At 40.6% G+C, this 72,089-nt stretch overlaps 1 protein-coding gene across 9 annotated transcripts; it reads right to left on the bottom strand.

Annotated features, from left to right (window-relative positions):
* Window positions 1–24,391: 24,391 nt before the first annotated feature.
* On the bottom strand, window positions 24,392–64,848 carry LOC107210730 (core histone macro-H2A.1). Of its 9 annotated transcripts, XR_001524004.3 has the most exons (11): window positions 64,723–64,847; window positions 56,923–57,123; window positions 46,496–46,602; window positions 44,853–45,050; window positions 42,941–43,051; window positions 37,758–37,857; window positions 36,183–36,273; window positions 32,872–32,973; window positions 32,323–32,412; window positions 29,105–29,279; window positions 24,392–25,128 (listed from the first exon to the last, which is right to left on the bottom strand). XR_001524004.3 is itself a non-coding variant. In XM_015641939.3 (9 exons), exons 2-9 carry the CDS (start codon window positions 57,092–57,094, stop codon window positions 24,963–24,965), a joined length of 1,119 nt encoding a protein of 372 aa, XP_015497425.1. In that variant the 5' UTR covers window positions 57,095–57,123; window positions 64,723–64,841; the 3' UTR covers window positions 24,392–24,962. The 9 variants fall into 9 exon arrangements, 4 of the variants coding, with proteins under 4 accessions (XP_015497425.1, XP_015497427.1, XP_015497426.1 ...); XR_001524005.3 differs by lacking the exon at window positions 32,872–32,973; XR_001524002.3 differs by lacking the exon at window positions 36,183–36,273.
* Window positions 64,849–72,089: the final 7,241 nt, after the last annotated feature.

Below are 72,089 nucleotides of genomic sequence, written 5' to 3'. Positions count from 1 at the left end.
AGCAGATGAAGTGCTGTCGTGCATTTCAGAAAGAGCGTCTTAACACCAGCAGGACTTTGCTGGCTGCTTTTATGCAAAACCTCCTGTTTGCTTTGTGAAAGATGGGAGGATTCAGCTGAGTTTAAACTGGGCTAAAATATGTCACCGACTTTTTTTCTTTTTTATTGTATTTTTTCAGTGTATGCTGGCTCCTAAATTTATGAACTATTTTTAAAGGACTCCTTATATAAGCATATTTAGATGGTTCAAATTTGTTCTTAATAAGTGGAAAGATTTACTAAAACAGGCCTGATGTGATGACTTGGGAGGGATTATTCACCACTGATGCCAATATATTCCAGACAGCCTGAAGAATTAAGCACTCTGGGTGTCGAAAGCAATCTGAGAATCACCTAAAACTTGTCCTAATGGAGCTCTGGTCTGCAAGGGGCAAGAGTGTCAGGAATCCAGTGCAAACCAAGGGACTGCAAGGAGGGCAAAGGCAGGTAAGAACAAACTTTGCATTTTTATGGGAACTTTTCAAATGATGATGTAGCCAAACTTTGCAAAGAAATCGGTCTGATAAAGATGTGAGGCAAAGCACAGCTCTGATAAATGATGGGCTACAACTGCATTCCTACCAAGTGCTGCTATCACTCACTAAGCAAATTTATGGTATTTTATTCTAAAGTACATTGGATTCCAGGGTTAGGAATTTTCCTCTGACCCTCTTATCCTGCTCGTGGTTTCATTTTTCTTTAAGGAAATAGATTTAACCATTTATAAACAGAATTTACTAACAGTTTTTTCATGACTATCTCTCCAATGGGAAAGGAGTCCCAATGAACTGCAGACACTTGCACAGTTCATAAGTCAAAGCAGGGTCCTGGCAGGATGGCATTCCCTGTGAGGAATGCTTTCCAGGGAGATCATTTGGATGTGTGGAGAAATAACCAGAAGGAATGACAGGAATTATTCCCATCCTATTATTCCCCTGGATGAAGTATGGCCAAATATGAGTAGGATGGTTTTTTTGTAAAACAGGTTCAACTCAATTTGATATGCTTTTTATTTTTACCTGCTTGGGAAAGTCTAAGTGCTCTGCAGAAGACAGAGGTGTCAAATTATATCAGCTCCTGTCTCTGATCAATTTTCCTGAGTGTTTTCCCAGATAATGTTCTTCTGACAGCTATAGAGCAGCATGAAGGTTTAGTTCAGTAGTCCCAGCTTTCCTCCTCATGGCCACCTGTTATAATGTAATATAGATTGCTGAATACCTATTTAAAGGTGAGCTTGGAATAAGGTTTTTTTTTTTCTGTAACAGCTACAAGGATGTTATATTTTTGTTAATGGAGAGAGAAAAGGCTAATTTTTAAACCCAGTGTGGATACTAATTTATTTCATTTATGCTGTTTCCTGTTACCCTCTTCGGTCAAGTACAATTTCCATTCCAGACCATGCATGACCCTCACTGTCACAATGACCCACATCACACTGACCATTCAGTTCATCTGTTTTGTGCTAAAGTCATTACCAAAAATTGCTGTCATTTCACTGGCTGTGAAAATGTGAAAGTGAAAAGGTGCGTGGGTTCACTTCCTTTTACCACAGTCACCTGCACATTTTATTAACAAGCAAGTGAAAGCCAACACTTCAGAAGATATTGCAACTGCAGAAACCAGACTTGGAAGATGACTGAAATGTTTGTTTCCTGTTAAATGAGTGTGTCATAACAGGGGGCAGAAATGTGAGGAGGAGCTTTACTGGGAGTCCTGACCAAGGCCATCCAGCTGACTGCACCATGAACAACCTGCGGACAAGTCTGGGTCTCAAAAACATCCAAAAGTGCTGCTAGAGGCATTGCTTCTTTTTATTTTTTAACATCAGAAATCTGCAAGTCAGAAATGTGCCAGGCTGAGGTCCAGGTCTTTCTGGGATCTGTGCAAGGGTGTTTCTAAAAAGACTGTAGAAAGTTCCACTTGGCATATTCTACTGTATGACATAACTAGTGATCAAAGCACAAATTCCAAGTCTTGCTTAACATCTTTCCTTCCACAGCTATAAAAACTGAGAACAGCATGAGGTGCTAGAGGCCTTACCCCAGGAAAGAAGTTCTGTACACCAGAGACATGAATTTATTTTTTAAATTTTTTTTTTTTAATTTTTTGGTAGTTCTTGCTAATGTGTTTGTGAGGAGAGATTCAAAGATGTCTTGACTACACTGAGGAAGAGGTGACTGCAAGACAAACACTGACATAATTTTATTTCTATTTTTATCTATCAAATAGTCACCTTTGAAACCAAGGCCTGGAAAGTCTTGGCTATGGAAATGGCATCAATTCCAAGTCTGGAATCTCACTTTTGCTACACAAACAGTTCCCCCTGTTCAAAATCAGAGGCTTGCTTGGGCTTCCCTACAGCAAAACACCAGCCAGGAAAGCTGAGATACAGATGTCCATTGGACTACACACAATTGTTTTTAACACCATACAGCATGCAGGAATGTCAAGATCCTGATTACAGTCTGGAGGACAGGTACAGCTGAGGTAATTTTATGCTGAGCTCCCATTCCCTGTGTTCCCATTGGCAAAGCAGCCTCATGGTGCATGGTGGGATACAGGCTGCCAGGGATGGGATTTTTGTGTTTTAGGGTCTCCCTCTTTGGGAACTAAAGGCTTCAGTAGTACCTGGGTCTGGTCATAATTCTTGTATCTTCCTTTCTCCTTCTCTTGTGAGCATTAAAAACATTTATCACCTTTACTTACTAGCTAAATTACTTTATTCTACATTATTTCTTCATACAAAATTGTTCAGTCAGAAGGTCTGATTCACATTTGTCCACTATGCAAAGCATCTCAGAAGGGAAGCTAATTGTACTGCTGTTGTCAAGTCCCTGGTGATAAGAGACACTCAGCCCAATCTTCCCTCTGCCCCAGCCTTTAGGTATTCCTGTAACCCCTAAATTGAAGGAAAATGAATTGGCTAGATCCATATGAAGCAATTCTGGCAGGGAAAACCACACTCAGCTGAAAGATATGTTTTAGCCTTTTGGATATAATTTCAACTTTCAAGATAACTGTTCCTTTGAGGAGCTCTAACTATAAATCCCAAAGTGCCTGCAAGGAGTTGGGTAGGAGTCAAAAATGCCGAGTCAGGGGAAAATAATTGTTTTCAAATGGTGACAAAACTACAAGGTCGGCAGAGAGCAGAGGGGCTGTACTGGTGCATGGAGATAGCCCTGTAACTCAGGGCTGTGAGTTCTGTACACTAAACAGAGCCTAACATCTCCATGGGGTGTTTGACTGCTGCAAACACAGAAGGGAACTGGTCTGCACTGCTCTAACTCACACAGCAGAAATTATATTGAAAGAGAATCTAAAGACATGGGGTATAGACATGGTGTGCAGTGCTAAAACTTTGGCTCGTTCTGGTTTTATTTCCCTGAGGTGAAGAAATGACAGATTTTGTATTTTTTAAATTATTGCAATGCAAATAATTTGACAGCTTGATCTGGAGGTTTTTGTGTCATGAAATGTTGTTTGAAATTGTGCAAGGCAATACAATAATTATACAATCAAGCATGTCTAAGGATGAAGGATAATTTGTGTAGAGGCTGGGAATTTGCCACTGGTGTGGGTCCAGATTCCTTCATGCCTTGGACAGATTCCTACACAGAGTGGGAGGGGTACTCAGGCTTCAGGAATAGCACTGCTTTGAAACTGCAGTTGCAAGTCATAAGGAATCAGCTTGAGGGAGCCTGGTGATTACTTTCTAAGGATATCTACACACAAGAAAGTGTGCCTGGGAGTATAAATCAGCATAGCTCTGCTGGCTGCAGCATAGCTGTATCCATCTACTCCAGCTGAGGATCTGGACAAAAGTACTCTGGCAACACAGAGGACTGAAAACTACCAGAACACCTTTAAACCTCATGTGCCAGCACGCAAGAGAAGCATTCAGCTCTGTGGAGTGGACTTCTTTCATCTGGGGCAGTTAAAGCAGAAAAGTGAGCTTTAGATTCTCACAATTTTACTGCATCTGTTAAAGCAGTATTGGCTTTCAGCAATGAAATGAGTATTCAGGCCAAGCGTCTCTGCAGAATTTCGGGCACTCCATGAACAGATAAAATTTCAATTGCAGAAACAAGAGAAAGTACCAGACATAAATGCACCAGATATTACATTTAAGGAAAGACACTGAAGGGGCAGGTTATACCGTGGGAATAGGCAGCAGCTGGTGGCTGACTCTGGAGTTATGACTATGTTATCAATGAGGCCACAAAAAATTAAGAAAATTAGTAAGTAAGGGCAGCCTGCCCTTAGGAAATGCAGGAGGGCTGGTGTGCAGCAGAGAGCAGCTCTGATCTGGGCCTGGGCTCCAGGCTGGGTCCCTGGTTCCCCAGACAGAGCTGGCAGCAGCCTGGCTCACTCTGGTGGCCCCTCGGGCCAGAAAGAGGAGGTCCATTGGCAGCCCAGCGAGGGCCCAGAGCCAGCTCCCCCTGGCAGAGCTCAGGCTGCTGCTGCACGGGGCTGAGGGAAGGGCAGCAGCAGGGCCCCTCACAGCAGCACCGGGCCTTGCCAGGAGACACCCGAGAGCCGGGAAGGGCCAGGAGCCACTCACCTGTCCGAGCGTCCGAGTGTCCCAAGGCAGGAGCAGAGCAGGGCTGGGCACCGGCCTGGCTGTGGCACTGGCACTGTCCCACCTGGCCAGAGCTCCTTCAGCCTCAGTGTGGAGAGGTCCTGGGATCACCTGTGCTCCAGAGGCTCCTGTGTCTGCAACAGGCTGCAGCTCTGCTTCCCCCACGCTCAGGGCTCGCTGCACGTGTCTTTTCCCACTGCTGCTCTGGACAGGCCTCCTGCTCATCCTTTCAGGTCACTCAAAGGGCCTCAGCCCCTCCTCTAGCATCCCAAAACACAGGGCCGGGAAGGTCAGTGGTGGCAAGGGTGACAGGCAGAACTGGAGTCACCACTGCGCCCCTTGTGCTTACAGCCACTGCAATTACCTTCTGTCTAGGTGAAAATCTATCTCAGTGATTATCTGGCTCTTCTGATTTTCATCAGCTGGAGAGCTGCATCTTTGGGATTATCCTCTCAGCATCTTTGCCTACCCCTTAATGTCCCAGGCTTTGGCCTGTTAGTTCACTTATAGCTTGTCTCAATTCCAACCTCATCCTCCTGCAAGGGTAACTTGCAAATAAAGCAAAGTGGGAGTTGCCATGTTAATGTGCTTTCCTTGAGCCCTGGGGGAAAGGTCCTGAACATGATTTCTTCCGCTTGGATAGAAAGAGGAATTTCTGTTAGAGCCTCCATGAAATTACAGTCTTCTTTTTTTATGAAATGTAAACCAAAGTAAATATTACCTTAGAGTCTCCTATTCGTGTTGCAATAAAATGAGACACTTCCTTGGAAATAAGTTTTAAGACACGAGTCTTGTAATGTTGGGATTTATTGGAGTGGAGTTCACAGCTGACCTGAGGTCTGGAGGGTTTGGAAGCAATAGTCTGTGTGAACTTCCCCTTCTCCAGCACACGAGGTGCAAAACTTGCCAGTTATTCATAGACTTCTCCACCCTTCGTAAGCTCGTGTGCTCATATATCTCTCATGGTACATAAAGAATGACATATTGCAGTGAATCTGCTAAGAATAGCTTGTAAAATACATCATTATATGAATCAGCCTCATTAGAAGTCTCCTTCTCTCATGATTTAAACCAGACACAGTACTCACAGGAATGGAAACCATTTTTTTTTCTCTCCTGCTGGCATGCTGTGCTCAACCAAATGTTGAAACAGAAGAAAATAATTCTCTGAACTCAAGGCCAGAAGTAGAAAGTAAGTACTGCATTGCCCTGATGCCTCTCTGGCATAATTAAGGTCCTGGGTGTTTCCCTGGATATATGACTTTCCAACTTCATTAATAAAATATCATGTTGCTCTTCTGAGCAGCACATAGCTGCATTCCTCACATTCTCCCAATCCCCCTGACTCAGGACCCTGTAACACTTCACTTTCAGCATCCTCAGCCATTCCAGGCCTTTCTCCTACAGCTGCTGCTGTTTATGAAGGGGATTATACAACATGGTGCCTGTGATAGCAGGAGACAAGGCTGGACGACCCAGGAGGCCTCTCTCAGCCCTTTTTTCTGCAAGGACTGGTGCACCAGATGCCACGGCCACATGACTCAGATCTCATTCAAATTGCTTGTCTGCTGCTGCAACCACTTGCCAGTTAACTTAGCAAAGGCAGTGTTTGACTCAGACAAGGCAGATGCAATCCCAGGGACACCCCAGGGACGGCTGCAGCTCTGGGCTAGTGGCTATGTCATGCAAGACTCATGGAAACAAAGGAATGGCTCTGTGCTCCAAGGCAATGAAACAAAGTCTTTCACTCCCATTTGCAGAGCTCACTGACAAACTGCAGGTACAGCAGCTTTTTATTGTTTCTCTTTTGTCACTTCAGGATTAGAGAATGTTGTATTTCTTGCTGTTATTTCTTTTAAACCAGGCCAACACATGCCCTCCACAGTACACTACCTTATAAACCTCTGGCTGCACTCTTCTGAATCACACTGATTTTTTAATTAACTTTTGTAAGATCAATTACTCAGCTGCCTTTGGTTGCTCTGGCCTCCTATTGTTTCCAACCATATAACCCAGGTTCTCCCTCCCTGGTTAGCTCTGCATTGTGATCTTGTCACCACAGAGCCTTGTTGGCTGAGCACCACCATGTGTCTGTCTCTCACCCAAGATTTTGGGCCAAGGACATCCCCAGGAGGCTTGTCACAATCAAGACATCATGACTTTGCATGCAAGCTGTATTTATCTTGAGCTGACTTGTTTGTTAGACTCTGCTTTGACTTTTGCAGAAGTAGGTCAGAAGTGCAGTATGGATGAGCATTACTTGCAGAGGTGATGAGCAGCTTCCACTCAGGCCATGGGGGCTCCACAGAAAGCACCACTGCCTATTTCAACAGGCTTCAAACATTGTCCTTCTATCCTGCAGTGTCCTCAGGCTGCTCTGGAACCTGCAGTGCCTTTGTTTGCTGCCAGTGCAGTCACTTCAGTGCACCTGGGAGCATCTGCAGGATGACTTTCAGTGCCACATTTACTTGGAGGTAATGGGCCTGCTGGGATGGCCACAAGCTGCACCAAATAACCCATGGAGAGACACAGGATGGGAGTCCTGCCCTAGAGAAGGAAGGTTCTTGGACTCTCCTGTGCTCTAAACATCTGTTATTTTTTGTCAGTAAGAAATACACATCCCTGATTTTCCTTCTGCCAGAGTTTGGGTGTTCTAGCAGGTGATCAGTAGATGGTGCCGAGGGTTCAGCATGGTCCAAAGGTGAAGAAGTGTTTGCAAATAGCTGTGTACTTGCACCTCCCTTGGTGATGTTTCAGGGCATGAAATAAGCACATTTTCTCTTTATTTCTAGACTTGGTCATCATTATCCACACATTTGCCTACTTGTCCTGATTTGAAGGAATTCTTTTTAATAGCAATTTATATCGCTTTCATATCACTGCTGCTTTTGCTAGGACAGAAATGGATTTACTTTTGTCTCTCTCTGACTTTGTTCATCAATAACCATTTTACAAGCCCTGCTGTGTTTTAGCTGTGATTTTTATCTTAGCACTGTGCATCCTTTGCAATACAAGCCTTGTCTGCTGCCCCTTGGATTTGAAAGTGAGGATCTGCTTCCCAAAGCTGGGATTTCACAGCTGTGGTCTGACTGTTTCCTATCAGCACATACAAAAGCAGTGAGCACACAGCAACAGCTCAATACCCACTTCAAACTTCAGCCTTCTCAGCTGGAACAACTGTTGAGGTTTGAAGTTGTTTTGTTAACTTCTTTGGCTAATTGATAACATCTGCACCTCACCACTCTTCCTTGCCTCTCAAGCTGCTTTTTAATAGATGGACAGATAACACTGTGGCAGATCTCAGTTTCTGTATTAGTGATCTAACTCTGTGAGAACTGGGGGGCATCTTCGAATAAAACCTCCTTTATAAAAGGCTCCTTTCATACAGTCTCAGAAACAAGCCCAGAGACACTAATAAACCCTCATGCTATCAATTTGGCATTTCTCTTGTGATCAGATAAAATAACTTATGATTTCACACCTTTTTCCCCCCCTCTCTTTTTCCCTACCATGTTTTCTAAAGGTGGATATGTACACTTGGGCTTTAACATATTGGAATTAGCATTTATTTCTCAGTAGTTTTCATTTTCTTTGTATTACAATAGATGGGTCAGGAACTGGTATATGTGATATTTTAGTAAATCAAATCCTTGTATTCAGGATCACTCTTGAAGTCTGGTAATACAGAGTGACACCATATAGGTCCCAAGGAGAAATTATGGTTGTAATGGAAATATCATATATCTCATATCCCAGGTCTGATATATCAACTCAGCAATAAAAAGAAACAGGATATTTGCAACTATATTTAAAACAGGGATTTTACTGTTACTATGAGAACATGGATTACTAAGAAATTTTGGTGAGAAAACTCCTTAATGATTTCATCAATGTGTAACCCCATGAGATTTCAGTTCTCTCACTGCTATTGAAATAGCTTTTAATGCAGTGAAAATCAGAAATAAATGAGTGTGGTTCATTGGTATCTGTATGTATATCCCTGAATTATGTCTCAGTGCAGATCAGATGGTCCCTTCTCTCATATTGAAGGATTCCCAGGATGGGATTTGGGTTATGCCTAGAGACACGTGTGCCCTGTGACCTCTCCCCACCTTGACACCTTTCCATTTTGGCTGGGGAGAGGTTCCTTCCTCCTCCCTGGTGTTGGGATGGTTGGTGGTGCTGCTAAGCTGGGTCTGGGGATGTCTGTGATATGCAGGGAGCTGACGTAAACTGAGACTTGAAGGGTTGATGTTGCTCAGCCAGCCAGAAGAGCCTCGTGAATTTCCTTGTAAAAGGAATTTCTTAGGATTCAGAGAGACTTGTGTTACATAAGACTTTGAAAACAACATTTGACACAGGATAGGGCTATCCCCTTTATGAAGTTCCCAATAGAACCGGCACGTTGCCATGAGCACTGTTATTATTGCAATTCTTTTATTTTGTGCCCTTTCAGCACCACCAGCATCTACAAAAAAGATAAAATCCCAAATACAGATCTCATAACTTCACCTAATGTAAGCTCAACACATTTGGTCTTAATCTGAGTGCCTGGACTGGGATGAGTTCTGTAGGGCTGCAATAAAATAAATATTTTCCTGCACTGAGAACACCTCAGGGAAAGGTTCAATGTCAGGTCAGCAAAGGGAGCTCTTTAACCATATTTTGCTAGACATGAACCATATCCTCCTCTAAGAAACTGTCAGAGCTCCATAGTGGCTGGTGGTTGGGAAGTGATTGAAAGTATTCACCTCTTGCTCATTTTAAATGTTGGATTTGGTTGGAATTTGAGCAAAGCTGGGCAGTGGGTACAGCCCCAGCTTGCAGCAACAAGAATGTTTCCAGAAGAAAAACAAAAATTATTAGTGAGTGAAGGACTTTTGGTTGGAATTCCCTTTCCTTCCCTGCCCTGCTCAAATTGGATTACTTGCAGGAACAAAGGGAACAAGCAGCCCTGCTGCAGCAGACCAGTCCCAGGTGAGTAAGGCTGAGCTACTTAACAATTGGAAGTATAGGGAGAGCTCCTTTAATTGTTTTTTTAAGCAAACCTGACCCCCTGTTCTGCCATTTTAATGCAGGGACCAAGAGAAATGTGATCCACAGATGCATTATAAAAAAGGAAGGCAGAGGTACCAGGGAAGGAAGTTTGCCTTTTTGCTGCAGTGTGAGACAATGCCTGAATATTTTGTGACATTGCACATCTGGTGCAGAACTAACCTGAACATCAAAAGAATTTGTTAAGGTTGGTAGCTTTCTATTCCTTTGCAGACATGTTGTTTATTGATATACCACAGATGAGAAAAAAAACCCACCTTGCTGCCAGGTCATTCAAAACCTATTCCTAAGAGATTGTGCCTCACTAAAATTCCTGGTGTCAATACTGCTGCCTTTCTACAGTACTGCTGTACAGCTGTGTACTGCTGCAAACTCAAGATAGTTCCCTTTCAATTTCCTGGGAACTGACTATGAACCGTGGAAATAAAATGTGGTTCTTTAGGTGGGGATTCCTTAGGTTAAACTGATTTATTGAGCAACTTTCCTAAAGGTTGATACTTTTCTAGTTTGAGAAGCAACTAATTTTCAACTTAAGCATCCATTTAGTTATTGAGTGTTCTCTCTTTTGTACTAGACAGGAACATTTTCCTCATATCCAGACTCATACCAGCCCATGCAAAGAACTCACAGTTTTGAACAAATTAAAAAAGAGGGCTATGAGCAGAGCTGGAAATGAGTGCAGGAGTTTTGGTTCCAGATACCTCTGGCTAATTAAATATCCATTGATGTGATTCAGTCATCAGAAAGCTCAGACATACTCACCATAAACTAACCAAGCTCAAAGCAGAAGTATTGGATGCACAGTTGCAGACCTAGGTCAGCAGGAAAGTCATAGTGGGCTCATAATAGAAGTGGGTGATGTTCTGCACCTGGGCTTGGATATTTTGCTACTTATGTAAATTCAGCAAATGCATTCCATGTGCTTTCTTGGAAGAACCAGTTCTCCTTGTTCAATGAAAGATGTATTTCTTGAGACACTTCAGAGGCCACTAGGAAAAGCAGGTGGTTCCCATGGTCAGACTTGGATCACAAATGAGAACTTTTGCAGTATTTTCAGCAGAGGATTTTCAAGCAAAGATTTAGTATCTATGCTTTTGTTTGCTGGCTGTCAGTGAGATGGTAATGTGTCCTGTCCTTCCAGAAGTTGGTTAAGTGAAAGTATTTCTTTATGACTGTTGCCATTTATCCTTTAATTTTGGAGCAGCACAAATCCCTCTCCTTTCAGGGTGTGTCACTACACTTATGGACTATGATAAGTTGCCCAGCATTGAAGGTTTTACAACCTTATGTATATTTTTGATTTTGTTTTTGGGACACATATAGATCATGTTAAAAACCAGAAGTCCATTGTTCAATCAATCAAGTTAATCCTGGTGCTCCTTGATAACTATAGCTATCACATTTCAGAGTGATTTTATTGGATATTACTGGGATTACTTGTAGTAGCCACTCAGTCTAGACAGGGGTTTCTATTACAGAGAACACAGACAAAAGGGTAAGAAATATTAATGCCCAACATCCATTAACCATGCACAAACTGCATATCAGAGAGTGGATCCTGTTCACTTGGCTGGGGGTCTCACTCCCTTTTTTTTATCTCTCAGAAGGCCACTGGCTTCTTAATTAAAAGGAAATAGGTTGTTTTAATAAAGGAGTAAAAAAGTAAGGAGCTGCTTGAAAAATTTACTTTTTGGAGCTAATGAAAATTAGAAATCTTTCAATCAACAGTCTCAATACTGAAAGGCCTGAGTATTTTGTCCTAAAATCTGTCTTTGGGATGGCTTTCTCTTCCTACCTTTTTGTGAAATGGGAGCAGTCACGCTGATCTTACTTAGAAACCTGGCTCTCCTACAGTCCTGTTATGATGAATTGGAGTTCCATACTCACCAGGGCTGGGTAAAGTCATACTGTTTGTGGTTTCTGAAACAAAGCCTGTAGAATGACAAGCACTCTAGGAATGCTGCACCTTGAATAAATGCGATGGGGCAGTGATGCCATTCCCACCATCCCTTGGAAGAGAACTCTGCTCAGTTAGGACTGTTGGCTGACTAAAATTAGACCTAGCTAACGAGGCACTGAGTGAGGTAATGGAGTTAAACTCTAAAGCATCTCAAGATCTCATTTTATGCTACTTCACATGTTCATAGAATCATAACACATGGGCAAACATTGTATTTGCTGCTTTGACCGCTTGTGTCACAGACTGTATTTTGGATAGGACATATTTCAGATTGTTGTCAAATTGCCTATCATAACATGAGCTCCACCAGGTCTTTCAGAGAATGTTGGGAGTCAGGGGAACAGCAGAAACACTCAAACACTGCTTGCATATGGCTTGCTGTCCTGCATTCATGCACCCAAAGACCTTGATGTCCTTTTGTTTTTCACATCCTTTTGGGATCAAAAGTTAATAAGTTGGGAAGGGTGTGGAATCATGTAGAAGCAGAAGAGTTTGTTGGAGGGTGGGAATGAAAAAAAAAAACCCCACAGTTATATAAGAAGCTTGAAATTATTTCAAGATTCCATTAATTCCTGGGTCATGAGGTTGATTATGGGCTATATAGAGACATAAATCAAGATTTCCCTTCAAGACTATAGCTTGGTGTAGACTTGGAGAAAATACTCTGCATGCCAGTGCTCTCAACTCCCTTTTATATGTGACAGCTGATGCTGGTGTGTTTGAACATGCTGTGGGGCACTGGAGGCTGTGTTAGGGTTGCTCTCTCTATGCCTGTCATCCAGCTCTGCTCATCCCTAATCCCCCACAGCAAATTGGCCTGGGACCGGAAATCTTGTCTGCTGCTGGCAGAGCACAGCACTGGGTCTGCTGGGTCCCACTTGGTTTACATCCCTATTTTATAAATGGAAATGCTGCCATCATGGAGCTCCAGATTTACCCAAGTATGAATGCATAATTCTCTAGGTTATTTTAAGCAGCAGTTATGCCCTTGATAGAGTTATGGCTATTACAACAAGTTACGTGCATCAAACCTGGGCAAAGAGTTGGGTTCCCTCAAGTTTTAGACTTTGCTATGAACACTTGTCCTCTGATGTATGTATTTATCTTGATGCAGCAGTTATAGGTCTGCTTGCCCTGACAGATCTCCTCCCTTAAACTATCATTTCATGGTAATAAACTATGAATTGCCAGGGTATTTCTCAGTGTAGTGTCAGAAAGGAGAGGGCAGCATAAATTTCTGTCCTTATTTCCAGGAAGATAATCTTCCAAGAAAAATTATTGTTATATAACTTCAAGATCACCCTATCCAGCCATACATATAATTTGAGGCTGTTTCTAATAAGCATTGTCTCTAGCCTGTGGTTCACTCTGGTTTAAATGTTCCCAACTTTTTGGTCACTTAACAGCCTAGAACAGTATTTTTAGGAAAAGAAATGATGTTTGGCAATGGCTTGGAATTTTGTGGCTTTCACTACCCTTCAGAGGGTCGGGCTAATGTGTGTACTTTTCAAGAAATAAAAAAAACCCACTCCCAACCTGAAAGGCTTTAACTGAAACCATCCAAGACAACTTGCAACTTTCACTTTGATTGTGTTGCTGATGTAAGGGTTCTTCTTTTCTGAATAACTGGACTTTCTGAATCTCTGTTTACTTATTTTCCTTCCTTTTTTCTCCTGGTACTTTCCTGGGTACCACTCAGGTTCTTGCACACTGAGCAGTCAATGGTGCTACATCTATGTCATTAATTTTGGATCAAACATTTTTCTTTAAACTTTGTCAGAGATGTGAACATTCTGGAAGTTAGACTGTGAAGGAGGCAGCTGTCCATGGGAAGGGCTGGCTGGTGCTGTTTCAGCCATCTGGCTGGGAGATCCTGATTTTCTTCCTTCTGACAGGTTTTGGATGACTAATGAAGATGTAGATGTTTAAATGATAATTGTGATTCTCTTGGCTATGCTCTTGCCTTAATATTAGTTTTTTAATAAAACTTGCCACTTTAAATTTCATTTTAAGCAGAAAAAAGGGTTTTAAACTTTCAGATTTGGAAGCTTTGACAGAGCTTAATAAAAATTCACTTGGGCAAAGTGCAGTAGACAACTGTATTGGTACTGATGGTTTCTATTTAAAAAACATGTCTCTTTTGTTTGCTGCATCTTTCAGCTGCTGAGATTCTTTGTCTTGCTTCCTCTAAGTCTCTTTCTTAGCATCTCATAGGCATCAGAGAGGGGGCAAGTGCCTCCAACACTACCATTGCAGAGAACTTGATTTCCTTCTCTCTTGTATGACTCAGACCTTTGTATTGGTGTGGGAATGATCTGAACAACAACCAGGGATGCTGGGGGAAGGAGATGCTCTCAGTAGATTGGGATGGTCAAAAACACCCCACCATGCTTTATAAACTGTTGTTAGATATTTAGGCAGCAGGATGGACAAGTGTTGAGCTATGTGTAGAGGCAGGAATGACAGTGCTCTGGGAATCCTGCTCTGCTTTTGGATTTGGCATTCAAAGGACAGAAAATCAGCAGCAAAACAACCCACAGAGTAACACAAACTATTCCAAGAAAATGATTGAAGGGAAAAAAATTCACATATGAATGTACTGGATAAAACATCTGTCTGGGGAGTCTGGGATCTGACTCATCCTGCTGTCACATTCCTGGATGTCCCTTGCATCTCTAGGAAGAAGTTAGCAAATTGAAGAAAAGGAAATAAATAGAGTTAATCTCTTGCCTAGCTAGTAGCTGTATCTCTTTACCAGCTTAGCACTTCTGGGCTGTATATCCATGTAGGAACCCCAGTTGTACCTCTTTTTATGTGTATTGACTTAGTGAAGTTCAAACATGTTAAAAATTCACTTTCTCCTTTATACGAGTCTATAAAAAAGCTCTTAAAACGGAGTCATAGTGTTTCAATGAGACAAATGAATGATCAGCTGAGACCCAACGGTCCTTGCCCATGGATTAGGTGCTTGTGTGAGAAATTCTAAGATGCTAATCAGCCTGGAGAATTTTCATGCCTTCAGCACTATGTAATGACACAAAATATTGCCATGCCTCCAAGTTATAATAGGATAGGCAAGGGAGATGCAGTAATAGGTATCACTCCTGATATTTGATTCCAGCTAGAATGAGACTTTCAGAAGTCTCTAGGCAGCAGAGATTTCTTATGCATTTATGGACACTGGGTAAAACTAAACATATCCACACTAGCCTGGAATTTTTTCTAACAGCTATTTGGACACAGTAATGTACAGAAATAATTATAAACACATGCACAAGTAGATCAGTGTGTGTTTTCTGTGCCTGCCTTTCAGAGGAATCACACATTAACATATTTTCTGAATTTTGCAAATGCACTGCAAAATTGCAGCTCAATAAATGGAATTTTATATGTTTGTCTAAACTGATGACACCAGTATAAAGTAAAGATATTTTCCAGTTGGGATTTAGGAAGCTGTAAGACATGACAGAAGTGTTCGTAATTAGACATTTCAGCACAAATTTGAATTCTCATGGAGTTGATCCAAAACCAGTTCTCCAGCAAAGCATGTATCTGTTTAAACACTTACTGTGGAAGGGATCGAGCCCACTGCCAGAGCAGTAAAACACATATTTGCTGTGATAGCATAGAAGTGGGTCACAGTTTACCAGAAGGAATCATTTACTGTACAGAGCTGTGAGACTTTATTTCTGTACATTTGAAATTTTTCAGTTATGTCCTGTCACAGCTGCAGGCATGCAAGTGCTGTGTTTGTATTCTGTGTTAGTCACTGAGAAAATAAAGAAGAAAAAAGAGGGTATTTCCTCAGCATGGAGGTGGGGAGGCCCTGGCACAGGGTGTCCAGAGAAGCTGTGGCTGCCCCATCCCTGGGAGTGTTCAAGGCCAGGTTGGATGGGGCTTGGAGCAACCTGGTCTGGTGGAATGGGCCCATGCAGGGTGTGGAATGGGATATTTTAAGGTTCTTTCCAACCCAAACCATTATATGATTTATTTCTTTCTAAGTGTTGCATTGGTTTTTTGGGATGCCCTCAGGATGGCTGGCTCTCTACAGGCTTCACTGAGCATTAAAGGATGCACCTGAGTTGGTGCTGAAATGGTTAATTAATAACATATGGCTGGGAAATCAGCTTTCTGCCTGGCACAACTGCTTCAGGAATTCTGCCAGGAGCCAGCAGCTGAAAGCCTCACTAAAACCAACAGGACAACACTATTAAATGCCTGGAGTCTTAAATGATTTGTGGTTTGTCAGGGTGACATGTCTGTGGTCTTCGTGGAAGTGCAACCTGAGAGACATCTCTGCTATTTACAGAAATGTGTAAGCAATGCAGCTTGTGACTGTTTTTGTTGTCATTCCAAGAAGAAAATTTTATCTGCATAATTACAAAATTATACTCTGATAGGGATTCTTATTTAAGCCTGTTACATTCTCCAGAAAAGCAGAAAAGTCCCTTCCTGAGCACTGTTAGTAATGGAGTATTAAGAACACAGTTTTCTTTTCTTGCTTTATGTACATCTATTTATTTTTAAAACAACTGTTTTCTGATGCTTCCTAGGACTCCTTTCCTGGGTGCTGGAGGGAGAATTTCCCTGGAGCTGGCTACAAGAAGGAATGTCTGTACAGCCATATCTGGTAATGTTCCTGAGCCTTACTGGGACCATCCCTTTCCCTCCTCAGTCTGCAGGAGGGCCTGGGACAGGGAATTTAGGTGGGCAATGGAGTGGACAAGGTTTGTCAGCTCTGAGGAAAGTGCATGGCCCAGGAGAGGCTGAAAATGTTCATGGTTTTCTTTCTGTAAAGATTAAACTGAACTTCTTTGTGCAAAAATTAATGATACTTAGTGCTGGGCTTGGTAGTGTTAGGTTAATGTTTGGACTTGATAATCTTAATTTTTTTTTTCCAAACCTAAAATATTCTGTGGTTCTATATGATACAAGAGGACTGAAATATCTTTTATTTTTCTCCCTAGCAATCTTATTAGCAGCATTCAGCGAAGTGAACATGTCCTCAGGGATGCCCCAAGCATGAACTCACATCTGGGCAGTACCACCTCCAGGATGGAGGGCACTGGGAGTCCTTCCTGGGGCTGTGGGGGTTTTTCAGGATGTGCTGTTATGCTTGTAGCTGTTGGGGAGTGGCTTCTCAGGAGGCTCCACCAGCCATTTATGATGGGCTCAGCCACCTGAGCTTGCTGAGCCAGCCCTGCCCTCTCCAGACCAAGGAAATAAAGGTGCTTCATCAGCCTGTACAGTCCTGTGATGGGTTTGGGAAATACTAAATAATGTTCTTTGAAATGGGAAGGAAAGGAGTGGAAACCCCACAAAGAGAAGCAGGTGAGAAGGAAAGAGGGAGGAGCAGACAAGGTAACTCCTAGCAGTTAAGCTTCCCTGGGGGCAGCCCCACTCCCTGGGCAGAACCTGCCTGGCTGCCCCTTCCACTGCTCCTGCTTGTGCACAACAGGACACACAGCCAATGATGATAAAAAAAGGCCACTGTCAATCAGGTTTTGCTTGTTGAGTCACTGGGAATTTGTATCTGGAAAGGCTGAGGAACCTCCTCTGTTTAGTGCTGTCTCCAGCTGAGAGATGATGGTTGGACAGTGAGCAGGGCAGCCCTCCAAGGAACCTGGTTTCCTACAGAGATTCCCACACTGCAGTGTCCTGTTGTGGGAGGATGGCTTGGCAGGATAGCCCAGACCTGCTCCATGCAGTTTCCTGCAGTGGCCCATGGATGTATTCCCCAGTGATGTGGGAAATGAGCTGGTCTTGCCACTTTTCTTAAGGCACAGCAGTAAATCTAACAGTGGTGAAAGCAAGCAGGACTGACCCCTCTCCTGGGCAGTTGCAGGACTGGAAGTGTGATGGCAGTGTTAGTGGCTTTATTGTGGACATGTGCATGCTTGGATTCCAGGCCAGTGGCTACACTGAGAAAACATTTGTGTAGATGGGAGGAGGGAAAACCTCTATTTTCTTGTGACAGTACAAAGGATGACTGAACACCAGGAACAGCTGCAGTGCACTTGGAAATATAGAAAATCAGTTGATCCCTACCATGCTTCCCCAGCCAACTGGCAATACCTGAGTCCTGCCAGGTAAAAACCAGGCTTTGTGCTTTGTCAGAGTCATTAGAGCTCTGCTTGGACAGAAGTGAGCAAGGAACAAGATTTTCTTCACTGCTTAATGTTGCTCAAAAAGAAAAAAAAAATAATACCTGGAATAAGTATTTCAGTCCAAAGTAATATTTACATGGGTGCTTAAAACTTTGTAAAATGCCCTGAAGGTCACAAGACATCCATCCTGCTGTGTATTTCTCTTTAAGAAGGTGCTTGTAAGTACTACTGGAACACGTGTGATGAGGGGTTGCCATGGCAAACAGGTTTTGGCACTATTTAAGAGAGAGTTTTATTGCACAGCAGAATAAATAAGCATGTTAAAGCCACATACAGTAACTTGTTGGCACATACATTAATGCTCCCAAGGGCTGCAATAACTTAAGCACCCTCCCTTTAAACATTTTTCAGTGTTTTTTTCTTTTTTATTGACTACATGCATTCAGTATTAGGGCAAGGAATGTCCCATTTCCACCCTCTTTTGAAGTGAGTAATTGAGGCAAAAAAAGAGGACTGTCTAATAAATCATAGAGGGGCATTGTGCACAGACAAGAGGGGCAATTTTCCCATTCCTAACATACATGAGGATAAGCCAGCGTGAGACCTGTGTGTGCTAAATCCTGACTTGTTCCCTCTAGACATAGATTTGTGTGTTTATATTTCTGATGGAGCCTGAATAATCGGGAATAGTTTCACACCGTTTTCTGCAGTTTCTGTCTTGCTCTGGTGTGCCAACCCAGTCGTCTCCCACATCACAGCAGCAAACTCATTACTTTGGCTTTACTCGTTTTATGAACCACCTGCTCCGTTCCCGGTTTGGCTCCCAGTTCACACCAGTGTGTCCCAGTGTTGAGGAAGTGCTGCAGGGAGGCGAGAGGCAAATCTGTGCCTGTGAGAGAGCTCAGGTTTGTGGTGCTCTTAAAGGTGAACATAAATTACATTTATAATGAAAGCTCTGGTTTAAGAAGAGTTATTAGTGTATTAGTCCGGGCTTTATTAGCCGGGAGGGTTGACACCGTGTGGGAGGTGTGACACTGGCTCCCTCTTCTGTGGGAACCAGTTACGTTTCTGGGCTGGAGAGCTTGGGAGCTGCCAAAAGCAGATGAAGCCCCCGAAACCTCGCCCATCCCTCCCACCTCGGGACACGGGTATAAATCACAGCAGTAGAAGCGATGGGGTGATGGGGATGCCCAGAGCTGAGGCGGGGCACGGCTGCCCTGGGGAGGGAGGAATGGCCAGGTACTCTGCAGGAGCTGGGGGTGCCTTGTTTAAAACTGGGAACTTGGAGAGTGGGATGGACCCAATCCTCCTGAGTTTATTGGGGAAGAGGGACAGAAATTACGTCTCACCTTAAAAAGAGAGTGCAGGCAGTGCTGACTCCCATTATAGTCAAAGGAAAAATCTGGATTACATATTCCCTATAGTTTTAGGATAAAAAGCTGTAAAATATTTTACTCTTAGAACTCTTTTTGCCTCCTGCCTCATCACCAAGATTACTCCACAGCCTTCAGTAAGGCTTGGGCTGGTATCAGAGCTACTTGTGTCTCAAGGCCGGGCTAGATGGGGCTCTGACCATCAGGTGATCTTCCAGGTCCCTTCCAACCTGAACCATTCTGTGATGCTTTTCTATGATTATAAACTTTCCCATACACTCAGCAATCGCTCAGGAAACAGGGGAGTTAAAAAGAGAGTTCATTATTTTATGAAAGGTACATGTTTGTAATATTGCATACTGATGGGTTCATTATGAATTACAATTTGCTGAATAGGAGGAGTTCTGTGGGAGGGACAGTGCATGGAGAAAATAGAAAGGCAAAGAGAGGGAAGTGATTTTTTTATGCCTGCAATGGTGTCTCCTGGGCGTAACCAGAGTGGAAGATGTACCATTTCCTTCTAGCTGTTTGGATTTGTTTGCAATTAAAGTCTAGTGGAGCTGTCAGGGACTGTTGACAAATATATTATAACCAACTTAGGTTAAGCGAGTTACTTAAAATTAATCCATCCCTGCACAACACTCCTGTTTCACTTCACAAGAATGTGCCAGGAGGAATGAGTACAATCCTGACCATGTTGGGAGAACCTCCTCAAGGTGGAAATTTGCAAATAGGACTACTGTAGTATGTAATGAGAAGCTGCAGGGCTTTCAATTATCCCACATAGTCTGTCTCTTTGCAACTTGACTGACAGCTAATTATGCTGGTGCCATTTTTTTGGCAGTGGAATTTAATCTCCCAGATGGAAAGCAAATCAATCTGCCCATTGCTGCAGCTGAGGCATACTTTGACTCAACTTTAATTTATTCTCCTAAGCCTAAGAAGGTTAGTCATTTCAAGGTACAAAAATATCAAATTTCTTCCGTTAACCAGGCTGGTGAAAAAGTGGGGAAGAGTTGGGATTTTATGGGCTGCGTTGTGAAACATCGTCGCTCCTTCCTTTGTATTAGGAAACAGCAGTATCATCTCCCCTTGATTCCTGGTCGTGGAATCTAACAAGGAAGAAGCATTTATGAGCAGGTTGCTAGTGATAATGGTTAAACATGAATTGTGGAGGCATTAAGTGGGATTCTATGGAGGAGTGAACTAAATCTCTGAAGAACTTGACACAAAAAGGAATCGGTGGCAATTTTCAAGCACTTTAGCCAGTGTGCAATAGCCTGGTTCCCTTTGGGTTTCATGCTGGGGATATAAATACAATCCTCCTACTTACCTGCACTCTTCAGGCCTATCAATTATGCTGCTCCCTCTGAGTTGCTGTTACAACTTGAGGTATTACTGTCCTCTGTAAAACCAGCACAGAGCAGAGTATGTGACTGGTTAGCACAGGCTACAGACCTCATCTTCAAGTAGCCAGCACTTGCAGCTCCTGTCAGTGCTGTTTCTCAGGTAGAAACCCCAATTTTAGCTGGGATCAAGAGGCAGGGAGCTCACAAAAACTTGGTGCTAATGAATGCTGGAAACCTGGAGCATTATTTTTCTGTAAACTTTTGCCTCGCTGGTTGTTTCAGTCTGAGTATGGTTCTGGTGTCTTGTCTGTGAGTTATTATTTTCTCTTTTGGAGTACTTTTTCTGAATTCTCTGGAGGTGTTTAAGGCCAGGCTGGGCTGGGCTCTGAACACCCTAGTCTAGTGCAAAGTGTCCCTGCCCAAGGCAGGGAGTTGGAAAGAGATGATCTTTAAGATCCCTCTGACCCAAACCATCCTAGGACTCTGATTCTGCTGTGCTCTGGTTTTTGGAGAATTTATATAAATAGGAAGGTTCCCAGTTCACCTTCTTAGTGAAAAAAGCATTTCTAAAACTGCTTTGCTCACACCTAATGACTCTAGTTCCAGTCTTCTTCACATTTTTACAAAACTACAGTCACTTCAGTGACTTTCCTTAGTACACTAGGTGGCTGAAGGATTATACACTCTGCTATCTAGGTATTGACACCTATCTTTTTGTATTTCCATATTATGATTATGTTGGTACTGCTCCCAGTGGACCCTTGAGTTGTATCTCCCAATTGTGATAAAATCTTGTACATGGAAGCATTACTGGTGACAAATCTCTGGAGATGTCCTGATGTTGTCCCATTGGTGCATTTGTTACCCTGCTGTCCACTGTGCTTCTCCAATATTATGGTTAAGAGGGCTTAGTTAATAATCTAAAATTATTTTTTTAAATCCATCATTTATTAAACAATTAGAACAATTATTTGTTCTCAACTATGCTGTAAGTTTAAACACTGATGATAAAATGTACTCAGACCTGTAATCTTTGAGTCAAGCACATGGAAGCAGTGCAGTCCCAGCTATTCTTTGCCCAAAAATAGGGAACAGTAGGATCTCCAGGATGCAACAGGGATCAGGACAGGCACAGTCTTTGCCCTGTCTCTGTACCTCCTGTCAGGGTCACCCTTGCTCACCCACCTGACTCTACTGATGTGAATTGAAAATGCTATTGACCACAAAATGCTTTTAACTTTTTTAAAGCATTTAAAAAGTTAGAGAATGTCTGTTTTAACTGCTGTGTTCAGGTAAAAGCCAAAATGAACTTACCAGTAAGAGAAGCAGCTGTAAAGGCACCTCACTGACCTTTTTCTTCACAAAGTGTGATTTTTTATTTTTTATTTTTTTTTGGAAGTGAAGCTTGCACATTTAGCTCCAACAAGCAAAATGCCAGAGAGATTCCCAAAGCAATGTCCTAGCCCCAGTGCACATTAGCAGGAATTTCTCCCCTTGTTTTCCTTGTTATGAATGTAACCTGATATGTTACTTTTTAGGTTCTTGAATAGGTGCCATAATCTACTTGGGCTGCCTGAGGTCAACCTTGTTCTGGGCTCTCTGGCTCTCCTGACAGTCTGCTGGATTTTGGGACCTTGGAGCAGCATTCCTTGGGCTGTGGGAGATGTGGGTGAACACAGATGGCTCTGGGCTGTTGGAGGAGGAAGAAGAGGATGCTCTGGTGTTTGTATGGAAAGAGAATATGGCAATGCCCCACATGAGACCAGCTCCAATAAATGCAAATTCTTTTGGTTTTGTTTTTTCCTTACAAAAGTACCATAATCCCAGCAAATAAAATGGCACATCACAGGTGATCTCAATGAAGTCAGCCAAGCTATTTATGCAACCCATAGCGAAATAAGGAGCTGAGATGTAAGGCCAGAAGAAGCAAGTCCATGTGAATTACAATTCAGTTTGCTTTAGGATTTTCTAGCTGAAAGACAAAAGTTGGCCTTCCCAGCCTGGTGCAGTGTAAGAGAGATCTATTAGATGCCACTGGAGGTTGTACTTTCAATTGCCTAGAAAACATCTTTGGATAAACACTTCTGTTGACATGAAGACTTGGAGTTTAAAATAGTGAGATTTAATACAGTATAGTCAATTCTACACTGCAAACAGATCAGGATTCTGTTTTCTGAATGCTCAATGTGATGAGTGCTCTCTTGTGTTAAAAATCCCCTCCTGTGCTGAAAAAAAAAAAAAAAATCAAGGCCCATTTCACTCCAAGTTAGCTGCTCATAAGAGTTTTTTGATATTTTTCAATTCTTTTACTGACATCTAGTGAAACTTGGGGAAAGTGCAAGTTCAGCTGAACTCCAAGGATCAATCCAACTGCAGTACCAGATGCTTCACAATTAAATGCCTGAAGTACTGCATCCTGTATCATTTACTGTCTCTTCAGCTGCTGTCTAAGGAATACACAAAATGCATTTTGGCCCTTAAAATTTTGAAGTTTGAGCTCATATTCTGATCAAACACTTTGCACATCTGAATTATTAAAATAATTTATTCTTTGTTCCTTTTCATTTTGGGTGCATATGTAGAACAATTTTTATATTTTAAACTTTTCTTCTGTTATTGCTGCCATTACTCCTCGACACTTGAAGGCTCCAAGTATTTTGACTTCTAAACACAACACCCCAAACTTTTGCAGGAGTTCAAGCTACACATTTTCATTATTTGGTATTCTTGAACTTACTGAAAAGTCAGATTTGGTCTGCTTGTTGCTCTGGGCCAATCCAGACTGGATGTGAAATACTCTTTCATCAGCAAATTAAGTTTTCAACGGAGATGGAAAACTTATGTCTCCTACCTAGAAATCAGCTAAAAACTTCAAAGGAAGAGCTGCCTCCCACAGAGCAGCATGCACATGCAATAGCTTTTAACAGTGTAACTTCTTTTTCTCAGAGTACAAACTCTAGTGGCTTCATAAAGCCATAATGGCAACATAAAGGTCTATGTTGGTATGGATTTCAGCTGTGCAAATGACAGGGCCATCATTACAAACAGGGCTCACAAATATTTGGAAAAAATACAAAATAGCTTCAAACAGGCCAGTATTAGATGATTGAAAAGAGTTCAAAAAATCTTAGGTCTGGCTTGATCTAAAAGGCTTCAACCTCCCAAACTGAATAGGCAATTAGGGCAGATTCTGAACAGGAGGATCTGAAGCAGCAACTGGGAAGTGTGAACACTCTCTGGAAAAATCCTAGCTGTGAGTTGTCAGGAGTCCCAGGTACAGAAAATGTCCCTTTATCTGTGCTGACATCCTCAGGCACTCAAGAGAACACTGGGTTTAATTTAAGACCATGGAGAAGGTTTCTAAAACTGAGTAGAGAAACTGGGAATGTGAATGTGTGAGTTAGATAGAATTATGTTAAGTCACTGGGTGAAAAATTTGGAGTTAGAGTAGTGAATAAGGGACAAGATGGAGGTTCTAGGGCACTGGCTCATCTTTGCCTTTCTTCCTTCTTCGTGGTTCTGGGTGGTATTGGGTCATTGGACAGTAAAGCAGTGCTGAACACGGGTGTTTGGTTACTGGGTTAAAAGTAAAAATAAATTAGTTGGCATTTGATAATTGGACAGTTTATGCTTAAAAGACTTTGTGGAGAGAGGCCTAGGTCACAATTTGCAGCTTGTTAGATTAAGGTGTAGAAGTGCTTACTGTCTGCAAAAATGTAATATAGGTAAGAAAAATAAACATTCTAAGTCCAGACACGAAAGTGAGTGTCACTGAGCACACACACACATGCAGCCAACACAGGGAAGGTGCCCAGCTTATCCAAACAAACTTCCAGGTCACTGATTCTGATCTTCTCTCATCCCTCTCAGAGCTAACTTTTCAGAACTTAAAAAAAAAAAAGGCTTAAAGGAAAAATCAATCCAAGTACATCAAGAGCAACAGTTCAAACATTTTACTAAATCAATTCACACAGTTTCAAAATTGTAAATATAATTAAGGACAACAGGGTTTATGTATTTTTTTTCTTCCAGAATCATTAAGACAATAAACAAACACAAATTAGGTTTATAGCATCTGTTTTTTTAAAAAATGAAAGGAACGCCACTTGATGTATTGATAAAGCACCACAACACAGTTACAAAATAGGGTTGGCCTGTTTCTTTCACAAGTAAAAGACTACATACTCCTAACAGCTTCCTGCTTCAATTCATACTTCATTAAAATAAAACTATAAAATCTTCTAGATTACACTAACTTCAGACAATGCCTGGTATAACAGTGCATTAACAGCAGTAATGCCAACTATCAGTGCCAACATAAAACAGTTTGGAGAGGAAAAACAAAACAAACAAAAAATTCCAAAACAAAACAACAAAAACCCCACGTTTATTTCCCTAGATGAGCAAAATTTAAAATAAGGGATGCTCTGCCTCACAATGAGTTAAGGATTTGGGGATGCTGATGGGTGGAAAAGGGGGCTGGTACTGTAGCTTTCTAGGCTTAGTTGGCATCTAGTTTGGCCATTTCCTGCACGTATATCCCTATACTCTCGCTGTCGAAGAGCACGAAGTACACCGTCTTGATTGAAGAGGACATTGTGGAAACAAAATAGCTGGAGATGGCTTTCAGGATAAGCTGAGCAGCTGTTTGCTTTGGGAAGCCATTTCTAGAAGAAGAGAGGGAAAAAAGAAAATCAAGACTTGCTGAACCAACTTTTGATGGTTTAACCTCGCAGGGAAGGCTCCGGCTTTTCTCCCAACACCTCACAGTAAATAAAGCTGCAAAGCCAGTGTTTACAGTCTGAATTAGAAGCTACAAACTTGTTGATTTAAAGACTTAAAATGCTCAAACAGAAGAAAAGCATTCCCAAAATATGAATACGGAGTCTACAGACACTGATGGGTTGAACCTCATGATACCTGATGGGTCAGTTATTCTCATTTAACAGGTAAGTAAACCAAGAGCCTGCTGTGTTCTAGAAAACAGTGTATGTGTTGGAGCTGCAAAGCTAAACCTGTCCTGAAAGCAAAGCAACTCTTAAAGAAAAGTAAAAAGGAACAGAGAACTTGATATAGAACATGAAACGTGAAAAGACCCAAAGTACAATATGGTCTTGCCACTATTAATGGTAACTAAGCACAGGATTTTACAGGACCTAACCTGACAACCTTTCTTATAAACTTCATATTTTTATCTAGGAATCCTTGTCCAAAAGATTTGTCTAATCTTAGAACAAGTCAAGCACAAGTAGAATGGTCTGAACAAAGCTATGACCTGAACTTTATGACCTGAATTTTATAGGTTATGGCAAACTCCTGGAATTAGAGTGGTAAGTGCTTGGAACACAGCCTGAACTTTGTTGCTCCTGAAATGTTGCTTCTCACCCAGGCCGTGGTTCTACCCTGCCAAATTCTGAGCCCACCCCCAGCCTCAGTGATGTGCACTCCATAGTCTGTCTGAAGGTGATGGGACAAGACCACTCTCTTAAGAGTAGCACCCAAAAAGAACCTGAAAGAGCCTGTTGGACATCACCTGTACCTTGACATGCACTTACAGATACCTACCTGGTAGTTAATACACCCCATTATAAAGTGTGTACTGTTAATACTACAAATAACTTACAGATTACACAGACTGATGAGTTTCTCAGCATTTCATGAGCAATTGAAAGAAGCTGTGCTAAATCCACCTCTGGCTCTAACAGGTGAACATTTCTCAGCACTTGTTCACTGAAGCACCACACTGGTAGTAAAATGCTGTTGTAATCTCCCTCTTATTCTGTGCTTCAACACACCAAACGTGAAGGGCAACTGCCTGTGTCATGGCCCACTTGCTGCACATTGCCTTACCAAAAAAGCATTCTCAGTAAGCAATTCTGTGTCAGTCCTGCCTGTAATGTGATGCTATATGTGCTGTCTTAAAGATAATGTTTGAGGTATTTCAAAAATGATGGCATGAAATAGCTTACACTGTTTTTTCTTTTCTGAAAATGCCTGATTTTTTTCTATTGAAGAAGAAAAATAAATGGAAAAAGCATAGTGAGCAAAGCTTGTACTATTCTAAAGCCAAATGAGCTGGTCAGGGATAATCAGCTTGTGTGATAAGTTAATCAACTGTTTTGACACTGAATCTGCCTAGAAGTCAGCAGCCTGCACACCTGAGCACTTTGCAGGTTACCTAAAAATTCTGCATCCTGACAGAGTGAAGAGATCTCCCAGGAATTTTATTCCTGGCTGTCATGCAGGGCAGCACAAAAGGGAACATACACTGTTTCTGAATTGTTCTCAGGGGCCTCTGAAGTCACACAGCTTCCAAGTGTTCTGGCGTGGTGGTCACACCAGGGCACATGAAAGAAGAGTGGTCTGGTGAAAGGAAGACAGTGCCAGGCAAGCTGATAACAATCCACTGCCCAGGACATCTCTCCCAAAAGAAACAAAAGACAGCAGAAAAATCAGCAGAAAGGTGCTGGCCTGATGGCCATGTGTGGGCTGCAAGAAACAGAAGCCTTATGCATTGATCGATGGGTCCGAGTTAAATTCTTGTGAAAAGGCAATTTGGGACTTCAGCCAAACCAGTGTCAATTCAGATCAAAGTCAGAGCCTCAGAATGAAATCCCTTCTCAAGAGGATGATTTCATGCTCAATCCCTAACTCTCCCTTTTCTCCTGCTGGCCCTACCAGACTGAACTCCAGGCTACCTCTGAACAGCACCCAAGTTGTGCTTTCCATAAGTTGGCTGTAGCTGAGCATCTGGCCCAATGAATGCTACAAGTATGCTATTTTATTTCCCCTCGTGATTTATTTGAACTGCCCTCATGTAATCCCATTCCTCGACTATAAAAGAGAATGAAACTGTTTATGTGGGTTTATTGGGTGATGTCTGCTTGACAGATGCCTGTACTAGAACAGCTGCATACATGTGGTGTCTGGCATTTGCTATCTTTTAAAGCTTTACTTTTTTTTCTTTTTTTAATGCTTTTGACTTCATAAAAACAAGTAGAGAATATTGTCAGAATATATTATGTTCTCTCCAAAATTAACTTATGCTTGAGTATCTCTAATTAAGGGGAAAAAAAAAAAGGAAAAATACATAACTTCATATATTACTCCTTTTGATTCTTCTCCATCTTTTAAAAGCACCACTTCAACTGGCTCAAGTAAGAATGACATGTATATGCCAAGTGGAGAACTTGCCCCAGATCCTGCCTGTCAGTAACCAGATTTCAGAACAGAATGTGAATCCTAAGGATTGTTCAAGTCTTCATCATCTTGCAGTACCAATCACATACTTAACAACAAGGGCTGGGAATAGTTCTTTGCTGGGAGCTATCCAGAAAAGACAGGGCTGTGTAGAAGATAATTTACACAGTCCCACTTTTGCCTAATCAATTCCACAGTCACTCTGCACTCTCCTCGTCATTCCATGGAGGAATAGAGCTTTTCCCAGACAGTGATTCAGAGCTTCTCTCTTTACTGACCACCCTGTGACCCTGACAGCTAATCCAACAGGTTACTAGGAACCCTCTGCTCTATTTCTCTACTGTCCAGCAAAGTTTGCTCAAGTTATCTCCTTAAAATGACACCTATGCAAATTAACCTTAGCTGGAGATTTGTGTGATGCAAGTTGCTTAAATTTAGGATCCTAATGAAACTTTTATTTCTTGTAATTCACCCAAAACCTCAAATACTGTATTCTGCCCTAGCCCACAGAATATGCAAGAATTAATCTAGTGTTGCAACATAGCACAATGGGAAGAATATTCTTGCTGTACACCAGCCAACTTCTTTCATGCTCAACTCAAGAGGGTCAAGTTGTTCAGGGTTAAGAGACACAACTGTGTAATTCAGCCTAGATTTGGCCCTTGGTCTTCCTACTGAGCCATCAGTGAGGACCAGGTGTTCCCAACCTCCCTCTGCACCTTAAACCCAGAAGCCTCAGACTAAAGGTGCCACCAGTCTGGACTGAGACTCTTAAGAACATGATCCAACTTTCAAAGGCACTGAGCACACTGTACAGAGCCAGAGCACCTGAACTTTAGACTGAGGCTTTCAAAGACCTTGGCAGGGGTTTTTAAGGTCTCTATTTTTCTAATGTAATAGTCCCATGATGTGAACTGCATGGAATTCACCTCATGGATTTTGGATGAAAGCTTGAAGTGACTCTGCAAATCCTGAGAATCAAGGCACTTTAGGTTTGCTGCTTAAACAAACACTAAGCTGTGTCTTCTGGCCATTGTAAGACAGGTAAGTTTCATTACACACTAAAAATCAGGCAAAAGAAACCTCTTCATGTCCTTTTCCACATCTCCAGTTTATATGAATGAATTGATAGTCTGAAAGAAGTCTTTTAATATTCTCTTGAAAGTTTGTTTTACAGTCTTTATCCCATTTGAATGTTTTAGGATTTGCTGGGATCTCTATGAGATCTGCCAACACTAAACTAGTACTCTGGAAAACACTGTAGGCTCCATGCACTGCCTAAACAAATCTAGAATAAACTCTTCCTTTAGGGAACTGATTTAAGCAAGGAAGAAAAAGGCCAGCATTGTAGCAATGTGTTTTGTACATGGGAAGGGACTGGAACACCACATGGCACTTGGAGAACGTGACCTATTTGGCATTAGGTTTGCCTGACTGCCTTACCTGCCACTGCCAATGGAAGGAAAGGCGATTGATTTCAGCTTCTTTTCATCAGCCAGAGCCAAGCAGTTCTTCACTGTCTTTTCCAGCAGCTCCTCACATTTATCTGAGCCCCAGCCTGGGCTATTACAGTGGATCACAAATTTCGCAGGCAGTCCATGGCCAGCACTGACAACAGCTAGGAAGAATTGAAAATTAAACATAATTACTTTCCTCTCTTTAGGATTAAAGGAGTGTACATGTGATTAAAATAGCAAACAATCAACAGACATTCCTTTAGCCCCTGAGAATGTTTTAGATTATAAATCACACAGCCTTAAAATATAACATGATTACAAGAGACTTTGTGTTTTCCATTTCCAGCTGCATTTTGCTGTGATAATTTATAAATCATAGCTAGGATTGAGCTTATTTGAGAGAGAGCAAGAATTCATGGTTGACATCAAAGGAAGCACATTTATAATGAGGACTGGGTAAGGAGAAGGGCAGTATCTGTTCATTCCAGACAAGGGATGATCTTGCTTTGGTTGGGTTTACTACAGAGATACAGTAAATACCAGGATTCTGGACAGGCACAAGGAGTTAAGACTCCAGTGACCTTCAGCTACTCCTGCTGAATGTACAGTGTTCAGCTGGCTTCTGATCATACCCTGGCCCAAACTGGAGCAGATCAGAGCTACTAGTGCTCTGCAAACCCCCAAGGAAGGATGGGAAAAGAGGTGAATTAAGATTCTGGCTTTATTTCCAGCTTTGTCTCTCAATAACTATAATCAAGACATTTTGTGTGATTTCAAGACTTTGGGCCTGGCCTTATTTTAGCTTTTCTGTGTGTGGGTCATCCAAGATCACTTGAACAATGCTGGGCTTAGTTTCTCTCTTTCATCACATTCTTGACAGAGGATGCATTTACATATTTGCAATGTTTAGTTCACACTGTTTGTGTAACAACAGGCCAGGCCTTGTACATACAAAGAAATGAAGAAGAATTTTTACCATGCTAATCATATCACCACAATATCACCATAGACTTATGGGGACTAAGAAGATGCAGCAGACCCTGCCTAGGCACTGCTGACAGGCAGGGATTCTCCAGATGAGGGGCCTCCTTCTCTGCAGGAGAACATGTTCTGGATTCACCATTTCCCATCACAGAGCAACAGACTGTGCTCTGACTGCCAGAAACAGGGTACAAGGATTTCTGTGAATTCTGAACTCACTGAGCTGTGATTGCAAATAAAAAAGTTGTAACTTTGGTTTGTTAAAAAAATAAAGGGTGGGGGGAAGCAAACCATCCTAATCACAAGCTGAGGGAAGAAAAACATCTATCTGAAATCTCACAAGAGCATACAGTGAGCCTTGACAGAAAGTCAAAAATACCCCACAAAAGTGTAGGTATAAAATGGCAGCTTATGTCTTCACAGAACCAATAAAAATACCAATAAGTTTTAAAAAAAATTTAAAAATCAAGTTTGCAAAGGTGCTTAGAGGTCTGAAATCCTCTAGTCCATTCTGGAATGTTTAAGAGGCATTTTGCTATTTAAGTATAGTAGAAGTAACTCTTGGCACATGACCATCACATATGGATACTATCTCATGGCTGCTGCAGGAAAGAGAAAATAGACTGTGTCATATGGATCCTGACCAGGGGTTAACCAGAGCATCTGAAGGACAACGGAAGCACAAGCATTTATGTTCTTATGGCTTTGCAGAGTCCCAACATGTTGAATAGCCTCAGTGTTAGGCAATGTTAATTCGTCATAATGTGCAACTAAAATGTTGGCAGATTCAGAATACATCATAAATCCAAGAAAAATCTATTAAAAGCAGCTGACATATCTCTAGTCAGATATGAAATGTGGATATCATCCTCACCCTGAAGGAGTAAAATACTGTATTAATACACATGACCAACTTTAGTATTTCTCAGGAAGTGTTTTCCAGGATAGTAATTAATTAACGCATTAGGATTCTGATGAGGACAACTGTTCATTACCAAGAGCAGCTGTCCCTTACTTCAAATGCAAATGCACTGAAATGGGAAGTAAGAAAGAGAAAGGAAACTTTGGACTTATTCTGTGCTAGTCACATTCCAGGTAAGCTTTCTGGTTATGGGTAGGTTTTAGGGATGCCCACAGAACTGAGAAATCTGAAAACTGGGTATGTGTAAGATTGAAAAATGGATGTATTGGTTGTGCTCTAGAGCCCTCCAACAAGTCCCTAACAGCCAGTTTATCCCAGTGCAGTGCAGAGCTGCCCTGAAGTAAGACTGACAAGCAAGCCACAGATCTGAGGGATGCACTAACAGCTGAGAAAAAGAAACTTTTCTTTTCAACTTGCCACCTATTTGGAGCAGTTTGGTCTGGGCCAGTAAGCAATCTTGTACAGAAGTTAGTAAGAAGAAAAAAGTGAGCAATTCATTCTGCATATTTTCGCAGAACAAAAATTCCAAGAAAAACGTATTAAAATTTTTTAAAAGCAAGGGAGAAACCCCCGAAGTATTAAGCTCCAGAAGTAAACAGTTGTAATTTTTCCTGTCAGAGCTGAATTCTTACATCTCCCCTTCGGCTGTAGTTAGAATTCGTTTACAAAACTGTGCACACTGTATTTATTTTTATAGCATAAACACAGATGGCAGAATCAGCCTCCTATACGAACAACATGGATCAGCAATTTCACAGATGGTGTAAAATTATATATTGCCATTATCAAATGTTATTACTCACATAGTAGATTTCTCTCCGATATTACATAAATTTTGATAACTAGGCATCAGAAAGTTGTAAGCTTTTATAGTGATGATTTTGGCACTGATTAAACTAAGTACCCAAGCAGATGCTGAACTTTAAGCACACGCTTACGTTCAGTGAAAGTCAGCAGCATTTCAGCAAAGCAGATGTTTAACAGAGTTGGACTCAAAAATAAGCATCTCATTAATTGCTTTTCTGAACTGTGCTCTTAATGATCAACACTGAGCGTGCATGCACGTACCTGTGAACAGCCTTACTGTAACACTACAGCACTGCCCATCTCCCAGGTGCTTTGGCAAAGGTTACTTAGGATGCAATGTGTGCAGTTTAACTGTGGAGAATACAAACATGCAGCCCTTGGGAGCTGCCTGCAGACAGCAGAGCCCCAGTGCAGCTGCAGGAGGAGCTGGGCTGTGTGAGCCAAGCCCCAAGGCCTGCAGAGCTCTGGGCTGGGGTCCCGAAGCGCAGCCTCACCTCCGGCTATGTCCAACGGCCCGTTCTTTTTGCGGAGCTCAATGACGGCTTCCACAAACTCCTTGCCGCCTTTCTTTTCCAAAGTGCTCCCTGAACAGAGAATTGTTAGTTTACTCCTCTGATTTCAGCAGGCATGTGACTCATCATTCACTTTTGTTACATAAGAAAACTTAGAGTTTTCTGCCCAAACATTTTTTGGGGACTGCAAAGTAAGATCTAAACCTTTTGGGACTTGAGAATTAGCTAGTCATTAAAAACAACAACAACAACAACAGAAAGAACAAAAGACAACCCTAATAACCCAAAATCCTCACACTGGTATCCCTTGCTAACATTCTCAGACTGGAATTTACTGTCAAAAAACATCTGACATGACATCCCTACTTCCTTCCTTCTCATGAGCATCTCTTAGTGTGAAATGTTCCAGAAGAATGTGCTAGCTCAACAGTGGTTGAAGGTTTGTAATTCCTTCCCCTAGGATTCATTTCCCCTCTTCTCTTACAAATTGTTTTAAAGAGCCATTTGCCACAATAAGAATTTGAAACTCACCTGATCTTGGTCCCTGACCCCAACAGGTGGCCCCAGGAATGAAACAGTCTCGTGAGTGCAGCGGGCTGCTTTACTTGGTAACTGCCCAGCTTGTTGAGCCACCTTTAACCAAGAGGAAGAGCCTCAGAAATAAGGAGAATCTCTAAGGAACATATTCCTCCAATGAACTTCTCTAACTATAACTAAGGAGCTGGACAAAGTCATTCTGGGAGGAGAAGAGCTGTGCACTGTGTCAGGGCAACCAAAAGGTATGCTGTTTACAAAGGCAGTCCATCACTAAATGGTTTAGATCTTATTTTGCAGCTCTAGTTTTAAATATTAATGAAAGAAAAAACAGCCCAAGAAAGCATTTTCCTAACTACATAAGCATCCCACATAATTTTGCACTGTGCATATTAATTATAAAGGTAAATAAGTAAAAAGCAGTGATATCATAAAGGCTCTGATTTTGAGATATTGCTTTGAAAACTCGTTTCCAAAAATTCATAAATAGTATCTTAAAGATCTAGACATTTATTTGGTGATACCCCTTACTTCCACTGATGAAGAAAGAAAAAAATGCAATTTCTGATGGAAGTGCACATACTATATGCTCCAGGAAGCAGAGTCCCTCCTCCAAGATTCTGGTTACTAAATCAGGTTATAGCTCTAGGAACTAAGAAGACTCCAAGATGGTTTTGTTTTGCTAAATTTCTTCCAAACGGAAAAGCTGAATACAATGCATTTGTTTTCCATTCAAAAACTGACTTTGTGACCCTGAGTCTATTTTGTTAGTGGGAGTTTATTGCTTTTGGGGTACAAAAGCTGAGGACAATTACAAAAGCTATGCCTTTTCATTGGCTTTTTCATAACCAATTCACAACAGGGTTTGCCAAAAACTGGATTGCAAGGTCAGACTCTGTGTAGGTCAGAGCATAATTTGCTCTTTGTGCTTATTTAAGCACTTAAATATAAATACTTCAGCCAAACTCCTAAGAATTTTCTGAAACTTAAATTACCTATCCCAGTGCAACTGAGTGGGAGGATCACCTCACAAATCTCTTAGAAAAGACAGTAATGGCTTTATTTGTAGCAGCAAGGTGTCTTAGGAGAGTGCTGGGAAAGGAGATCCAGAGCAGCACTGAGGTGCTTGGAAGCTCTGTGGGCTTCAAAGGCAGTGAATAAAGCACAACACCCTGTGCCCTTTGCTGAGCCCATCCAGCAGATGTGGCTGACTCCAGGGTCTTATAAAGTCACCCTGACTCAGAAGGCATGGGAAGGGAATAAAACAGCCTTCCATTCTAGTTATATTCTTCTTGTATATATTTCCATATCATTCCTATTTATACATATGCCACTTATATTCCACATGAGTCCATGAACTCTGAGCAGTCCTAAAACCCATGACATTCATAATCCTTAATTTTCCCCTTTAAGGAGAAACATAATTAAGCCTCGTGCAGAACCAAGGAACAGCAAAGTTCTATTAAGTAGGTCATTTCTTTGCCATTGCAAAGCTGTTGTACATTTAATGGAATTTAGCCTAGTTTGGTTTAATTCAATCCAGAAGGATCAGCTTTTTCCCATCTACTGGGAATTAATTTATAATTAAAAGCAATGAACAACCATGTCAGTTTATTCCACTGAGCTCTCTTCTTGCAGATCTGGTACAAAGAAGAGAAAAAGTAATATTTTGGTATGAATGAGTGAAATATGCTGCATTTACTCCTCAATTATGATCTTCATCTGATTAATAGTGAGGGTTTACATTGAAATTATTCTTGACATCCATGCTGTAAATTAGCTTAATCTGGCAAAAGACAAGACTGTATTTAACCATTTTCCACTACACTAGCAAGTTTCTTGATGGAAGTCTTGCTTCACAGCTTCAAGGTTAGAACCTTATTTGCTCTCAGGCATAAATATGTGTCACTCCCATGAGAACAAGATCATTATCTCATGCTTTCCAAGCAGGCATTGGTATCAGTGTTGAAAACAGCGTTAGCAGAAATTTAGGCTCTAAAATTCTCGGGATAAGCCCCCAGTACATTTAAATTGTTAGGGAAAAAAACAACAAAAAAATTAAAAAAAATTTAGACGGGTGAAAGTTAATCATTGGAAGCTAAGCATTTGTGCACTTCTATTCTTTCTTACAGCAGTCAGAGGCAACACGAACCTACACTAAGGAACAAGCAGTCCAGCTTCAGGAGACAATTTTCTTTGCAGGGTAGTAAAGCATTTCTTTGTCACAGGGTAGGAGACAGGCACATTGGCTAAATGAGTCTGACAGACTTTGGAAGCATATTCTTCAGGTACAGGCTACTATGACATTTTGCATATTATTTAGCCAGCAAAATCACAGTGCTTCTGCCCCAACAGGCTGACCAGGGCTACATTTCTGTTCTTGTTATTCAGAAAGCAGCCCTTTCAGAAAAAGCAGGTGGTGCAGGACATGTGTTCCTCCAAGTCAGTACTGAAAACAAAGCCTCAGGCATAGGGGGAGCCCATTTTCACAGTGATGGTGAGGTCAAGAGGAGATGCAGAACAGAGGCTGGGATCAGCTGACTTGTTCTTAAGCATTGCCAGCAACTTCTGCATTTGACCCAAATTCTGATTTGCCTTCTCAAATTAGTAAGGCAGTTCAAAGTACTCCTACCCTTTTATAAATCCTTGAAAATTCTGTATGTGAGAGGGGTAAGAGAAAGGCTAGGTGAAGAGTTACTTGGGGGACAGTTAAGATGGCTGAATTAAGAGGTCTGTCCTTCAGAGACCTGTCATGCTTTCTCTTATCCATGATTATCATGATCAACGTGTGTGCAGCACTAGCCTGGGCTTGTGGGTGTGAGGACTGCAGAATAGGACTAGGAAGGCCATCAGTCCATAAGGATAATCTTAAGAGTTTGGAAGATACAGACAGATTAGATCCAGCCCATGAATCCAGATGTGAACATCTGAAATGTGGCATGGAGAGGGTGCACTGGAACTGGTTAGAAATCTAAAGATCAAGACTCAAACCACATTCAAACCAGGCACTTAAGATGTCAAACCAACAGTACTGTAAATTCCTTTTCCTTGGTCACGTGCCTGCATTTAACATACTGTTCCTGCACTTCAATTTTGGTGGTGCACTCCATTGTTACTTCTGAAAGGCCGATTTGGCAATAAAAACCAAAAATTCCCACTAGGTTTGTAATTGTTCATTTCTTGTTCTGATCAGTCAGGACTGCTGGAAGTGAGAAATGAATGCAAATCTGCATAGCTACAACAAGCTGGTGGCTGCTGATCGACCATGCACACACATACGAACTCCGCAGCACTGAACTTGCCATTACCTACTTCACCACCGGTGTAGAAGTCAGAGTTTGTCGGGTGAACGACAGCATCACTGTCGATCGTGGCAATGTCAGCCTGTACAACTTGCAACTACAACAGGTAAACAGATGTATATCAACCACGTTGGACAGAGACCCAGCACAGGCTCTACATTTACACATGTACCAACGTCCATATTTTCCTACCTTTACATCTCCAAACCTTGCGCCAAAGGAGTATGCTGAGCTGTGTGTGCAGGTGTGTGTAGAGAAAGGGGTGTAGGGAGCAGGAGGAGGAATATCGAGTATGACATGATCAAATAAATGTTAAAATGACAAGTCAGAGCAATCACATGAGATCATTTCCAAAGTTTTAAAATCAGCTAATGCCCCATTTCACTTTGCAGAAACCTAGAACAACCAGTTCCCCACAGAGCATGACATTAAAATATGGAATCTGTTTAAAAAAGAGAAATTCAGGATCATCAAGTCAAACAAAATAATTAGTTTCTCCATTTTGTCAGCACTAATAAGCTGACAGGCACTGATTTTTGTATGTAAAGCCATTCATCATTTTGTTTCTAAAAATGCCAGTTTTCTTCACATGTAGGGAGCTAGGTATTTACAGCCAGGGTTGTACAGAATTTGCTTTAAAAAATACAAATAATTGTTCATATGCTTTAACAGTAAGGCATATCTTTTAATTATATGCTGGAATGGCTAAGACACTTACAGAAATATATGTATTTCTAAGAAAGGCTGATATAAAAATTAGCCACCTTAGACCTTTTTTCTTGTTAAGTTACTTCTCTACATTCCCATAGGAAATGCAGCAATATTAGAATTATGGGTTGTATTCCATTAAGGAAGTCTCAAAAAAAGACAGCAGCAGGTCTACTCAAATAAGAAGGGAATGCAGTACATAATGCATGAAAGGCAATTTTTGTTTTGCTGAAGAATAAACTTCTGCTAAAGAAGGATTTTTTTTATTTCTTATTAATCTGAAACAAGAGAAAAACTTTCAAAGTGATTCTCCATCCATGATAGTTCACTCTCGGTATAATATCAGGATTTGTTTCCAGCTGAATGTAAAAGTGACAGGGAAGAACTGAAAGATGATGGAAACAAATTATTACCTGAATTAAACATCAAATCAAGGTATGGAAGATTTGGAGATAGCTAATTATATAATAAGCCCTTTCCAAAATTTTTAAGTCTACTCTAAATATCAAAATAAAACACCTGAGATGGCAGGTAGAATGGAGAAACTGCTTATTTTGAGAAAAACCTGATAAAAAAGTATTTTAGTCCTCAAAGTATCCAAATAAGAAACCCCCCAAAATAGCTAACAGTCACATATGATCATTATGGAAAAGAATTTAAATTTTTTTTTAACTGAAATCAGCTTGAAGACTAGCAATTGCTGCAAGTATTCAGAATTGATCAAAAAACGTTTTGAATATAGCTCTTCAACAAAGCAGGACCCGCAAGATTTGAATTTCTGCTCCGATTAAAGGTATGAAGCCCTAGAGAATAAATTCTGGGTTCCATAATTTCCATGTGACCGTTAGTTGTGTCAACCCATTCCCCATTTACCTAGGTCATCTTTAAGGTCAATGTCAGCATTGGTAGGATTGATAATGGCCTCCACCTCGAAGCCGGCTAAATTACTGATTTCACTGTGAATAAGGTTCAGCTGAAAAGAAAAGCATGAGGTGGGAAATAACAGGACAGCTGGGAAATCACAGAGAAGCTGCAGAAAAGTGAGCTTTGCAACACAGATGGAGATAGCATCACTGCAAACAAATACGCAAAATAAAAGGCAGGTCATAAAGGGTTATTAGCCCAAAAAAATTCAAACACAAGACTCAAACATTGTTCATACTGGGAGAACACGAATATACCTACTAGTAAGCTCTATTTTGATTTTACACTGATCACTATTTGGGATTCTTACTGTTATCCAGTATCTAAAGGGGGCTCACCAGAAATCTGGATAGGGAATTTTCATGAGGGCATGGAGTGACAGGACAAGGGGAATAGCTTTACACTAATGGAGGGGAGGTTAAGATTAGATATTGGGAAGAAATTCTCCCCTGTGAGGGTGGTCAGGCCCTGGCACAGGTTGCCCAGAGAAGCTGCAGCTGCCCCATCCCTGAAAGTGTTCAAGGCTAGGCTGGGTGGGGCTTAGAGCAACCTGGTCTGGTGGGATGGGTCCCTGCCCATAGCAGGGCATTGGATTGATAGGAGATTTAAGGTCCCTTCCAAACTATTCAGTGATTCTAATTTTGCCATTAAATGAGGGTATTTGTTTCTTCACTAAGTATAGATGAAGGACACCCTAAGCATCCCTTAAGCACAAGGGATGTGCTGGGACCATTCTGCACTGAAACAGGATCAAAGCTGCAGCTCCTCCTTCTTTAAGCTAACAAAGAAGAGCCTATCTCTGAGAAAGCAGACACTTGTCTCCAGCAATTCCTCCATTTCAACAAGGGGATGTGGGTTTTTTTCTTTCCTTATCAGGGGTCACCATGTTCTGTATTACAGCACTTCAGTCCTCATTACAGTTCTGCAACCTTTGAGAATGTCTGGCAAGGTACTATAAGCAGGCACATGACATCACATTCTTATTGTATCTAGTTTTTATTTTGTTTGCTTTATATCCTTTTGTCTCTTACGAAAGCAGAGATTTTTTAACCCCACTCATTAATGCCCATTTACTCCTCTAAGTACTCCCATATATTTCATCCATGTCTTTCAACTTCTTTCTTATAAATCAGGAGGATCTTTCCTGGGCACACAGGAAACTTGCACAAGGCAGCACAGAGATCTAGAGATTGACCTCACATCTGCACTTTGTGTTCTTAAATACAGTTTGGGTGTCCTCCCCACATCTTCATAGAACATGACCCCCACCACAGAACCAGCTCTACAATTTGAGGCAACCTAACAGGAATGCTAAAGTTGGCAAAGGTCAAAACTGCAGGTATGGGAAGTTTCTAACCAGGGTTTGAGCAGGTTATGACGCTGCTGCATAGCTTCTGTTGAAAGTCTGATTTCACAGGCACCAAGTTTACTACTGACAAAACTTTGAATACTTTAAAAGTGCAAAAGGTTTTCCAGACTTTGTCCTTTGGGGAAATACATTATCATCATGCATGATCTATGCCTGTGTTTACAATATGTATTTTGAATTATTTTTTCAATAGCTGTTTGTGGGATACAGAAAACATCCATGAAGGAGAAAGCTCTCATTCATTTATGCAGTTCCTGCAACCAGATGCAGTCAAGCCAGGCTTTCCTTTTAATTCAAAGCCATCAGCCTACAAAGTGTAACATACATCTTGTGGCAAGGCACTTTATATCATCAATATCCGAAGTTTACCTCTTGTTTGTTGTAGCCCACATTCTTAAACTTAACTCTTCAAATCTTATCTTTGCATATGTTAATTTATTAACAGAGAATATGAGCCAGTCCATGAAACCCATACAAGTGAATGGGACATTTAAGGAGGCCACCATTCCTGTATTTAAATATTCTGAAAAAAAATATTTCCATTTCATTAATTTGATTCTATGAATTGACCTTCTTTCTCTTTTTAAATGCCTGCAATTTCATATTATTTGCATACGTTTCTTGAGTAAACTATGTTACCTCAAACTAGGGTGATTTTGACTAAAAATAAGTGTAATTCAGCCCTGTTTTAAGTACATGTCTGTTCAGGAATTTGTAATAAAATCTAAGAAAGCTTCCTTTCCAAGTAGTTTGGAATCCTTTAATACTTCACACGTGGTGAGTTATTCATACTGGAGTTTGAGTCTTGAGTTTGACTACAAGCAACTGCTGTTTAAAAAAAAAAAGTCAAATCAAATCAAACCAAAATGTTAAATAAACTTCATGAATTTTAAAATTAAAAACAAACAAACAAACAAAAAACAACAGCAAAACACATGCACACACCATGACTGTTTTGTGGGGATTATAGTATGTTCCTAAACATATTTTGCTCATTCTGTAAGTGATCTTTTTGATTCCTAATTCTGTGCTCTACAAGTTTTTGCCCCAGATCAGCTGCAGACTGTTTTTTGTTTTGGACCTTAAATCTATCCCTGAGCCTACTCACAGCCAACTAGTAATTAAAATTTCAATTTAACAACAAGAAAATGTTTAAAAGGCTGCTATGACTGATAGTATGTGTTGGCAGCTAAGTATTATTTTACTGAATTCTGCATTTACTGCTCAATGCACTGTTAGCTATCCAATTGACAAAAACAAAAAATGAATCAGAATTTTTCCTATGGCATTAAATCCTCCATTGTAATTGCTCGACTTCACTACCCAATAGTATGAAGCATGTATTAGGCAGAAGTGATCCCCTAAAGGGCCACTTTAAAAAATAAATAGACACAACTTGCATATACATGTGCAACAAAGAATGGACGAAACTTGAGGTAATATTTCAATTAAATGTTAGTTGGATAAAATGCAGATGGCACTTAGCACATCCATGAGTATTTTCTAAGCCAAGCCTGGCATTTCTAATTTCAGACAAAATTACCTTAAATGTCTTGAAGCTTTTTCTGGTATGAGTTTCATACCAAAAACTGAAGATGCCTATTGTTGAGATCTCTTGGAAAGTCCAAACCTTAAAGCTTAGGCTTGAGATCCTGCAACTCTGCCTCTATTTTGTAATCCTCTCAGGAAAAACAAACTTGTTAATGTGCACAGTGCCACATTTCCACTGGGATATCACTTGTGGATGTGCAATCATTTACATATTAAATAGATTTTAATAATTAATGTGGCACTAATAAACTTCTACAGGTATAACTGAAGGATTCTTTGCCATTTCATGACCTCTAAGAAGTTTCAGCTGAATGTCAGCAGTTACCTAAAGATTTAATGCAATACTTGTAATTTTAAAAACTGAACAATATCCAGGTTTGCAATATTCTCATTTGTGCTTTTTGCATCAAATGAAATCTAGGGTTATTAGAATGATGCAGAGCTGTTCTTGCAAACAAGTTCCTTCCCTTCCCTTCTGTAAACATGGAGCCAAGAAAAAAGATTTTTCCCATTAAACACTTATGAATGATGTGATATCAAAACCAAGATTATTTTCTTCCTTCTCTACATTTAGCAAAGGATTTTCTGATCTGGCACATACTGGTTTTGCAAACCAAAGAGACATGCTGGAAAGGTGTTTGAGAATGTCACAGGAGGTCTGAAAAATCCTGATTGATTGATCTCAACAGCAATTCTTCAAATGCCTTCTCTAGTTCTCAGAACATGATCTGTTTGATTTGGAGTTCTCCCTCACAGGAGACAACCAGGCTTTCATTTTATTTTAATTTCTCTTCTCATTATGTGTTACAACAAAAGGATAACACACCTGGTCTCTCTCATGTGCAAGGCTAACTGAAAAGGACCCAGTGCAGGGATGGATGTGTCACATCAGTAATTGTCTCAGGGGGCTGGACTCAAGTGAATGAGAAAGCCAGCAAGTCCATTCCCCACTACTAGGACTCACTGGGAAGCTCTACAACAGACACTGGCTTTGCCCACCACAGCTTAAAGCAGTCCTGGAATTCATGATTTTCTTCCACTGAGTCCAACAGCAAAGCCCCATTGATTTGCTGGGTCAGTCTTACTGGAACACAACACTAGGTCTTATTACAGGTTTCCTATGGTAACTAAAACGAGCTCAAAATCAGCTCCAGAAGTCTGACGTTACTTGCTTTCTTGAAACAGCAATGTAGACTATAAATTTTGGGTTTTAATTTAGCCATCAAAATGTCTTTGAAAAGCCATCCCCCTAATAGGAGTAAAATAAAAAAAAAAAAACAACCCTACCAAATCAGCCATCTAGCTGTAGCTGAAAAATTAAATGTGGAAAATCAGAAGTCTTGAAAAAAAATGTTACTCTCATGCATGTTAAACTTGTCAAAAAAAAACCTGAAGGATAAATGGAGAACAACCTCAGTATGAAATAAAAATGAGTCAGAGGAGTTACATTTCACAATGGACAATGGCTTATCTTTCATGGCTTACAACACAATGATCTGATTATTGAATGACAGCAGAAAGATGCAGTTTTACTTATGAAAATTTTGCATTACAAATTAAAGGCAGGTTTCAGGATAAAAGACCAAATTAATTTAATGACTCCTCTCTTTAAATGGATCCTCTTTAAGCAGATATGTATTTGTATTAAACCAACCCACATCCCAAATCATATGCAAAGTGAAAAAAAGAATTGTTGATCTCTAGCTTTTCATAAACACATCATTCATTATTACACAGCATTAATTTCTGTAAATCACAAAGCAGAACACAGCATAAAACCATTATTATGAACAAGTGTCTATAACAGGTTTTGATAAAAACCTGTAAATTATTTACATGAGCAATGAAGTGGGCTGACTGTTGAAAAAAATAAATTTTATGCTTAGAATAATCTCTTTGGCAGATGCTTATCTGTAACAATTATGTTGTTTATGAATGAGACAGATTACAAGCACACAGGCTTTCCTTCTAATTAAGTATTTAATTATGCAGTCACATGAAGACTTATTTACGTGCTTTTTAAAATGCTCTAGAAGTTGTTTCAGAGTTTCTTTGAAATTAGAAAAACTGGTATCATACATCTCCTCAATTGCTCAGTGGGGAAATGTCCATTGTACCTAGATGTTTTGTGGAGAAGGGGGTAGTAGAAGGGGGCTATTCCCTAAGCAGCACAGAAAGATAGGTATTAATTTTTAAAAATGCAGGATCATACCTTCTGGCCAAGAAACAGGCTTTTGGTGGACAGGACTGTGAAACCATCTGCAGGAGTTCCCTCTGTTGTACTGTCAGCACTGGCTGATTTGCTCACTTCTCCCTGCTTCTTCTTCCAGAAATAGAGTTAATTAGTTAACTCAAGGCTCTGAGAAAAACAGTTTAATGACACTACGATATATGACATGCACTAAATGCTTAGCAGGCAATAAAATGCCTTTACAAATAGTGGTGTTGGATTTTATCCTGCAGTCCAACCAAAGTGCCTGATAACAGCTGAAGGGATCAATAGGAAAAACGACCTCAACGTCTGCAGATCTACAGGCTCTTGCCCACAACAGCACCCAGCTGAGACGACGGTTGTCATAAATGTTGCAGGAAAAGATATAAACAACCTCAAACTTTTAACAGATTTCTAATGGCTTGTGTGGACAGAGATTACAGATCTCTGTGTGTGGGCAGACATTTATTCTAAGCTAGAAACTGACTTGTCAGAGAATAAATTTTATCTGTGAAGGGAGGTGCTCCCAGATTTCACAGACTTATTTTTAGAAATTCTCCTCTGTAATGTGGCTGTCCTTAGAAGCAGTGTCAAATGAATATATCTACTTTCTATTTGCCTGCTTGCAGGAAATGGGCTGAACAATTTTCTTATTTAACATCATCACCCACTTTCATCTCCAGTGAAACTGCTGGAGGAGAGAGAAGGAGTTCCCCTCAATCACCTTTTTTTTTTTTCAACTTTATTACTGCAGTGAAATAACAGGTTTCAGGAATCAATTGATTTACTGAACGAAAAGGAGAATTAGGAACATTTTGAAAAGGAATTCAATTCACGAAGGCTGTGGTTATAACTCAATTGGTGCCCAGAATAATTTCACATTTTAGATAAAAATATTATTTACAATTTCATATAAATATTTGGTGCCTCAGCAATATCTGTGTTGTAGCAAAAAAAGGACACCTGGAATACTAAGCAAGCCACTGTTCTCCTATTGTCCCTTTCCAAAGTATATAAACTAAGGCTGAGGCTGAACAACTAAAATTACTTTGATGCAAGGGTGCATTGTGCTCTTAGAAGCTGTAACCATGCTGTACTTTACACAAGTGTTTTGAAAATTAGATTTTCATGGGTCTCATTTCAGTTCCCCAGGAGTTTACTGTTAGTCAAATACCAATATAGTAAGCATACAATACAGTTTATTGTGTGGAAGAAAAACAGAACCCTACAACAGACTTCCTGCTTTTGTAATCAAGCAGGGGAAAAATATTCCAGATTTAGGGGAATTATTAGTGCACGGTTATTGGAAGCACTGCATCTGAAATGTCAACAAATAGGTATTCTGAGAGAGAAAACCAAATTCACCACCTCAAAAAACCATGAGTGAAACAATCACAAGAGTGAGCAAGTAAACAGTAACAGGATAAATAAAGAAGTCTTGCTTGACCCAGAGGCAACTTTCACATCCCTTGTCCATTTCATGTGAAATTCCTGTACTTTCCTTTCTACTTGCCTTATTGCTTAACTGTTTTGCAAAAGAAAAAAACATCCTTGGCTACACATTAGAAAGCTTCCCTACTCCTACAAACTGAGACCTGTAAGGCATGACCAGTACAGCCCTAGACTCTCCTCTTCTGTCTCCTGGTACACCCTCTGCCCACCTCAGAATGCTTCCTACAAAGAACAGAGTATTTATGGCCCATCTGCCTGTGCTGCAGACCTGGGCCATTCCTGAGGGTGTTCAGGTTCCAGATGCACCAGGGAGAGGTCAGAGCTCTTCCTCCCCTGCTCACAAGGTGACTGAAATCACCTTTGGTAACAACACAGTCAACAGAGAGCTGGCCCAGTGTGAAGCTCCCTGCAGCTACTGCTGGCAAGCTTGTTTGGGTTGAAAATAAACACATTACTCTACCTTGGATTTCCTTGCTCCTTTCTTGCCGCCTGTTTTCTTTGATACAGTTTTTTTCTGTGATGGAGACTTTGCCTTCTTTGCGGGGGGTGGAGTGATGATGGCTTCCAGTTTTCCTTTTGATCCCCGCTTTTTTGCCAACAGCTCTGGGTGAATATTGGGTAACACTCCACCACTGGCTATGGTGACCCCTTTCAATAGCTAATCAAAAATAAAAAAAGAAGTACATGAAAAAACCTGGTATTTACTCACCGATAAATAGAAAATAGGATTACTGCAAATTTTGTATTCTGCCTTGAGTTTCTCCACCATTATCCTTGAAGAAGAGATGAGAAATGCATGAAATGGAGCTGACTACATACTAGACTTTAACTACAAAGGGAACATGTGTTCTTCTTGCACATGTGCTTGTCATCTCTAGGGCTCCCTGGAGATCTGTTTCTCTGAATCCATGCCATGAAGGCTGTTACCCAACGAGGAAAAACAAGACAGCCCCAAGCACACACCTGAGGACTCAGCAAGGCAGCCTGTGAGAGAAAAATGGGACCCCAAAGTCCAGGGTGTGAGACTACAACCAGTGCCACAATGTGAAGAACCCAGCATATGTCCCAAGTGCTGAATTTTCCTGCAATTGTGTTCTTAAAAAGATTTTTCTTTTCCTTAGAGAAAGAAACTTCAAAATGGAGGGAAACATTTATACAAATCTCTATACCTGTAAGTCTTCAAAAAATTATGCAGTTGAAGATCAGTATTCAAAAGTGTGCAGTTCATTCAAGCCTTTAAAAGCAGAGGTGAAATATATCATGTTCTGTATTAAAAAACCACTTTAACTTATTTTTATACATCTAACTGGGACTAATTCACTATTCAGGAGGATACAGACAGTGACATCAAAGTCCCCCAGGTACTCCCACCTTCTGATTCGTGTTTACTGCTCCCCAACCTCATCTCAGCTGAGGTTCCAAGCTTACAAAGGGATAATGAATGGAAAGTATTACCAAATTTCAGACAAAGCCAGAAGGAGGGTGGTTTGGGATATTATTTTTTTCCTGCTCCATCATGATACAAAGATTTGGAAAAAGCATCTTTTCAGATGGGTTTTTCTAGCACCTCACACAAAGGTACATTAATCCCAGCCACTGCTTCTGGCTGACACCACAGCACTGTAATAATAATGCCAAATTTTTTTGTGGCCAGGTTAAAGGCATCTTTAAGTATGCAAAGGACACAGACTTGCGAGAGTTTAGAGCTTTTCTGTGGTCACAATAAAAGACTTCACTGAAAACAGGATAGATCCCACTGAGTCATCAGCTGTCTAAGGGGGAACTAAAAACAACAAAAAAACCAGCATCTGCAGCATTTTCTCTGTATCCTTGAATAATTTATGACAATACCTCAGCCCAACAGAAAACAGTTGTAATAGTGTTAGCAAACATCATTTTACATCTCCACTGCATTTAAAGAGTGCTGAAATACATAATTAAGCTGAGTACTGTAGTTAGTTACACAGCCAGCATGCTACTGAGTGTTTCCTGGTGTGCTACTCAATAAGCACAGGTCTTGAGTTACAAGTCAGCTATATGGAAAGACAATTTAAGAACCCCTAAAGGAAATCCTGGCCTTCACATGGCAGAGGTTTTTCTTACCTGATTTAATTCTTCATCGTTTGCTACAGCCAACAGGATGTGTCTAGGAGTGACTCGACCCTTCTTGTTGTCCCTTGCTGCATTTCCAGCCAATTCCAGAATTTCCGCTGGGGAAAAAGTAAGCTCCTTTTAATTACAATGTGGTCATTAAGAAAAGTCAATGTGTTATTTAGCATCCATGCAAAAAGGTATGGAAATTACATCATGTTACTCCTAACTGCAGTAGATATGCTCAATAGACATCTAACTCTAAAACTATCATTTTGTTTTTATATGTCTAATCACTGAAGAACAGATGCATGCTTAAGTTCTGTGCTTTAAGCTGGAATTCTTTTTATTCTTTTGAAGCAGTTTCCCTAGATTCCTCGCTATTCAGTGCTCTTCTCAAAGCTACTGTGTGTTCATCTCTTAGGATCCCTCTCCTATCAAAGTATAGTAGATACACTAATTCTATAGGTCTTTTTCTCAAACCTGTCAAATGTGAGTTCTGGCTTGCATCAATCCTACTTTTTTATTACTGGAAAAGACACTATTCTCCATGACTCATTTTTAGCTTAAGAGAAACATGCAAGCACACATCCAAGTTAGGACACTAAAAATACAAATTCTGCTGCTACACTCATTTAAAGATTTTTTTTCTCTGAGAAGTTCTTAACCAGAGAAAGTAATTGATAAATCATGTTTGTTTGCTCCTCATAAATTATATCCTTAGAAGATATTTCCAGGGCTGACAAAGTGTTGAACAGCTATGCATATAATGGCTTTTACTGAATTAGGGAAGATGGACTTGCTCCCCTTGCAAGGATCTTTGAAGAGAAAGGTTACAGCATTATCTGCTAACTGATCTATCTCCAGCTCAACAAGCCTTAGGCAAGGATGTAATTAATTACAATAAACAACTGGGGAACAATTAAAAAAATGACAACATGTTTATCAGACTTTGCAATTATGTGCTACTACTATCTCCATTACACCTAACTTTTCATATCTCTCTCTACAATCCGTGTTTCACTATTGCATTTGGTAGATCTCCTTTTGCATATCTGATAACGTTTGGAGAAAAAGAGGGGAAAGAAAAAAAAGGAAATGTCTTTTTTTACATCTATTATACACTAATATTAAAATGCAGTACTACAATAATATATGAGCTTGATTTCACATTTAAGAACTGCTTGCTTTAGAGTCAAAGAGAACTGAATTAAGGCATTAACCTGGAAACAAAAAAAGCCTAAAATCAAAGTTCATGTGACCACATGCTTTTACCATAGGACACAGTAAATCTTCAGTAATACTATACAGCACAGCACAGGTTCTCATTAGACTGAATTTAACATGACTCACCAATTATTTTTCATTCTAAGTCCCTTAACAAGTAAGCTATGATACTTACTGGAAAACTTTCAGCTGCTTCTAGATATTCTACAGTTAAAGTTCATTGAGGATTTTTGTGTGTTTTCACCATTTGTGTGTTCTTCAAAGCACACAATTAATTTTATTACAGTATGAGGCAGAATATTAAGTCTAAACTCCCAAAGTAACTCAACATTTCATGCTGACAACAATTGCTTTAACTTATTTTTAAAGCAGGATTAGCAGGGTAAGGTCAACCTGCCCATGCTTTCCACACCTCCAAAGAAATAAATTAAGTTGGCATAAATCCTTTCCACGTACTTGCACAGCCTGGCTCAGACATGTGAGGTTTAGCCACCTGCAGCCCTGCATCACCTCCCAGCAGACACGGTGAAATCCTGGGTACACCCCAGGCATCCCCACTGACCTCAGCGAGGCTCTGTCACCGAGTAATGCCACCACCTCCACCTCCTCACACCAGGAATGCAACTGTTTGTATCTCAGACTTAATCCCAGCTGAAAAGCAAGGGAAGGCTTTGCTGCTTTTTGGTTTGCCTCTGCTCCCCCACCTCTGCTGCCTTCCGGCAGCAGGCCCTGCTGAACAGTCAGGCCGTGTTACTCTCTGTGACTGATCAGCACAGCTATGCAGACAGGTCATTCTGGAACTAAAGACTCTAAGAAAGTGTTATGCCTGTAAAGCACAGAGGAATGTTTTATTTGTTCCTCATAAAACTAAAATGTCTGCCTTGTACAGTGGAGAACTGTTCTTGTAAGCGCTAAGCCCTCTTCCTTGGACAGGAAACTCATTTTGAAATAGCAGTTTTCTAATGGTCCTTTAGGGAAGTTGAGGTACCCCACTTCCTCTTCAGGAAGAGAACGCTTTGCACTGGTGTTGAGGACCACAAAAGGAGCTTGGGGAGAGGGAGAGAGGAGGAGGCCATGGAGGGTGGAATTTCTCTTCTGGCCTTCTCAGCACTCCCAACAATAATCAAGTATTGCTTGTACATGCAGGGAGACCCACAGCACCGAGAACTGCCAAACTCAGCTATGTACACAAGTCTGGTCAGAGGGGACTCTCCTATTGAAAAACAGAGGATTAGGAGGTATTCAAGCTGAAGCCAACATAGGCAACAGTTTTTTGATTTAGAACTGACAAGAGACAAACCTAATCCAAATCCAACAGATCAGAGCACTTAGAAATGCTGGAAATGAAGACTTTCTGGATGCAGACAGGATTCAGACTACTTGCCTGGATTTTTCTTGCAGACAGCACTACTTTCACATCTGTTTTGTGCTGCTTTAATTCTGAAGATTTAAAACCCATTTTTTAAAACATTTTTAAATTAGAAGAAAATCTAGATCTCTGTGTAAGGGAGCTGTTTAAATTTTTGTAAGAGTAACTGTGTATTTACCTGGAAAAAGGAATAGGTGGGAAAAATAATTCAAAATTGAGACTGGACTTGAATTCTCAGACCAACCCATCTTTGGAAGTGTCATTCTACCAGGTTCAAAGGTTTGAGTCATTGAGGAGTTCTGTTTCATTAAAAGTAATCTTCCCACAGTAGGAAAAAACAGATATTCGAAAATCAACTCTAGCAACTAAGGGTCAAGAGAAAAAGCTTTGCTTAGAATAGTTGAGGCAAAAGAAAGTGTTAAGAGCTTCCATGACATCAGGTTTCACTCAGCTTGTATTTATCCAGCCAAAGACCAAAACAAAAATGTTTTACGAAAATGAGGCCTCACAAAAAGGATGGAAGTTGCATAATGTCTATTCCATTAGTTTCACATATTTACTCAAGGCATTTCCCCCCTAGAGAATAATTACATCACCACCACTCAGGCAGCAGGCAACTACAAGACTCACTTTACAGAACTAAAGAACATGAAAAACTCTATTTAAAAAAAAAAAAAAAGATGAAAAGCTTGAAGTTTTTCAATGTTATATAGTTTGGAAGGTATCCTTCAACTACTACATACTGAAATCAGCTTAATATGAAGAGAAACTCCATCTGCACAAATTACTTTTTCTGTGCTTTTGAATAATTTCAAACAAAAATGCAAAGCAACATATATTCTTTAAGTATAGATATAAAACAAAGAAAAAGGCATGAGAGCTGTATAATTAAGAAAAGAAAATTAATTAGGAATGCAATGTCAGCATATGATATAGTCATATATGGAAAGTTGTTTAATAGCAAAAAAGGCATGGATGCCTTAGAAATCTGATTATACCATGAACATATCAACTTGATTTAAAATACATAGTTATAACTAATATTTTTCTTCTTTTCAGTCATTATTAAAGTAGAAGTGTTGAGTGGGAAATGCTGAAAGTTAAGAAATTTTCCTTAAAATTTATCTCCAAGGCTGTTCTCATTTAGGTCACTTGAAAAACTCAAAATAGTTAGAACTGGGATAGGGGTAGTGAAAACTGGTCTAAGCCAGTTTTTAGCACTTGGACCAAAACTACTTTTCTTCAACTGAGGTTTTTAAAAGTTCTGTTAAATATTTTTAAAGGAGAAAAGCAAACCGGTTGTGCATTTTCATATTTAAGCTTGAGATAAGACCACAGGAAAAGCTGTTCTCAAGACATTTCCTACTCAAACACAACCAAAAAGTTGCAGAAGCCTCCACAGAAACCTCATCCTGAATGAAGTATTCAGAATTCAGATTTCAGTTTTCCTCATCCTGCTTTCTGAGACTCTAGTCATCTCTTAGACATCATAGTAAGTTCCCAATTTCACTACTTGCATTTCCCTGTTTCACAGGGGGCTGCTCTCTGCCCTGAGTATTGTTAACATTGGTATTTCACAACACTTGCAAATTCTGGAACAGAACACAACACATGGTTAAAATGAAACTAATTACTATTAGGCCAGAACAAAGCAGGCATAGTAGAAATTGCAGACCTGGATGCTACAAAAGCAAATGCATTTTCCTCCCACTCCTGGGGAGTACTCTAGTTCATTTATTGCTCATTTTTCAAACAAAATATTACTGCTCATTACTGACTAAAACTCTTCTCAAGCCTAAATGACAAAGCCTTTAGCTTGTCATGCATTCCAGGCTGTAATACTTTCTCAATGTAAATACTCAATTCAACTGGTCTGACTTCATCCCCAAAATGTTTTATTTTCTCTCTTTTTTTTTTTTTTCGGTTTACATCTCAAGCTAAATCATAGCTGTTGCATTGAATCTCTTTGTCCAGCTTGTCTTCAGGGAGATGAAATCATATCTCTGAAAATTAAACTCTTAACAACTAACAGGTGATGTGCTGACACAAGGCTGATTTCTGAACATGAAAATTCCAACAGGAACAAGTCAGGGGTTTCTAAAAAAATTGTGTAGCCACTCCTCAAAAGAAAATTGAAAACAATGTCCAGAAATAAAAAAAAATGAATGTTGATACAATTCCACTGAGAAAAATATGTATTTGCTACAAAGCCAAGTACATGACAAGGAATCTGCTTATTGTACTTCAAATTAATCATCTTTCTCATCAGCATTTTATTGACTTGAGATTCATTTTACATGATTCCAGAAGGTTTTAACCCAATCAATCCAAATCAAGCAAGGTTGTTAAGAGTTTCCTGCATTCTTCCCTCCATGTATTCCACCCAATCCCCCTGGAATCTACAGTTGCAAGTGTGAAGGTAGAATCATTTAACAACACTTTCCCTCTTATGCATTCTAATAAAAGAGTTCTCAGCCTTGGTCATGGAAATCTGATGCAGTGAAAATCAGTTCAAGAAACTTTACTGCTTTGAACAAGCCTTGATGAAACCTTAACTCTCAGCAGGGCAATCATTCTCTTAGGATGTGATAAAAACCCCAATCCTATCAGTCCTGAGTGTCTGAGCTGTATCAATAACTAGGCCCCTTAAAGGAAAAAACTGTTAACTTTGCTAAGTTAATGTAAGTTTTGTATTTCTGTGAGGTAGATGACCCTACTGTTTACATAAAACAAAAATTCAGGCCACAAAAGCCACTTACACTTACAGCCTTCTGATCTGATTTACACGTCTCTTCAGCTTTTTTCTCCGCTTTAACACCATCCATTATTTTTTTCTAAGAGACACAATGTTATTTAACTTCCTTTTTTTTTTTTTTTTTTTTTTTAATTTCTTGTTTATTATTGACCTGTAAAAGATACGAGAGCTCAATTTTCAGGGAAACCTGAATTTCAACGCAGATGTTATTTATTACAGTGGCCACACCCTGAGCACTAATTTAAAGAGACAGCATAGCTCTTCTCCACAAGAATCCTGATCTAACTCAAATCAGCCTTTATTCTTTTTCAGTGGAGCTTCCTCTACCTGGCAGTACACTTTGCTCTTCCTCTTAACAGCTTACATATGTTTTAAGAGTGCAGTCAAACATGATTAAAGTAACTGCTGCCAGACGTTACCTGATCAAGTGCAGCGTGTGGCACTTGGGGACATGGTTTAGTGCTGGACTTGGTAGTGCCAGGTTAACAGTTGGACTTGATGATCTTGGAGGGCTTTTCCAATCTAACTGATTCCATGTATGCTTTGGTCTGCCTGGTAAAGAATACAGGAGACTACTCATATCCTGAGACCTGATCCTGGCTTAGTCTTTAATTCTGCATTTCTAAACATTAAAGAAATCAAGAGGACTCGCTGCAACTTCCTTGGAGCAAAGCTGACATCCAGCCTGACCTCCAGTCCCCAGCCAGTACCCAAGGGAAGGCGGGCTGGAGCATTAAAGGAACGAGCAAACTTAAAATGCTCCTTTTCCAGAACATTCCCTCTGATTTCAGCCATGTGCAGCTGAGTGGTTCCCCAAGTTAGAAATACTGTCTTTTTGTTTAGTTCCCCAGCATATTTTAATTCTATGGCTGTGTCTAATTTTCTGAAGCCATTCAGAAAGGGATACTAAAAATTATGCTAAACCTAACATCTTGCATTAACAAGGCTTGTTATACCACAGACATTTTTGCAATCTGGGAGAAAAGTACCTCCTGTTTGGTTTAGAAATACTGTATTTCATTATATATCCCCTAAATTTATTTTTCTCCTGTGAGTTTTATTGAGGATGGAGCATTTCATCTGATGGTGCCAAAGAATCTGCATGGAATTTAATTTCTAAAGGTAATTCTGGGGAAAATATACTCTGGAAAAATACTGAAAACTAAAGACAAAGCATTATCTGAATGCATTCTAAATAATCCTGATGGAAAAAAGGTGGAAAAAAAAATCATGCTTAGAATACTTGATGCAAGAACTTCTACAAGTTGAGAATATGCGAGGAAAGAAACTGCTTGGTAAGCACGCTGTAGAGTCAGGATGTCTTTCTGCTTCTACCCAGTTGAGCTACAACTGTCATTCCAAGAATAAAGGGAAAAGACTTAAACTTTATAGATTCATTCTTCTCAACAAGGAGTTCCATTTAAGACAAAGGTATGGTAGGAAAAAACTGTAGCAAAATCAGCCACATTATTGTTTTGCATTTCTCTTGCACTCCATTCTTCCAAATAAAGGCTGATACCAGTATTAAATTGAGCAGCAATGTATAGACAAAGTCATTACTCTGTTGCAACTTTGCCAAATAAACAAAAAAAAACCCCTTTACTTACTAGAATAAGAAATATTTCATGTTAGATCTCAAGATATTAAAATATAACTGAAATATAGCAAAAAACTTAACATTTTCAAGGGAGGAAATATTCATTGGCTGCACCATAAAAACTGAACCAGCCCCATCCAGCATTTTGTACATTGTAGCAATATGACACATGTAAATATGACACATGTCACAATGTTGCATATTTACCCCTCTGAACTATGGTGCCATAGTAGGATGCACTACAAGAAACACTCTAGTTGGCTCTTAGGGTTTGTCATCAAACCTGACCTGTGCAGCTTGGAGAACACTGGACTTATACTAGGAATGTAATCAGGTCAGTAATTTTGTATTGAATAAGCTTTTGTAACTCAGATCCATGGAAGTCTGCAGGACTACACAGTAAGACAGACACCCATGTTAGTGTTCACAGGGCTGGGGCCAAGGAAGGGCTTGATGAGAGAATTATTTTCTAATGTTACTTCTAGGTAACAAGAACCTTTAGTGGATAAGTAAGAAAAGGAGATGTTCACTGTGCAACTTGTTTAAATGTGAAGCATACTGAAATCTATGGACATGAGAAATCATAGAATGTGTACTCTTACTTTCTGATGAGGAGTCATACATACCTGATAAAAATAAGCTACTTTCAAAGTACAAAGTGGGTAAGTCATAACTCCAGATGAATCCAGAACAGAACTTTAAGTCCAAACAGATAGAAGTATTTCAGAAGTTCAAATCTCAATCTGAACAAAAAAGTCCCAGATCTGAGCACATTATGGGCTAATTTCAGATTTACATGGAAGTTAAACCTCAGCAAAGGTCAGCAAAATTTAGCACCTTCTAAAAGATTAAAGTTGGTTCCATCTTCTGCACACTGATGAACCAGTTTTTAAACTTTAGTAGGTTCTTTCTATTAGGTCATGTCTCTGTCATTTCCCCTCCTGTTTCTGTTTCTAAATTTCTCTTTCCTGCGACTGCTTTTGATATTTTATACTTCTCCTTCCTGGATGCACAGGATTGCTTTTTGATTTAGCCAATTTATTAGCATGCCAGTTCACATGGTCTCCTTTCTATAATGTCACGTTCCTGGTTTTACTTTGAAATGGTTGAAATGCTTTGATTTGGTCTCAGACCATGTGCTAACATGAGGATCTTTAAAAAATCTCCTGGAGAGAAGTCAGGATTTCTCTGGTTTTGTGAAGTAATAACTGTCAAGAGGTAAAAAGAACACAAACCAAAAATCTCAAAGCATTCCATTTCAAGGGGCAGTTTCTGAATTACACTAAAAAAGATGAATGACCTCAAGTTCAGAAATCATACTGAGCACTAAAGGCTAAAAAATTATACTATAGTGTGAAAAACTTAGAGAAAGGAAAAAAAGCCCACCAGAATGAAACAGTAAGGGGTCTACAAGAAAGCTGGAAAGGGAAGGACTTGTAGTGATGGGACTACAAGGGGGAATTGCTTCAAACTGAAACAGGATAGATTTAGATTAGGTATTAGGAAGAAATTCTTCCCTGTGAGTGTGCAGGGGCACTGGCACAGTTGCCCAGAGAAGCTGTGGCTGCCCCATCTCTAGAAATGGCTAAGATGCTTCAAGGCCACCAGACTGGATGTGGTTTGGAGCAGCCTGGTCTAATGGGAGCTACACATGTCCACTAATGGCAGATTAGAACAAGATGAAGTTCAAGATCCCTTCCAACCCAAATCATTCTATGATAAAACCAGAACTAACACTGGAAAGAAAGGACTATCTGTGCTTTTGAGATGCATCTATGTGCAGGAATGAAAGAAAACCCTGAGACAGAGGTTACTAGGATTACCTGCCTAGCCTTCAGAGAAGACAGAAAAACCACAGCAAAACTGCCTAAAACTAGTTAAACTGACTACAAATAGGATAAACTGACTACTAAAAGGATAAAGAAGGAAAGTACTTTTTCCTTTAGCTATGCTTTCCTCCTACCTTAAATTTTTCCTAAAGTATGTTACCTTTCCTTGGTTTTTTTTTCTTGTTGCTGGTAATGTCCTCAGACAGGTTCCCAAAATGCACAGCAGTTAAAGAAACACCTTTATTTCCCCAGCTTAATCTTAACTGCCTGAACTATCACTGCCTCAGCCAACACTTCAAATCAGTTAAGCAGTAACATGTGCCTCTCATTAGCAGAGACTTAAGCTCACCTGTACTGCTCTGTTTCTTTAAAGGACAGCATTCAAAGCACCCTTCACACTAAGAAGCCTTTTATTTGAGTTGTTATTGCTGTAAGCAGGAACCTAGCTGAAGGAAATGTTAATTTTTTAAGGCCATCTATGAAGTTTAAAAGTGTTCTTTTAAAGAAAAGGCCTAAATAAAGAAAATTGAATGTCAACAAGTGAAGGGGGAAAAATACATATTTGCTGGTATGAATAGCTTACAGAAAACAAGCACTCTATTAATTATTTAGTAATATTACCAATCTTTGTCTTTAGGGGAAGAAGAAACTTTATAGGAAGAAATCTTCTGTCCTCCAACGTCAAGAGCCATTATAAAATGTATCTAAAATTGTGGTAAGGTCAGCTTGCTTCAGTTTTAATACTCCCAGAAAAGTCAATACTTTATATTTGTGCTTGAGTCAAAGAAAAACCTGTACCTTTTAGAGGCTCAGCACACCAATACAGCTTAAAATCTCCTGTCCATTGAAACACTTGAACCTATGTAAAGAACACTGACACAAGCAGATGCATGGGGAAAAGAAACACTGCTGAAAACATTGAAAAACATGGAGAAACACTCCAATTTAAACTTTTCCTTAGCCATGCTACGAGAATCTGGCTCCAAACACTCATCTATCTGGCACTTGTGGTTTTTGCTAGATCCCTACACCAGAGGTATATACTCAGATCTCAACCTGGCTTCTGAAGGTGACTGAACCTTCTTATCCATTTGTTTTTTTATTTTAAGCAAACCATTATTGCAAAAAGCCCATATGCCATTACAATTGGGAATTTCTGTCAAAAGACTGCTTTTGTAATGTTGTTTGGCAGGGGGGTAAACTTGCAATGTCTTAAGTTTAGATTTGTAAATTACACAAAAATATTTAAATAAGGCTGTACGCAGTCCCAGCCCTGTTTAAAAACAGAGAAGCTCTCTATTTAAAATTAACGTATATGTTCAGCAGACAATTATAACCCAAAGTCATCAGGCACAAAATCAAAGCAAGGACTGCAACAATGCAGTCCACACACACTGAAGGCACTGGGAAACCCTGACTGTTGGTCTGAAAGGAGTGTGCTTACAAGAGGTGAAAGCAGATTCTGTGGTGGAATCAACAAAAGTCATCAAGGCAAGGCTCTGGGGCAGGGGTGAGGGTACCTTGATTTTGGCTTAGATGTGTGATCAGCGTAACATGCACTTCAACTGTAACTTTTCCAGTTTGTTTATGTCTTTTTCTGTGCAAATTCAGTTTGTGTTTAACTTTTACTGCTACTATTTCACATAATTCAGCACAACCTACCAGTTAGATATTCCAGTACCGCAGCCATGTACACAGGAGCACCAACACCAATTCTGTACTTTGGGTGGCCTTTCTTAATGTACCGGAGCATTCTTCCAACAGGGAATATGACCCCAGCCTTTGCGGAGCGGGAAGTCTTGGTCGACTTCTTCTTTCCTCCCCTGCTGGACATCTTGTCTCTATCAGGTCTGAAACAGCACTCTGTATTTAGGAAGAAAAAAAAAAAAAAAAGGAACAAAAGATAAAAGGCTATTAATAAGGACTGGTACTGTAAGAGCACATGCTGAATTCCAAGGCAAATCAGCATTTTGGGTAGGCAATGCATTAGACTGTCTAAAACATACAGACAAGTTCCCTTTTTAGAGTATACACAAGAAGAACCTAAAATAATTTCCTACAGAATTTTTACTTCCCATTGTAATCTGGCATAATTTTATACATAAAATATGTGAGTTATTTCCTAAAAATCTACTTTCCTGAAATTCTTAACAGATTAAATCCAGTACCATTAATGGAGCAAAGAGTGATAAGTACCAGATTTAAAATAGAACTTCTGCATTGAAGCAGAGGATGCTTTCTATGAGAAGACTCACACAGCCCCCTGATCTCCATGAAAACCTTTTGATAGGGCATTTGAACAGCTGTAGTAGGGCAATTATGTTCATGCAAAATTACGTTCCAAACTAGGAGAAACTGTATGCACTAAAGCTTTCAGAAAGTGTATTCACCACCTTCAAAAAACTCTGTTTTCCAGATGTGTGAGAATTGACAGAACAAAGGTGTGGATGGCAAAATACATCTCCTGTACAGTAAATGTTCTATTTTTAGAAAGATCTGAAATGACTCCCTTTAGATTTGAATCTACCAAAACTGAGCCATCTCCACATCGAAAACCATATCCTTTCAACATTCCCTCCAGGAATCTGATGATCTCCTATCTGCCACCTTTCCCTAACAGCACAGTGATCTGAACACCCAGAACATATCTGACAACTGTATCTCAGTTTATCTTGCTGAGGGAACCTACTGCTGATACAGCTGTCAAACATTTTCTGTCCTCTCTTTGATTTCTGCTCAGGCTGTAAATAGAAACTGACAAATCCAGAGGTGGAGGGTTCACAGGCACTCAAGCTGTCTTTGAAGGTTTAGGCATCTCACTGGGTTTTGAAATTATCTCAGAGGAAAGGAGACAGTGCCCATCTCCCCATCTCTCCCCTCTCTCACGTCTGAACTGTAGGGAAACCAGTGGAATGCATCAGTGATACACACAATGTGCATCCCACTTCCCTTGCTGCACAAATCCTACCTAAAACACATGCAAATTCACTGATGTGTTTATACACTCCACAATGAAACTACCTTTAATCCTGCTTTCCCATCACACCATTTCTCTACTTCCCCTATTTTTCTCACTTGTTCATTCTGCATTCTCTCCTTACCCCTATAAACCTAACTGTATTTCCCACATGCCTGAACCCACAATGGACCTATCTCAGAATTAGGCAAAACAGGTTAATCAACCTCACTACCAGGTTTTGCAATTTCTGGTCTGTGCTGACACATCCTGCAGTCCTTCAATTCTCAATGAGTCAGTAAGATTCAGGCTACATAACTGCCAAACAAAAACCAGTCAGGATAGCTAAAGGAACACAAGTATCTTTTCCTTTCCACTTCCACATTCCCTTTATCAGAATCTACACCTGCATGGCACATTAAGTAAATTAAATGCAATGGGTTTACAGTTTTTTAAAGCTAAACAAAATAATCCCATCTTCAGAGATCAGATGGAAGTCAAACCACATTTAGGAAACTCATGTCCACAGATAGGAATCTTTGGGAAGATGAAGCCATCAAAAGGGCTCCTTCTCCTTTCATCTGCTGTGGACTCAGTTCTGTAACAACCATTATTCTGCGAAGAAGAGGAAAAATGCCAATTTTCTTGCCTTGAGAAATGACCCAAATGCAGCTCACCAATGATTTTAAAAACATCCATTTAATTGTATTTCTCATCTAGTTACCTCTGTGTTAGCAGGAAGGTTGGGTGGGGCTTTGACTTGTCTACAGACCTTCTGTCAGGAATTATTTTTCATATTTCATAATCCATTTTTATGTACTAGGGATGTTTAACCTCAAATGTTAAGAGGTTCATTGAATCAAACACCATGGAAAGGGATATATGAAATATCTATGCTGCCCTGCAATATATTTGGTTTGTAACTGAGAGGTCAATGATGATGACCATAATTTTTCTAGGGAAAGCCTACAAGCCTTAAGCAGTAAACTTTTATTAATAATTTAGTGAGTTTATGGGATATCAGAACAGCTGGAAGAGAATATAGAAATCCTTACTTCCTAATGTTTCCTTTCTTTGGGAGAGTGTAATCTTAGCTATCAGCTGCTTTAACATTTGCACCAAAGCATTAGCAAAGAAGGGAGTAGTACAGAATAACACCAACCCATATATAAAATGGTGTCTTTTTTTTCCCTTTCATAAGCTTATTTAATCACCTCTGCAAATTCTACAGGTAATTTCTCTCTTTATTTTATGTACTTGGTCATATTACACACATTAATATTTATGATACCCTGGACCTATCTTGACAATTCACCTGATCCCCTTATATATGGAACATTAAAGACCTTTCTAGCTGTAAGTTTATTTCCAAGGAGAAACTTTGCCTGAAACTGAAAGGTGCTGGTGCACGGGGCTCCAGGTGTAATGAAAACACCAAGAACTTCTGAAACTTTTAGTATTAAAGGTGAAATGTGATACAGACCTTCCCATTGCAAGGATTCCATGCTATGTGGGATCACTGGATGTTCAGATTGTTTAGATGTTGGGGATGGAGGGAGGAAAAGTTCAATTAAGTTTCCTGTTACTAACCATGTAATTTGGAAGGTGAAAGTGAGAGCCCGGCATGGAAACCTTTTTCAGAGCTTAATTGTGAATTCAGGATCATTACTTTGCAGAACCTGTTTGTCCTGCCTTTGAGCTGCAGGATGGCCCGCAAGTGTCTCTTCCCTATTTCTAGTTCTCCACCAAAAAAGAGAAGGGAAAGATATTTCACTTGCAAAAGACACAAGAAAATGTATTGAGGTGAAATGTAAAGAGCATGGCGACAGATCAAAAACCAAAGAAAGCCGTGTGCCTTATGTGTTCCAAAATGGTTTATCTTTGTAACACCAGAAACTCTGGAATGCTGCCAACACTAATGAACTAGAGCAGTTTGCTGAGTCACTGGGAGCCCGCAGATCAGAAAGGCAACCGAAGGCAACCTTATCACATGCATCATTGTTCCAACAAGATTTGAGCAGTATAATAAAAGTAAATATATTTTAAAATAAATCACAGTCAATGGACCGGTACTTTCCTTCCTTTCTTCTGTCCTGCCTTTGCAATGGCATTATTGAGAACTTTACCAAATACATTGTAAAGTCTTCAAAGATTCAAAATCATTGACAATAAAATTATTTCAATGTGAGAGTTCACAAAATTATCACTGTGATAATCAGGGGATATCACTGAGGATTCAAATATCTAAGTTCACCTTTGACTTCAAATCAAATTTAACACTATATTTTTCAGTGGCTCTGCTGTGCTTGGACAGATTGCCCTAGATACAGAATTTAGCACTTGATTCACAGCCTTTTGAAACTCTCTAAAGACTGTGGCAAGATTCACACTACCTTCTAAGATCTCCAAAGGTATAAACAAGATTTGATATTTTGATTTTGGTGTATTAATTAGGTCACAGCAAAGATTCAAGCTACTAGACTCCTCTGCTGTCACATCTTTGGGAGCCAGAAATACATTTCCTAAGAAACAACCTTAAGGTGTAGCAATGAAATCAGCATAATTAGCATTCTTCTCTTTGAAATTGGCTGGAGTAACTCTGGTTGGACATATTTTTCTGTATAAAGACAGATACTCTGCTGAACCACACTTTTAAATACCACCTTCCTTAAATGCACACAAGCATCTGTTTTTCTGAAAGGTTTAACATCACGTAATCCTTAAAGTACAGCCTGAACATCCTGGTAAAGCAATACCCAAATTCCAAATACCAGCACTTCATTAGTTCATTTGATTTGACACTTTGATCAAACTGCAGTCTGCTATTAACAGTTTTCAGGTACTGGTTCTTAATGACTAAACAAATTACTATGAATCTTACTGCTGTCAGACAGAGACTGTTCTGATCATGGGCTTACAATGGTGTATTAACTGCACTCAGCAAAGAGATGATTCAATTTAGATCTACATCATCATATCAGTAAGTAGTGGAATCCAGATCATTACTACAATAGGAAAAATATTAAGATGTAGTAATTATTTTTCTTTTATTTCAATACAAAGACTAAGCTAGAAAGTTCATTTTGGTTTCACAAGAGATTAACAGCAATTCTATTTTCTTTCCATTGTTTCGAAAGATTAACAGTGTAAGTGCTGCTATTCTCTCTTAAATCTTTTTATGTCCCCTAATAACAGCCACTTGCTGAACTCTTGCTGAAAAGGTGCATTTAACTTTGCTGTGACAATGAACTTGCTCTGTTCTTGGTTAATCAGCAGCTGCTCTGGCATATTTATAAAATGGTATAGAATGGTCTCTAATAATACTTGCCTGGCACAACAGTGTCTGCCAGGGACTGTGGTTTCTAGGTAAAACAGCACTAAAAAGAGCCAATCACTCTTGTCATCACAATCACAGTTATCATTTGATCTGATGTGATTTCAAACTTTAGCTCAAACTTATCAAAGCAGTAACTCTTTGAGGTCTGAAACAGAATAGTGAAACCAGTTGTAAAACAGCTGTTCCAAATCTCCATTAACTTCTCATCTGAGGTGGTAGCACCATACATTTATTTTAATTTGGAAAAACAAGAGAACACTCCTCATCTAGGAATGAACAATAGGTGTACTTTCTGTTGAAGATTAAGACCATTAAAATTCCTACAGCAGTAATGTAGAGGATGGGAAAAAGAGAAATAACGTTTTCACAAAATCTGTGTGCTACACAAAATACTGTTGCACAATTGTATTCAACTGGCAGAAGTCCCTCCCTCCCACAGTGGGTCTGAAACACCAAAACAAATACCCCTTAATGTGCAAACCTCCACTAAGAACAGTGCTGGGAGTGTAACAAGAGTTTCTGCTGGGCATTCTGCCACCAATAGTCAGGAAAACGTAAATACAATTGTCTTCCCTGACCACTGCTGGGAGAACTGGCCTGAAATAACTATTTATACATTATTGGGTTTTGTATACTAGAGACAGAAAGCATAAAAATTTATAGAAGGACGTAAGTTACTGGACCATTTGTGAACTCAATGCAGAAAAACTGTTTTAAATAACATTTTAAAAACAAGTTTGTCCCTTGACATTTTTTAAGAAAATAAAAACATAATAAAGAATTCACATGGATCCTTCCAAGGCAAAATTCAGATGCAGAGCAAAATTTAAAATAGATATTATACTGCTGAGAGAAGGGATTGCAAGAACTTGACCCATCAATGAGGTCATGAATGGTGTGATTCTTGCATTATTCTGGAACAAGGACCATGAGCTGAATTCTGACCATCCTGCCTTTAGAATGGGTCTGAATAAGGAACTACAGCTTCTTTATGTGTTCACAGCATCTTTCCCTACCAAGCAAGTAAGGCAGCCCTGGAGTCTTTCCACAAGCGCTGCATTTTTCTTTTCTAACTTTACCTCTTGAGATGACAAAACCTAATGCTCAGCAGTACCCACAGGGCCAACATTTCCTCTCCCAATGGAGGATCTATCTGCAAGCTCTTTTCTGCTCCTTTTCTGTGGCATCAGTTCCAGATCCCTGCTCCTTTATCCCCACTTTATAACCTTGCTGGGGCAGGACTACCTTTTCTGTGGAACAGACAGCAGGCCTTGATGCTAGCTGACAGAGTTGCACAAAACTATTTCTGCACTTCTCTGAGAGTAAAGGTTCATGACAATTCTTCCAGAGTGTGATTACATCACCTACCTTATCAAGAGAATATCTTTTATCAAAGCTCATTGCCATGTATTGGTAGAACTAGGCAGCTCCTAAGAACAAATTTAAATACACCGATTTCTTTTAAAACTAAGCTTGCAGTGGTGGACTTCTCTTTTTGCTCATGCTGATCTACAAAATAAGCAGTGCTTAAGCACTTTACTGAGTTTACTGTCATTAAGCCAAATTCTAGTCTTGTCACTAGTTTTTAGATCAGTTATGGCTTAATCTACAGTCAACATTTGGCTTTACTGGCAGTCAGAAGGGTATACAGCACACACAGCAAACTTACCCTTTAGAAACCCAGAAGGCCTAGATTTCAGTGTGAAAGGTTACGAAACATAATGCAGCAAAATAACCTGCAACCATTACTAAGTAAACAATGTAATTCCTTTCTTTCACAACACTTAAAAAAAATAGCCCCAAACTCCCAAACACTGGGTAGTTTTCTAGGGACTACTTGATGCAAAATCTTTCATACTCAACTGCATCAAAATAATGTTCAAAGCAACTGTAATTGTCTTGTTCCAACATAAGTCTTTCAACTCTGAGCTGTCCCTGAGAACACAGGTACTGTTTTTATTAGCTGCACTATTGTTCCTCCACTCATTTATTTCTTTTACTCTTGAGAATGGGGGAGGCAGTGGATCTTCCAAGTTCTCTACAGACCTGTTGCTAAGTGACAGCCACACACAGTCCTGGGGAAAAAATGGTTGTTCACTTGCATGGTCAAGAGATAAATAACAAGTCTCATCCAAGTATATTTCAACAACAAGTCTCCTCCCATCTCCACGAATGAAACAACCTCAGCTTTACACCACCCTGCTTGCACAGGAGCTAGTGCAGTTCCAACCGCTGGCTTCAGACACAATTTCATGGGCTTTCTACAACTTACTTTTAAAGATTACAGAAGAAACAAAAGGATTTTAGGGAGATGCAAGTCACAAAACAGTGTGCTGCCCTCAAAGTCTCCTACACGCACAAACACGTCAGCCTCGAGTCTCGCTGCCAGCGCTCCCGTGTTGGAGCCGGTGCGGAGCCTCAGGAACCTGCATTCACCTGCGCCCTGCAGTACTCGCAGTCCCCTTGGAGGAACACCCACACCCAGACAGTCCGTATGGGCTGCTCAAATCCTGCAGGCAGACATATTGCAGCCTCTACAAGAAGTGACAGTCCTAAAACAACAAGGAGCCCCGTTTCCAGACAAACATTTATTTTTACTACTCTCGGAAAGCTCTGCATACATTACTTGGCTTTTTTTAATTAAGTCATTCACACGAGGAAGGTAACTTTTACACCACGGGTTCTTCATCCCGAAGTGAAACACAGAAAACGCGTCCTGCTGGGTTTTTTTTGCCTTGTGCTTTTCGCAGTCTCCCTCGATTATCCTCCCCTGCTCGGTGACCCGCAGTGGGAACGACTGCCCGAGCCCGTCCGTGCGCGGAACAGCGGGGACGTGGGGGACCGCGGCTCCACAGCCCCGCCGGGCTCCTTCCAACCCCACACCGTCATTCCATAGCGGATTCCATGGAAATACAGCCCCGCTGCCACCATTTCGCGGGGCGCGGATGGATCTCCCGGCTTCACCCGAGGCACAGCAAGAAGCAGCTGAACCGAGTCTCGGCTTCCGTCACGGGAGGGGACCGGCACTCCTCCGTCCCACGGCTCGCCCGGCCGGCCCGGGCCCCCCCCACCGCCGCCGGGTGTCACCGCGCCGCGACAGAGCCCCCCGCGCCCCCTCCTTCTCGCACGGCGGGCGGACCGCGGCGGGCGGGCCATGGCGGCGACTTACGGCGCGGGAAAGATGTCTCCGGTCGGCCGGCGGCGGCCCCGCTCCCGTCCCCGCTGCCGCTCCTGCCGCTCCGCTCCGCCCGCGGGGCCACCGGGATCGGCTGGACGGGCTGTTGGAGCTCCCACAATGCCCCGCGCGGCCGCGCGTCACATCCACCGCCCGCCCCTCACGGCGGGGCCGCCTCACGGTCCCGCACGAAGCATCGCAGTCACTCACGATCGCTGCATGGTTTCCCCACGATGCACACTCACAGTCCACTCACGGATCCCCTCACGATCCCTCACGGCTGGGCCAGCGGTGCCGCGATCCCGGAGGTTTCCAGGGGCTCTCTTGCCTCTCCTGCCGCCCGCAGGCGGCAGCTGGCCCGGCCCGGCTGTTGAAAAGCTCAGTCCCTGCGTGGGGCCGGGCTTTGGCACCGCGGCCTCCGCAGCTGCTGCCGGACGAGCCATTGTATACAAACGTGTTCGCTCCCAAAAATTCAGCACAGGAGGTTAGAGCGAGGGGTTCGTGCTATATTCCTCCGAAGAATGAAGTTCATGGAGAAAGGAGAATGAGCAGCTGGATTGTTCTGTGAGCGGCACGCACTTTATTCCTCACGCTGTACAAAAATGGCTCAGTGCCATTTTACGAGGGCCCCAGATGGAGCCTTCGGAGGCATTTGTGCGTGGGCCACATGGATGTCCTTGAGCTCACCTTGCCGGGTTGGTAGCACTGGGTTGCCGCTGTGCCCCTTGCTCCCACGCCCTGTGCCAGACCGAGGGTTCAGTCCCTTTTCCACCTCTCCTGCCTACCCCAGAGCTGCCACAGCGGATCTTGGCTGCAGGACAGACAAGTCACAACAGACTGCCACTGTGTTTACAATGGTGGGACTAGAAGCAGCTGGAGTTTTAAATGTCATGGAAGATTCCTGGCTTGCTAATGCACCCAGACTGTTCTGTCACTGCCATTTGAATGGAGCATCCTATTTCTTCAGTACCCAAAGCAGAATGCCAGCCCATAGCCTCCTCCCCAGTGTCCCTTGCTGTTCTTTCATGGGCAGAACTGTACCAGGTGGCAAGTGTTATAATACCATTACTACTAGATGACAAAGAGTTTCCCTCCTGCTCTTCTCATCAACCATTCTGAGCTTCAGCTCTCCTTATTTTGCTGAGTATCAGTGTATGTGATACTCACAGGGTCTTTGTCATACAAAATAGAAAGCAGAAAGGAAAAAGGGGGTTTGAAAAATAAAGAAAAAATAGGGAAGTTGGGACAGACTATGTAAAATGTCTGGTCTGAGAAATAACCCTTCAAAAAGTGTTTCAGGCATTATAATTATGATACTCTTATCCATCTAAATGGCCAGTTTTTTAACATAGCTAAACTCAGTGTCTCCCATGAGATCTCTCTCATTACTTCTCAGTGCACCACACGGTCAAATGCAGCCTAGTCCTGATTGCACTCCCTGAGTGCTAATTGTACCCTTCATGTCATGCAGTGGGGCAGTTTTGCCTAACAAAGGCTCCCTGCTGGTTAAGTACCCTACAGTCCCTGATTTCCCTTGACCCAAGGATATGGATACAGTCCTTACCAGGCCATCTGCCATGGCTCTTCTTATGCAGCTGAGGGCACACTCTGCTTTCCCTGTGTTCCTATCCACACACATCATCTCCTTCCCATCTTCTCTTTCTCCTCCATGTTTCCTCTCTCCCTTTTTCCTTGCTGGTAGTGCTGCCCACGCAGTAACCTTTTCTGTGTACTGTTCAGAGTACCCAACAGAACTGGCCCGACAGTGCTTGGCTCTTCACACTCTGTTTTCCTGTCACCCACACAAGCTTTACTTAAATAAAAACAATGAAAGAAAGCTTTCAAAACTTTCAATTTTAACCTTAAAAGCCTTCTCAATTGGTGAGAATTTCCGGTGTGGGAGCTGCCTGAATTTGTAGAGGGCCTGAACAATTTGACCATGGAATAGGTTGCTAGCATGAAGACTGGTGTTGATAATGTGTGATGACTGGCTCACCTCCCACCAAAGCCCAGATTTATCATATTGAACATCTGCTGGGTCTACAAAGAGTGCCCATTTTGAAAGCACACAATGTGTCATGACTGTCTAGAAGTTTCTACAAACTTGTGAAACTACACTACATTAACTACCTCACTAAAACAAACCTTGGCTTAGATTTTGTTCTCTTTGCTAGTTGTGATGTATTTATTTATATATAGAAGGATGAAAAGCTTTCCAGTTTTCCACTGTCTTTATTTCTAATAAAAACAGTTCATATTCTTACATTTACTATTTTGACACTCTGATTCTATAATCAATTCTGATAACCTCAAGGGACTATTTGCAGAAGAAAGTTCTGAATGATTGAGAATACAAGCACTTAACTTGTTTATGCACCAGAAGTGGTGGAAAAGGAATTTTCACCTGGGAGGGAGCAGAGCATTGTGGGAAGGGCTGTGGCTGGGGGTAATCCTCTTAAACTTAGATAAATGTTTTCACTTTGGGATAGTGATCCTAGTTCTAAATGCATCCCCTCTTTTGTCACTTTTATTTGTTGCATTTATTTATTTGCATTTATTTGTTGTTGTGTGTTTATGGGCTACTGAGAATGGATGTCCTAGGCTACTGCAGGTTGCTGAAATATTACGTCAGGATGTTGTGTGCCTAACCAGCAGACCCTGCTGTTTTCCATAAACCTTCACATGGTCAAATGAAAGTACAGATTCCTCAGACATGACTTGCTTCTCAGAACTTCCTTTGGCTGCTCAGCCTCCTCTCTCTTTGCAGGAAACATAAATGCCTCTTTCCCAGCAATATGGAAAAAGTGTGCTATGAAACTAGACTGATGCACCTTGGAGCACCCAGCGAACAGGCACACTTATCTGTTCCTCCTGTGGTCACAGCTGCTCCCAACATAACCTGACTCCCACTCTGTCCTTTGAGCAGATCATTCTTTTCTGGTATTCAAAACAGCCTCTTGCATTGCTACATTTTTAGTGGCAGGGGAAAGTTCTACATTATTGTGCAAAGAAAATATTAAATCCAAGAGCTATGATTTATATTACGAAGTCAAAGAATTCAAAATTACTTCACATGATGATCAGCTCAATGGTTCTTGGTAGCTGGTGTAAAGCTTGGCAGAGAGTAATGTAGTAATAACTCAGATTTCTTATATTTAGTTATTAGGTCCCGTTGCTCCACTACATTAATTTTCCATGTAAGCAATAGCTGTACTTGCCAGAGGGATTTTATATAATTGCAGATGGTAGGAGACATAGTTGGTAATTGCAGAAATGCAGAGGGAGATGTCCAGAGGATGATCTTCTATTAAGATGTGGCTGTTGCTATGGAATGCTTTCCTAGCTGCTGTTCTGCATGGAATTGCTATGATGCATCATTTCATATAAGAGGTTATTTTTAAAGCAGACCCATTTCTTTGCCTGCAAAAGCAAAATCAGATCACTTCTCTGAGGAATATTAATTAATAAGCTCCTGTGCTGGACAGAAGACATTATATAGAATATGGCTTGTGAAGGAGGCGAGAGAATTAGAGTCCACCATAATACCAGGCAGCAATGAAATCAGGTACTTTCACATCCATCTCATGAGACAAACCCCACTCCTTAAATTAAACAAAACTTCTCTTGCAGATGTGAAGATCACTGGCTGTCATAGCAAACCATAGGTTACCAGAGGGTGGTGTCCTCAGTTTAACCTGAGCTTCATAAGTTTGTTACTTCAGAGACAGCCCATCATTCCTTCTGTTTATTTTGAAGTATGTTCGCTGTGTGGAGGTACAGAATGAGGAAGTGATGGTGCCAGCTATTTGTGATGGTCACAGAAGTATATTCATGTCAAAAGTGCCAAGTGATGTGGTCAGCCTGGCTTTTGCTGAAGGATCCAAAGAGTGCTGGGAATGCAGTAGCTGCTTGATTGCTTTGTGTAAACAGTTTCCATCTCCATCCCTCTTTAGGAATTTTAGAATCACAGGATGGTTTGGACTGGAAGAAACCTGAAAGGTCATCTCGTTCCATCCCTCTGCCATGGGTAGGGACACTTGCCACTAGGATCAGATTGCTCAAAATCCCATCCAGCCCAGATAAATGCTTCCATGGATGGGGCAATCCCAGCTTCTCTGGGCAACCTGTACCATGGCCTGCCTCACCACCCTGACAGGGGAAAATTTCCTCCTAACATCCAATCTAAGTCTCCCCTCTTTTAGTTTAAAATCATTCTCCCTTGTCCTATCACTAGGGATAGGACATCTGCCCTTGCAAAAAGTTCCTATCCATTTTTTATAATCTCCCTTTAAGTAATGAGAGTCCACAATGTGGTCTCCCTGGAGCCTTCTCTTCTTCAGATTAAACACCCCCGGTGCTCTCAGTGTGTCTCTGTAGCAGAGATATACCAGCCCTCTGAGCATCCTCATGGGCTTCTTTGGACAGGTTAAGAAAACAGGCAGGAATTGTAAATTCAGTATTTGTAAATTCAGAAATTGTAAATTCAGTAATTCTGGCTCAAAAAAGCCATAAGGCAGGACAATGGAAAAATTTAATTCAGTAATAGATATGACTGGCATGTTCTGGTGAATGCTTTGTTCATCTTAAAAATCTACCTATTGAGAAATGTCTGTGCCGTGACCGGAGCACATAAAGTTTTTCCCATGATATGGACAGAAAAACTTTAAAATAAGGAAGAAACAAAGCAATATCTCCCTCTATGGGAATCACCTGTACTGCAGCCGCAGTCTCTGGGCAGCTGAAATCTCCTGCAGTGCTGCCTTACCTGTCTGGCCAAGCCTGCACTGCTCCTGCTGGTTCCAGACAGGCTGGGTGGGCTGATGGGATGCAGATGCTGCGGGTATGGACCGTAACTAATTATTTCTAACTAAAGTCTTCGTTTCTTGACAGCTACTCAGAACCTGTGCTTTTAAAGAGTTTACACATGTTAATGAGAAGCCCTATGGTTGTCCTCACATGTGCTACTTTTGAAGCGTAAGCAGCATCAAGTTAACAGGGTATTAGCTGAACAGGTCCATCCTCTGTCATGTTTAGATTGTGACACTAGGCACAATAAGAATCAGCAAGTGCCTGTAACATATATATTATTTTGTGTGTGTGTGTGTGTGTTTACATAAAACCCCGCAATTCATGTCAGGATATGTTATTCTTTCCTACTTGCGTCTTGCTAATTCATCTGATGACATTTTTATCCATAAAAAATGGCTTATGGAAAGCCCTGGGATGAATATCAGTGAGAAATGGGACAGGGTATTTGTTTGGAAGTGCTTAGAGGGTCATTCTGAAGCTTGTGGATTAACCAGGCAAGCAGAATTAGTCTCAAGTGTCAGCTGACCTGCCCCACAAATTGAGCTACGGAAAGTAAAGCATTCTCTGGGTGATAGTTGTGGTGAATATTTTCCAAACAATTCATGCAATATAAATACAGTCACATAAACTGCTTATTGGATAATAAATTAATATTAAATATGAATACGAAACAAAATTAGTATCTTTTTATGCACTGTTTTGAAAAGAGAATAGTCAGTGTTTGATGACTTCCTGGTTGTACTTTTTATTGTCAGTAACCCTCATAGCTTGGAAATATGCTTCTTAAATTATTTTTTTAATTTCCCTGTATGCCATGCACTGAATTCTCAGAGATTTCTGTTTCATTAGTATCATAACATTTTTCTAAAGTCTGGCTAGTTTTAAGAAAATAGAACAATACATGGTTTTATACTAAATTACTCTTATCACACATGAAAAAAATTACTAATGCCAAACATTTTTTTCTGAATGCACTTCATATTCTTAAACTGTTCTATAGATTGTTTTTCCACTGAAGTTGATTTTTAGGTACTAAAATAAAGAAGGAAAACAAAATCTTAATTTTGTTTCAATGTATGGTTTTGTAAAAACACAGATATATAGGAATCCCAATGGAATGAAATGTGAACTCTCTGCACAAATCCCCTCATTGTCATGTGTGTGCATTGTGTTCTCTGTGTGTTCATGTGCAGCTAGTGTTCTACAGTTACTTGAAATGTATCTCTGGAAACTGGATATGGGAAACAAAATAACACCTGGTCATTCAAACCCCTATTTCAAGGCTTCTTCGTGAAATAAATTCCCTTTTTTTTTAACTAGAGGACATTTGTTGCTTCTCCTTAGACCCATTTGCATTTCAGAGTATTTCAGCATTGTTTTTGCCAACATGTTCAAATGTGATTAGTGATTTTGCAAATCCTATCTTTTAGACTTGTTTCTATTAAACAGAGCTATAGAGATCGTTGATCACTTCAGAAAGTCTTGCCTGGCATTTTTCTTAATGGGATGTATCATAGATCTTTCTTAAGCCCCTTAGCCCTGGAAGGGGAACATCCTTAAGCCCCTTTACCATCTGTATGTGCAGACATGATGCCATTAAGGAGTTCAGCCAGCAGGTGGAGTTTAAATTGCATTTAAACAGCAGTTTTAGACTTTGATTAACGTTTATCTGAGACTCTGCTACTGGAAATGCCTCTTATGGACACTTCCAGAAGAGCATTGGGTTGGTAAAGTTTTGTTGCCTGTCAGACTGTTTAAAAGTAGACCACATTGCTGCTGCAAAGGTGGCATGGGCAATTTATTAATTTGCTTGCCTCAAATTTGGAGTAATGTGGAGAAGTGCTAAATAATTGTCATTATGTGTAAATTAAAAAAAAAAAAACGTCATCTATCAATCTGTCATTCTTATATATACCTGAACAGATATGAGGGGAGAAGGAGCACTCAGATGAACTGAATTCCCAATTCAAATTGTTTTATTTTTTGCCTTAACGGCAAAAAATAGGATTAGGAGAAGATCAGTGTAGGATTTGATGGCAGTGCTTCACTAGAAGCTGCATTAAGCACTGAAAGAGATGTAAGGGTCAAGAACTCTCTGACAAGAATCATAACACTGCACTGGTAGCAATGGGAGGTAGATGAGAGCAAGGTTTATTGCATCTGTCACTGAACTCTATTATGAACCTAATGCTGAACAACAGCCAAAGCAAGAGAGACTGGAGCTGGCCAACCCTTCTGAGCAGAATATGGCTATGGCTGGCATCTGCCTGGGAATAGAGCCAGGCTCTAAGGCTTATACCTCAATCTTAGAGATGAGCTGTGCGGTCTGGCATCACTTTATCTTGCACTGTGAGTTCTGGTTTGAGGTTAAAGACAGGAACTCCTTAGTAAATGCTGCTCTGATAAGCTGACCTGTTCTGGAGGCAGCTTTTGCTGTTATCCAGGAATCAGTGTAATAGGTGTGTAAGACTGTGAAGAAAATCAATGATGGGATTTTCTTTGGTTAGTAGAGTTGTAAGCGGTACTGGCATCCAGGGAGGACCTTATGTCAC

Source organism: Parus major, chromosome 13 (genome assembly GCF_001522545.3).
Source record: "Parus major isolate Abel chromosome 13, Parus_major1.1, whole genome shotgun sequence".
Classification (NCBI taxonomy): Eukaryota; Metazoa; Chordata; class Aves; order Passeriformes; family Paridae; genus Parus; species Parus major.
Note: the sequence above shows the minus strand (reverse complement) of the source record. Positions and strands in the feature narration are given on the sequence as shown.

Bases quoted from the DNA above. Each gene is read 5' to 3' on its own strand.
- LOC107210730 (XM_015641939.3), bottom strand. From the start codon at position 57,094: ATGTCCAGCAGGGGAGGAAAGAAGAAGTCGACCAAGACTTCCCGCTCC. The intron at 46,603-56,922 runs GTAGGTTGTGCT...CTTTTTCCCCAG, and splicing joins GGTACTGGAATATCTAACTG to CGGAAATTCTGGAATTGGCT. The intron at 37,858-42,940 runs GTATGATCCTGC...TTTTCTTTTCAG, and splicing joins GCCTGTTTCTTGGCCAGAAG to CTGAACCTTATTCACAGTGA.